Here is a 72,089-nt window from a genome sequence, read left to right as displayed (position 1 = left end):
AATCCATAACTTTCGCATACGAGCTCCGTTTTTGACGTTCTTTATATGCACGCGTAGGTAAAATTACGCTCTACAACTTTCATTTAAACTTCATCGACTAATTTTAACTTTAATTTTTATATTATTATTTTTAACAGACCGGGACAGAAAATCCGTTAAAAATTCATAACTTCTTCATCCGACGTCCGTTTTCGTCTGTCTTTTTACCGTTGTGCTACTATTGACGAGACCTTCGATTCTCGTTTAGGTCGTGTCGGCTAAAAATCACTCGATCTAAAATTCGAGTTTTTAGCTGTCTACTGCTAAGCTGAAACTTCGAAAAATCATAACTTCCTCATACGAATTCAGATTTGGGCGTTCTTTTTATACCTACTCTCGGTTTAACGAACACTACGACTTCCGTTTAGATCACTAAGGCTAAAAATTAGTTTATCAAAAACTCACTTTTTACGACATTCGGCACCGTACCGGTTTTGTCGCGAAACTTCGACAGGTCATAACTTCTTCGTTATAACTTGGATTTTGGTATTCTTTATATATCTGTAATCATTGTCACGACCACTACAACTTTCTTAATAGATATCGGCTTTATCTAATATTTATTTTTGACTCTCATTTTTATTCTTAATTAATTAAACCCTAATAATTAAGCATAAAACACATAATTCACATAATATTCACATAATTCCTTTTCATTTCTTCAAAATGAGTTACAAAGGTTAACCTAGACTATAACGTCAATATTAATGCCTAGCCTAGAAACATGGGCGTTATAATTCTCTCCCCCTTAGGATGATTCCGTCCCCGGAATCACATATCAGCAAACAAATGCGGGTAGCGACTCATCATGTCACTCTCTGTTTCCCAGGTGAGATTTGGCCCATTCGTATGTTTCCATCGCACCAGCACTAAATCGATCATCTTGCGTCGCAACTTCTTAGTCTTACGATCAACGATTGCCTCAGGTTCTTCAATCAACCTCTTGTTTTCATCCAACCTTAACTCAGAAATCGGAATTATGTCGGGCACATCTCCCATGAACTTTCTCAAATAACACACATGAAAGGTGTTATGAATACCCTCCAGTTCTTTCGGTAATTCTAGCTTGTAAGCTTGATTCCCGATCCTCTGAAGAACTTTAAATGGTCCAATAAACCTTGGACTCAACTTTCCCCTTTTACCAAATCTTATAAGTCCCTTCCACGGCGAGACTTTAAGTAAAACCGAATCTTCAACTTCGAAGGATATTGGTTGTCTTTTCTTGTCAGCGTAACTCTTTTGTCGATCTTGAGCTGTTAACATCCTTTCCCTAATCACTTTCAACTTTTCAGCATTTTGATGGACTATTTTAGGTCCCATAAACTGCTTTTCCCCAGCCTCCAGCCAACATGACGGTGTTCGACACTTTTCTCCATACAAAGCGTGATAAGGTGCCATCTTGATGCTTGAGTGGAAACTATTATTATAGGAAAATTCTACTAGAGGTAAGTGTTCATCCCAGTTACCTTGGAATTCTAGGGTACATGCTCTCAGCATATCCTCCAATGTTTGAATCGTTCGTTCGCTGTGACCATCGGTTTGAGGATGGTAAGCTGTACTCAAACACAACTTGGTACCCAATTCCTCTTGTAGACTTCTCCAAAACCTTGAGGTAAAACGGCTGTCACGATCGGATACAATCGTTAACGGAACACCGTGAAGCCTCACAATTTCCTTCACGTAAGAATTCGCAAGTTTATCCATAGACCATTTCTCGTTAGAGGCTATGAAATGCGCACTCTTAGTGAAGCGATCAACGACCACCCAAATCATGTCGTGACCGTTCCTTGTTCTGGGCAGTTTAGTCACAAAATCCATGGTGATGTCTTCCCATTTACCCATGGGTACAGGTAAAGGTTCTAAACTCCCATACGGTTTCTGATGTTGTGCCTTAACCCTAGCACAAGTTACACACTCGGCCACATACTTCGCAACATCGAGCTTCATCGTCGGCCACCAATAATAGGGTTTTAGATCCATATACATTTTTGTACTGCCGGGATGAATCGAGTACATGGTCTTGTGAGCTTCTTCCATCAGAAGATCTCTTACTCCTCCCGTCTTAGGTACCCAAATCCTATCTTTGAATACCTTCAATCCTTGACTGTTTGTATCAAACACCAACGTTTTGCCCAAACGTTCCTCCTTTCGGTCATTTTTCTCTAAAGCTTCCTCCTGAGCTTTCTTTATACTTTCCACAATTGTAGAGACAACTTCAATTCTCAACGCTCTTGGCCTTTTTTTTCAAGATTCACCTTCCGACTGAGAGCATCAGCAACAACATTTGCTTTACCAGGGTGGTAAAGTATCTCACAGTCATAGTCATTAAGTAACTCCAGCCAGCGCCGTTGCCTAATGTTCAATTCCTTCTGATTAAAGAGATATTGAAGACTCTTATGATCAGTGAAAAGTTTGCATTTAGTACCATAAAGATAGTGCCTCCATATCTTTAAGGCGAATACTACCGCTGCCAACTCCAGATCATGAGTGGGGTAGTTCTTTTCATGCTCTTTCAATTGCCTCGATGCATACGCTATCACTTTATCCCTTTGGGTCAGAACACAACCTAACCCAACTCCAGAGGCATCACTATAAACTGCGAAGTCATCAACTCCTTCAGGTAACGAAAGAATCGGTGCTTTACACAATCTCTTCTTCAACTTCTCAAAGGCTTCCTTATGCTTCTCATTCCAAGTATAAGTAGCTCCTTTGTGGTTCAAAGCTGTTAATAGAGTAGCAATCGAAGAAAAGCCTTGGATTAATCGGCGATAATATCTGGCTAATCCTAAAAAGCTTCGAATCTCCGTAGGACTTTTTAGTTGTTCCCACTTCATTATAGCTTCAATATTTGCTGGGTCAACCATTATTCCTTCTTGGTTAACCACATGACCTAAAAATTGGACTTCTTGAATCCAAAATTCACATTTGGAGAACTTTGCATACAACTTCTCCTTTTTCAGAACTTCTAGCACCTCACGCAGATGCTTTTCATGCTCCTGCTTGCTTTTCGAATAAATCAAGATATCGTCTATGAATACTATCACGGATTTATCAAGGTATGGTTTACAAACCCTGTTCATCAAATCCATGAAAGCTGTTGGGGCATTGGTTAGTCCGAACGACATAACCAAAAATTCATAGTGTCCATATCTTGTTCTGAACGCAGTCTTTTCGATATCCTGCTCTCTCACCTTTAGTTGATGATATCCTGACCTAAGATCGATCTTCGAGAAATAGCTCGAACCTTGCAACTGATCGAACAGGTCATCGATCCTCGGCAACGAGTACTTGTTCTTTATTGTCGCGTTATTTAGCTCTCTGTAATCGATGCACATTCTCATGCTCCCGTCTTTTTTCTTTACAAATAACACCGGGGCTCCCCAGGGTGATGAACTAGGTCGAATGAAACCTTTGTCCAATAACTCCTGAAGTTGTGTCATAAGTTCTTTCATCTCTGTTGGTGCTAATCGATACAGTGCTTTTTCTATCGGCGTCGTTCCTGGTAACAAGTCGATACGAAATTCTACTTGTCGATCAGGGGGCAATCCGGGAAGATCTTCGGGAAAGACTTCCGGATAATCATACACCACCGGAATATTCTGCACCTTCTTCTTTTCCTTTTTAGCATCGATCATGAACGCTAGATATGATGTACATCCCTTGGCCAAACACTTTCTGGATTTCATTAGGGAAATGATTCCAGAGTTTACTCTGCGTTTGTCTCCATACACCATAAACGACGCTCTCCCTGGCGGGTTTACTTTTACTATCTTCTTCCTACACAATATTTCGGCATCATTGGCACTAAGCCAATCCATTCCTAAAACTATGTCGAAACCATTTAACTCGATAGGCAATAATTCCTCATGGAACTTATTCCCATCCAAGTCAATGAGGATGTTTTTCATACGATGGCTAATAGGTACAAACTTGCCACTAGCAATCTCGACTATTATATCATTAACTAGTCTATCTATAGGCAAAGCTAGTTTTATACCAAATTCATGCGAAATAAATGAGTAATTGGCTCCAGAATCAAACAAAATTTGGGCAGGCACTTCGTTTACGAGAAAGGTACCTCAAGCGACATCGACTACTTCTTTTGCAGCTTCAAGTGTCATCTGAAAGGCTCTCGCCTTCGGCTTTGGTGGAAGATTGGGCTTTGCTGCATCCTTCTTCTTCGGACAATCTATCAAAATATGCCCTTCTTCATGGCACCCAAAACATACCCTCTGGTTGGACGGACACACGTTGGCAAAATGCCCAGTCTTTCCACATTTGTAGCAAGTCACCCCCTCACTACATTTCCCAGAGTGCTTTTTCTTGCACTTCTCACACCATTTCACCTCGCCTCCTCCTCCTCCAAACTTCTTAGACTTTGCAAATTTGCTTTTCTTGTTGGAACCTGAAGTTCATTCAAATTTTCTCTTTTCTCCAACTTCTGCCCTCTCCAAACCCTTCTCTCTGATCTGAATCTCAACATTCTTAGCAGCCCAGATGGCGGCTTTCAAAGTGGTTGCTTGCTTGACCATTGGACCAAAGTCCGCTGGTAATCCGAGGGCAAACGTGTTGACCTTAGAGAGTTCAGTTGGAACTAGATGAGGAACAAGCTTCATCTTTTCCGTAAAACTAGCAGCATATTCAGTAACGCTCATCTTTCCCTTCTTCAAATTCTGGAACTCATTATTAATTTCCAGAAGATCCTGCTCAGAGCAGTATTGCAATTTCAGTTGTACCACAAAGTCTTCCCAAAACATCTTGCTAGCTTCACCCTTGGGCATCGAATCAGCTGGTAACTTCCACCAGCTCAATACACCAGATTTTAACAGAGGAATTGCAAGTGCGATGTTTTGTTTGTTGCTGCACTCACAACTTTCAAACATCGTCTCCATTTCGGAGATCCAATTCATGACTTCCACCGGTGTTGGACTTCCAGATAGACACGGTGGTTTAGATGCCATGAAATCTTTGTATTTGCATCCGCGTCCATCAACTCCTCCATCCTGGTTGTTTTGTCTAACTATCGGTGGGTTGGCTTGACCAAGAATCCCACTGTAGTTCCCTCCTACTGATTGCCCTTCATTCAATTCGGGCTGTTCAACAGGTATCGTAGTTTCTTCCCTATTCTGTTGTAGTAATCCCCTTGTCTCCTCCATTTGGCGATCTAACATCATCTGTATCATTTCTTGTACCCCAGCCATCGTCATTGGCTAAGGTGCAGCTCCTACAACAGGTACTTGCTCAACTACTTGAGGTTGAGGTTGTTGATCCCTGTTTCCGTTTGCATTTGCAACTCCACTGCGAGTTCTTGCCATTATAATCTATATATACCGAATAAGGCGAATTTAGGTCTTTATCCTCGATAGGTTTTTAAATTCCCTTATCACTCCGAAACGTTTACATGTTAGTTCTAATATCGTAATCGTACGCTTAGAATCCTACACACAAAAGGTTTCCAGATCCGGTCGGCAACAGACCATAGATCCGAACAAATAATGGCATATACGGCAAACATATAGCATTTAGCACATAAAAGCATCTTAGGCATCTTTCCTAAAATAAACTAGTGCTCGTGTCTAAAATATGGTAGACACTCATCTCACAATCATCACTTAGCATTCTAAGTTTAAGTCTAGAAATCCTACAATTTCTTAGTTCGCTTAAACTAATGCTCTGATACCAACTGTGACATCCCCTAATTTCTCGGCCAGAAAAGACCGATTTAATTTATGCTTTTTAAAATAAAATCAGAGAAATCTTTTGAAAAGATGTTGCGGAATTGGTCCCCAAAACAAAACATGATAAGAGTTTATCAAAACCTTTCTTTAAGAAATATATAATTTCATTTCATATCAAAACCTCGGGATGTCATGTTCCGATACAGATCAAAAGCATAAACAAGACATTATAAGCCTTTCAACAATTATTTACAACTACTGGCCTATAATCCAAAAATCTCTCATCATCCTCCGACTATGCTCGGGGTCCACTACCTGTAACATAAAAAGCTGAGTGGGTCAGGCTTGGGAGCCTGGTGAGCATATAGGGTTTTCAACCCACAATAATAATAAACTTATTAAGTTCATCAATCAACAATAACCCTGATTACCCGTTCCCGTTATCCTAAATTTACGTCCCTAAACATTTATCACAAGGGACCTAGCCTAAAGAATATCATCGGGATAGACACTACTGCTAAGGGGTTTCCTCAGCCATACATGTCCTAAAGGAAACCATGAGGGGGATGGAGTACAGCAAATGAACACCCAAGTTCATTAACACCTACAGGTTGTGGGCCTGCCAGCGTTCCAATCGGCTGCCAAGAAAAGTCTGTGGTCGTCATCCAAACTCCGCTAGATGACTGGATCAGAATCACATCGAGGCCTCACATCATTTTATTTCATCACACATCAACTATCTACCCATGTTTTACCCAACATATTTGTAGATAAAAATACATATACAATTTAACACTTGTATAAAACATCTATTCAACAGTCACCTCAATTAAACAATTAATATAATTACACGTAGCACGTATTTTATAGAAAATACTTCATATCTAGGTGTAAGATGAAGGTGACTATACACTCACATGATTTGATGATAATCGGGCAGCAATTCGTTTCCTAAAACGTTCGTTTCTAATAAAACCGGGAGTTTTATTCAGAAATCGGGCTCTGCGAGGGTCGGGCTTCGAAACCGAAAAGATAAATTTTTCGGGTCTTCGGGCACTTTGGGACGTGTTTTGGGTGTTATAATTGATACCAGGGCTTTGGGGGAAGTTAGAATGAAAGAAATATGGGTTTAGGGGCTAAAAATGACAAGTTTTCAAATATTCCCCGGGAGGTCTCGCACCCTCCTATTTATAGGTTGCGAGGCTGCTGATCGGACGGCTGAGAGGAAGCCACGCGGCAGCAGATGCGAGAACAGGTCACGTGGGTTGCGCATGAGAGGGGCTCGGTGGCAGCTTCTTAGTGGACCGAAGTCTAGGTCCGAGGCTTCGGACGTGGCACTGCATGCGAAGCTCGGACACGTCAAAAGAGGGTACCAGGCAGCTCCTGATTGGCCGAGCCTTCGGTCCGAAGAGAATGCGACACGCATCGACAGGTGGCCTCGGATGACTCAGCAGATCGGACACGTGGCACGATTTGAGCGAGGGTGAGGTGGCCGAAGTCCACCTTGCGAAATTTCTCGGTTTTGGCAATTTTTCTCGATTTTCGTGCCAAAACTTCTAAAATTCATAACTTTCGCATACGAGCTCCGTTTTTTACGTTCTTTATATGCACGCGTAGGTAAAATTACGCTCTCTAACTTTCGTTTAGACTTCGTTGGCTAATTTTAACTTTAATTTTTATATTATTATTTTTAACAGACCGAGATAGGAAATCCGTTAAAAATTCATAACTTCTTCATCCGACGTCCGTTTTCGTCTGTCTTTTTACCGTTATGCTACTATTGACGAGACCTTTCGATTCTCGTTTAGGTCGTGTCGGCTAAAAATCACTCGATCTAAAATTCGAGTTTTTAGCTGTCTACTGCTAAGCTGAAACTTCGAAAAATCATAACTTCCTCATATGGAGTCAGATTTGGGCGTTCTTTTTATACCTACTCTCGGTTTAACGAACACTACGACTTTCGTTTAGATCACTAAGGCTAAAAAGTAGTTTATCAAAAACTCACTTTTTACGACATTCGGCACCGTGCCGGTTTTGTCGCGAAACTTCGACAGGTCATAACTTCTTCGTTATAACTCGGATTTTGGTATTCTTTATATATCTGTAATCCTTATCACGACCACTACAACTTTCTTAATAGATATCGGCTTTATCTAATATTTATTTTTGACGCTCATTTTTATTCTTAATTAATTAAACCCTAATAATTAAGCATAAAACACATAATTCACATAATATTCACATAATTCTTTTTCATTTCTTTAAAATGAGTTACAAAGGTTAACCTAGACTATAACGTCAATATTAATGCTTAGCCTAGAAACACGGGCGTTACATACACGGATGTATGTATGTTTAGATTAGCTATAATTTATCAAATGTGTAGTTATTGATGTATTATATGTGTGTGAGAAAAAGAAATCGGAAAAAACGACGTATGGTGCTCGAAAAGTCGGAAATTAGAATATTTCCGTCGGAAATCCGTCGGTAATTACCGACGGCTGGTGATATTCTGTCGCTAATCCGTCGGTAATTACCGACGGAATTCCGATGTAAAACCCCGTTTATTAAATAAATAAATAAACAAATTAATGAACGAATAGTAGCCCTAAAATCAATAATTATATAACAGGGGTTGGTCTCGAGTAGTAGGGGTGAAATAGTCCCCGGATACCAGTTGTAGGAAAATATCGAAGGGGTCGTCAGAACCCATGCATGTCTAGCAGTATGTTTATGTTATGTTATTATGTGGTAGTGGTAGGGGTGAAATAGTCATCGGTTACCGGTTGAAAGATACCGAAGGGGAGGTTAGCTCTCGGTTACCGGTTGAAAGATACCGAAAGGGAGCCCAGCTCCCAGTTATGCCAAACAGATACCGGTTGAAAGATATCGATGGATAGGCATTATGTGGTATGTGGTATGATGGGGGAACAAACTAAGTTTCGTGCTTACGGTTTTCAGTTTTGGTTTCAGGTACTTTGTTTTCAAAGGAAAGGAGTCGGCGATCGCAGGGCATCACACTATGTTTTCCGCACATGAGATCTTTGGGATTACACTCTAATATTGTTTTATGGATGTTTTTATACTGTTTGTTTTATAATAACCTAATTAAAAATGAAATTTTTGGTCTTAAATTTTGGTATGTTACATCCAACCGACCTGTCTTAACTTTCGACATTTCGAGCACCATACGTCGTTTTTTCCGCTTTGTTTTTCTCACACATATATTATACATCAATTATTTTATATATACGAAATTATAGCTAATACACATATACGAACATCCGTGCACACTATCGGAGCCCCGCTAAAGATCATATGCTTTAACATCTAATGCATATTAATACATGGGATCCCGATGGTGTATACGGTTGTATGTACTAAATTTACTATAATTTGTTCAATGTGTATTAATTGGTGTATAACAAAGGTGTAAGAAAATATATAACGATAAAAACCATGTTTGGTCCTCGAAACTTGAAAATTAGAATTGAAACGTTGGTCCCGAAGGTGTACATGGGTGTGCGTATGTGTATATTAGCTATACTTTATAAAATATGTAGTTATTGATGTATTATATGTGTGTGAGAAAAAGATATCGGAAAAAACAATGTATGGTGCTCGAAAAGTCGGAAATTAGAATAGTTCCGTCGAAAATCCGTCGGTAATTACCGACAGATTTTCGACGGACCTGTCTTAACTTTCGACATTTCGAGCACCATACGTCGTTTTTTCCGCTTTTTTTTTCTCACACATATATTATACATCAATTACTATATATTTACGAAATTATAGCTAATATACATATACAAATTAAACATCCGTGCACACTATCGGATCCCCGCTAAAGATCTTATGCTTTAACATGTAATGCATATTAATACATGAGATCCCGATGGTGTATACGGTTGTATGTACTAATCTTACTATAGTTTGTTCAATGTGTATTAAATGGTGTCTAACAAATGTGTAAGAAAATATATAGCGATAAAAACCATGTTTGGTCCTCGAAAACTTGAAAATTAGAATTGAAATGTTGGTCCCGAAGGTGTACATGGGTGTACGTATGTGTATCTTAGCTATAATTTATAAAATATTTTTGTTACTGATGTATTATATGTGTGTGAGAAAAAAAAAGCGGAAAAAACGACGTATGGTGCTCGAAATGTCGGAAATTATAACAGTTCGTCGGAAATCTGTCCGTAATTACCGACGGATTAGCGACGGCTTGTGATATTCTGTCGGTAATTACCGACGCATATCCGATGCACCTGCTAACTTTTGACATTTCGAACACCATACGTCGTTTTTTCCACTTTATTTTTCTGACACATATATTGTATATCAATTACTATATATTTACGAAATAAAATAAAATATTATAAAATGTAATAACTACTAGAAATAAAGACAAATTTTTAGAAACTTTTTAAATATAACTACGTGAAATAAAATAAAATATTATTAAATAAAAGAAGTTGAAATATAATTAAGAAATAAGATTTGAGAATATTTGAATTTTCATTTCTTAGTGTTATTATTTATAAAATATAATTCAGAAATAAGATTTGATCGTTTTGTAATTATTAATTAATTTGCTAATGTAATCATATACCTGTGTATAAGATAACAAATAGTTTAAAAGGAGAATGCATATTATAATGAGTACTTTGATTGCTATAATGGATAAAAAATGAAAATATGTTGTTATTATAAGTACATTTCTATAATGGTTTTATTAGTTATTTATGTTTGTCATACCGTTTTTGGGTAGAAAGATTGCGCAATGAAATGGCTAGCATGCGTGAAACTAAAGCACAAAGGGAAGCACGGGACGCACAAAGGGAATTGGAAATGGAGGAGACGCGAAAAAAGCATGCCTTGCTTGAAGCACAAATGACGGATTTTTTCAAGCAAAACAATTTCTTCGGCTTCATTAGAGTATGGCTTCATGAATGAGGCCTACTAATGATTTGACTGACTTGTCTTATACATATAATATATTAAACTTTTAATCATATATATTATAATATGTATTTTAAATCTTTTCAAAATACGATGTTTAAATATTAATTATCTAAATTATCTTATAATTAATTAATCAATTTAAACATATAATGAATTTATAATTATCCTTTAGTTACATTACAATTAAATTAATTATCAAATTCATAAGGGATAATTCAATTTAATTTAACTAATTAAAAATTATCAAATAAAGATATCTCTTAATATTTAGGGATTCATTAATTATCATACAAAACATTCAAAATCCGGAATCAAACATAATTAATACACGACAATTACCAAAAATAACACCATAAATCTGATTAGGAGGATAATTACTGAAAATATGGAAAAAAACTGTGCTCACGTCGTGAGAGCTATACTCTCATGTCGTGAGATTAGTGTTTTGCGAAAAATATGTTTAGTTCGATTCAACTCATGTGCAATCAATGTTTGACAAGCTTAAGCTCTGATACCACTGTTGAGTTTTATAGAAAACAAAATTGCGGAAAACAATTAACAATTAATATGGTACATGCATCCTCTAAATGATCTATGTCACACACCTTGATAGCAACATACAATGAACAACTAAACCTAGCATAACCCTAGCGTATTTTGAAATTACAAAGTTTAGAGTTACATAGATTTTGACATGTTGTAGTAAACAAATCACTTCAATCTACTTGTAGTGTAGGACTTATAAAGCTTAATACCAAAAGGATGGTGCCACTAATGACTCACACCCAAACCCTAGAACTAGAAGACAAGAGGAGAGAGGGGGAGGATATTTTCAGCCAGAGTATTCTCTAAGGAATCTTATGAATGAAAATCATAGGCCTTAGGGTCCTATTTATAGTTTAGATAACTTGAGGACAAAGCAATATTTGAATGATTAAATAATAGATTTAATCCCAATTCAAATCATTTCATTATTTACTACCAGGAGGCTTCTAGAAACTCTAGAATCCCTCCTAATTTCGTTCACCACCTATATGGGTTCTAGCATCTTCATTCCTTGATCAATTATTAACAATTACAATTCAACCATTGGACCTTTAAATAATTTCAATTAATCCCGAATTAATTTCATATTAATTCTGATTAGTAATTAATTAATTCTAATTGATTTCACGTTAACTTATTATTCATATAAATTAATGAATCAATCATTTAACAATTGATCTCATATTAATTTATTAATCACATATCAAATTAAAAAAATCAATTATCTATTTCCAATTAATATATTAATCATAATATATTAACAAATAATTTGTTATAATTTATTAATCATATAATAAACTAATAAACATATCCTCTCGCTCTAAATGTCATTCTTACAAAGTTCTAGTTATGAGGGCAACCCAAAAAGGACTTTGCTTCTAATTACACGAATACAATTTACTTATTGACTTAGACACCTTAATCCAACACAAACTACCAAAGTGTTGACTTAGACAATAACTAAATTGGTAGTTATATTTATTCTCTTTCTTTCTATTTCATGTTCATATACTCTTCTTCTAACTCTTCTATCTTTACATACTCTAACCACCTTTTTTCTTTCTCATACTCTACATTCTATCTCTTCCTCTTTATCTTTCTCCCATCTTCGCATTTATCTATATTTTATCTTCTCCTCTTATACTCTACTGTGTTCTCCATCTTTCTAATCTCATGTATCTCTTACTCTGTCATCTACTCTTTTTCTCATACTCTTTCTTCACCTCTTTTTAGGCCCCTCTCATACTCTGTACATACTCTATCCTTTCTTTCTTTACCTCTTTCATGCTCTTCTTACTTCTTCTCTTTTATCTTTCTCTATACTCTATCTCATCTCATCTTTCTCTACTCTTTCCTCTCTTAGGCATGCCCTTCCCATACTCGTACTTTACTCTTTCCTCATCTCTTACTCTTAGCATGCCACTCTCATACTACCCTTACTATTCATATCTCTATTCTCATATACTCATGCCCCGACATTCTCTCTTCAACTAGACCTAACGGTCCCATCTTGTACTATAATCTCCTATTCATTAAGATCCATCTTGGATTCTTAACCAATCTTCTTATCTTGAATCACTCACGGATTCCTTACTCTTAAGCATTCACAGATTGCATCTAAGTTCTATCAAGAACTCTATAATCTCGTTCCATTCATGGAACTCTTCTCAGTCTTATCTAACCATACATAACTTTATTCCCGCAGGAATCATCTATCAACATTCCCGAAGGAATCATCATCTCTTATCCCATAAGGAACATAATCTCGTTCACAAAGGAGCCATACTCTTATTCCCAAAGAAATCATATGTCTACACTTCTATTAATCTTTCATGTGACTCATCACATGACACTTGTCCCATGGACACTCTATCTCTTTATCTCATAAAGAGATTTTCTACTTCTCATCTAGTACTTAACTTGTTAAGTACTCAATCTCTAAATATATTTATTAACATACATGTATTCTACACAATACCATTAATGTCTAGACATACATACATACATACATACATACATACATACATACATACATACATACATACATACATACATTCATACACACATAGAGTTATAATGCATATAGTCCTATTATTTTCTCATCTACATCTTGCAGGTATTACTTATAATACCATTAGAATCTACACATGCTTACATACTCTTTTAATTTGTATGATTATAATACATATAATCATATTTCATTTCTTTCAACATCTCTTAGGTATTTAACACATACCTTTCTCATCTAACCATACATACTATAATTATATGCACATGCTCATATACATGATCTTAAACGTATAATTATAAATACATAATCTTACATATGATTATAGTGCATATAGTCCCATTTCTTCCTCTATATCATACTTAGATACATGATGCTAAGCATATATAATCATACATACATACATATAATTGAATATATATTAACATGGAGAGAAAGAGCGAGAGTTATAACTCACCTTGTTAGTTAGTGAGGGCTAACTACCACTTTGCTTCAAATCTTCAATTGATTACTTGCTCGTCGACATGTACTCCCAAGACCACCTTAAGTTCTATGGGTGCAAATCCCTTAACTGCCATGGCTGTAAATTCCGGCCGAAAATCCATGATCTTGGGCTCCTCCGCCTCGCCTCCTCCCTCACGGAACAATCGCGTAACCAAAACATGTAATAAGGACCATCCATGTTAAGAAAAAATAGAAATCAAATACGCAGAGTACCCCTGACCATAGGGACCATTCATGTAATTTACTCTTTATAAAAATTAACAAAATTAGTCTTTTCTCTTTAAAATACTACTTATCTTGTTAGCATGTACTTAATTTAAACATGACAACCAATTCTCGATTACTTGCTCCATTTTAAATGGAAAATGCGCCATAATTGTCATTAATTAAATTATAAACTCATTAAACTATTATTTTTAATGCTATTTTAAAATTTCAAAACTCATCACAGTGACTACATTCAATCATTTGAATTTCAACTCCCATACTATTATTTTAATTCATTAAAAATTAAACCCATGACAGTCTTTTTAAAAGAAAATGTCTTTATATATTGAGAAAATGACATAAAAACCCTTAAGTTTTCAAAAAAATGTCGGTTTTACCCTTGGACGTGTTTTATGTCCAGTAAAGCCCGAAGTTTTGTTTAATTTGTTCATTTTTACCCTTGTAGCCGGTTTCCAGGTAACCTACCGGTTACCTAATGCCAGTAAAGCCCTTGAATTTTCAAAAATGTTCAGATTTACCCTTAAGTTTTTCAAAAGTTTTCGGATTTACCCTTACATTGATTGTTGTTGTTGTTATTATTATTATTATTATTATTATTATTATTATTACATTTTTAATTATATAAAAATATTTTATACATACATTTTTAAATGTATAAAAATATTTTATACACACATTTTTAAATGTATAAAAATATTTTTACTAATATAAATATATTTTTAAAAATATATGTACTTGTATTTAGTATTTATATACATTTGAAAACCCTAAATCTTCATCTATAATTGTTGAATCGAACAGAAAAAGCTTGATAAAGTAAAAAATGTCGTCAATGACTGATTTTGCAAAAACAAATGCTTCAGATCAATATAAAAGATGATGCATTTCGTGATTTTTTTTTTGTGAACTTACAACAAACATAAATGAAGTTTACACTCGTATTTGACATTTCGTTATCAATTTTTGAGATAAAAATAGTTAATGAATGATTTTAAGTTGATAATACTTCATTTTTACAGTGATCAAGTGTTTTTGTCGAGGGTTTTTTTAATTATATTATGTATTTTCCATTTACGAGTGTTATTTGTTGATCATTTATTGTTATCTACTCACTATTAACCTAATATAGTTGAATAATAGAGGTTTTTTTTTCAAATTTTATACTAAATCTTATCTGTAATTGAGTGTTTTTATTGAGGTTTTCTAATTACGAGGGTTTTATAATTGTTACGTTATGTTTTTAATTAACGAATATTTATTTTGCTTATCTATTTAGTATGATGTTTGATAATAAATACATATTTATACTTGGTAATATGTACAAATACATATAATTATATCTTTTATATAATATAAACCATATAAATATGTATTTTTATATTTATATGTATATAATATATTTTTATATGAAATAAATATATATTTATACTTATACCTACTAAATACAAATAAATACATTTTAAAAAATGTGTGTATAAAATATTTTTATACATTTAAAAATGTATTAATAATAATAATAATAATAATAATAATAATAATAATAATAATAATAATATGTATAACAATGTATTAAAAACGTATGAAAATTTTTTATTCATTTAAAAATGTATGTAAAAAATATTTTTATACAATTAAAAATGTAATAATAATAATAATAATAATAATAATAATAATAATAATAATAATAATAATAATAATAATAACAATCAAGGTAAGGGTAAATCCGAACATTTTTGAAAAACTTAAGGGTAAATCAGAACATTTTTGAAAATTCAAGGGCTTTACTGGCATTAGGTAACCTAGGTAACCGGTAGGTTACCTGGAAACCGGCTACAAGGGTAAAAATGAACAAATTAAACAAAACTTCGGGCTTTACTGTGTGACATCCGCCTAAAATGGATTCGGGTCAACCCAACCCAATTGGAAATTTAATAAACCCTACTCAAGATTACTTGACGCTAATAGGATCAAAACCCATGCAATACGATATAACTTGACGTTAATAGCAACATAGTATTGTACAACGTTATAACTATAATCAAAATAAATTATGATACCATATTAAAATAAAATCAAAGTATAATGCTCTAATTAAATTCAAAGAATCAAACTTGAATTCTCTAATTAAACTTCAAATCAAAGTAGATTGTTATAATCAAATAATAACATATATTTTATAAAACTCTATTTTTTATAAACTTTACTTTAAATTTTATAAAACTCATATATTAATTATGTAAAAGATGCTTGTGTTAGTGGGAAATTATGAAGACCACCAAAAGCAAAAAGATTATTCCTATGGTCTCCCACTCACACCTCCCATCCACTTTCCTTTCCTTTTTCTCCCAACATATTATTCTCTTCACCACTTAAATCTTCTCTATTCTTTCTCTCACTCTCAATCTCGAAATTTCCTCCAAGAATACTCATATTCCATCCAAGAACAATCTATTATACTCAAATCTTCATCCCTCTTGAAGCATTCATCAAGGTATGTTGTTAAAAGTTTCAAATTCATACAAGAAACAAATTAAATCCACCAAAATATCTAAAACTCATTTTTTTCATAAACCTGATTTTTCTCAGAATACCATCAATAAAATAAGAAGTTCTGGAAATTTTCAGAAAATAACTTATTTTTATTGAATTATCATAATTATTTCAATAAAGTAGGGCAATAATTCACATAAAATACTTGTTGCATTCAATAAATTCTGAGAAAATTCTGGGATGACATGTATACTGATTAAACATGATATATGAAGTTTCATGCATTTATATTACTGTTTACTATTATTTATGATTTTATTCATTAATTAATAATGAAATATATAAAAAATACTTCCCATAGTAACAAATATCTGAAACTTATACACTGGGCTCTACATCATGTTATAAAACTATGGTTAATTTTACAGATTTTTTGAGAATCATTTACTATTTTTCCCGAATTTTGTGTTGTTTAATCATTAAAATATTAAATAAATACTAAAACAGTTCAGAAAAATATACAAATTTTACAGTAATTCATATTGTATGAAATAATGATTTCCTAATAATTTCATAATTTTTCAATACTGTTTACTATTTAAAACTATTTTCCTAAGTATTTAAGCATGTAAAAAATGCATTTTAATGATTATTTCTTATAAATAATTGTTAAAATCTGTAGATAATTATAATTGGACAAGTTATTATTTTAATAAGAAATTATTAAAATCTAGCCTAAATTGAAAATATAAATTAATTATGCAAAGTAAGTAATTCAATTTAAAATTCATTTAACAAATAAATACCTTAATATTATAATCAAAATGAATTATTGTTAATTCATCTAATATAAGAATACGCGTCTAATTATTTGTATTAATACTTCATTCTTGTTTAGCAGTTCCTAAACCAAAACTATTAATTATATTAGGTTCTACGCCATTTTGACCCGAATCGTCTATCGTACGACACACGCATTTCGTTTTGGGACTAAAGTGAGTAATCTACCCCATACTTTATAATTTTCAATACTTTTGGGGTGTATCATGTGGTTCTAATATATTTCAACTTCATTTTATTGTTTTATCACAATTGAGACATTGTTGGGACATTTATACGTGAGTCATTAATTGTATAACTATTGTTTGTTTACGCTACATGTACTTGTAGTGCATTACCATTTTTAGTCTAATCTCTATGACTATGCCCATATTCTTGAGGTACGTCATGGACAATAATAGCGCTATTGGGTTGACCACCCCGCCTTGGGACGCTAAGGTGATTGATCACACGTGGTTGAGTGTGTATGATGATTAGATGCTCCATCCTATATATATTTATATATATACATATATATATATATATATATATATATATATATATATATATATATATATATATATATATATATATATATATAGGTGAGGACTTATTGTTGTTGTTATCAATTGTTAATCAATTTTTGATTTATAAACATTTATCTCAAATACAATTGTTTGGCGACTTCAAAAGAAAACAAATTTCAAATTATAAATGTTTCAACTTCACAATTTTCTCTACTAAAATTTGATTACTCACCAACTCTCGTAGTTGACCTGTTTTTACCCATGGTGCAGATTTGAAGAATGAAGAATGATGAAAAATAGGTTGTGCCTTAGAAATCCACAAGACAATTTAAATTTGATGTAATAAATGTTGTTCGTATTTGGATTTGTATTTGTATGTTGTGGATCTTGTTTGCATACTTAGTACTTAATTGAATCTAATCATATTATAACATAGTTGTCATGAGACTTTGAACAATATATCACGCCTTGATCGATTCCGACAAGGATCGGGGTGTGACAGATTGGTATCAGAGCCCTTGACTATAGGGAATTAGGTTAATTGCCTTGACCTAGTCTATAGCCTCTAGGTTCCTCTCGTATGCTAGTTTATAAAATGCACACACAACTGTATGCAATTCGCACTTAGAAAATCCTAGGAATACCTTTGTGTGTTAATTGCTCCCTTATGTGCATACGTATTACTCCTGACACTTATATGTGTGCATACACTTGTGAATATTCTCCACTTTCTTTGAAAATCACACACATACTCAAGTTGTTTAACAAAATGTATATACATATATGTATTCCTTAGAGCTCATAGGAAATTCAAAGTCATCCACTCTAGTTGGGTAGGATCATAGTAATGGACGCGTAGTAACTGGAAGGGGGAGGTGCCGGTAGCCTGAAAGTCCTGACTAGGTAAGCATTCGTATACATCCCAATCAACCGAGGGACCAGTTTGCTTATCTGGGGACCAAAGGCGAGAGTTCCCAAACCTATAGGCCAAAGCGCGTCATTCACATTACTTTTGAGCCATCAAAATACCCGACCTTATCAAACGTATCCGAAAGGATACACTCCAAAATGGCCAACTCATTGGACTATTAAGTTCCCTAATGGGACTAGAAGTGGGAAAGAAATGTGAAAACTTAGTTTTGTGGGGGCCCACGCAAGTGCTACATGTTTCACATTTAGTAACCATGGAAAGCCCAAAAGGTGCCGAACACTCCTAACCATGGCCCAACAAGTGTTTTACAATTATTTTACCCAACAATGTCTAAAAACTTTATTTCCATAATCAATTTACAAATAACTCACAAGTCCATATGCGTGTTTCTCGTAGATGGCATTACGACCCCCATACGCTGCTCGCAACAACAGAAGGCTAGCTGCCCTGGTCGCCAAGGAGGTAGCAAACGTCATCCCAACAATTGCAACCCAACTTCATTCTCTTCAGCCACAAGCTCCAGCAACAACTCCTCGTTGCTCGTTCAAGCACTTTCGTAACTGCAATCCGCCTTACTTCAAAGGCACCGATGGTGCCACCGCACTCCTCACATGGATTGAAGAAATGGAGAGTACTTTCATCCATAGCGAGTGTCCTGAGGACCTGATGGTCCGTCATGCTACAGGGTGCCTCCTAGTTCATGCTCTCACATGGTGGAACCTAGAAAAACGGGCAAAGGGAGAGGCTGTTGCCTTGGGAATGACCTGGTCAAAACTAAAAGAACGCATGATGGAGAAGTTCTGCCCTGACAGCGAATTGCAAACTCTCGAGGATGAATTCTGGAATCTGAAACAGGAGGGAGGCGACAACGCGACCTACACCAATAGATTCCATGATCTCTCGAGACTCCTACCTCACATGGTTCAATCTATGAAAACTGCAATACGCCGCTACATCAAAGGGTTACCACGCCAGATCCGTGATTCGGTGACCAGCAGCAGGCCATCTACCCTAGAATCTGCCATTGAAATAGCAGGTCAACTCAACGAGGACAATGTGAACGATGGTGTCCTCCCACGCAAGGGTTCAAAGGTGTCAACTGAAAAGTCGACCCCTGAGACCCCCCAAATTGTCAAGTCCGAGTCCTCCCACCGACATGACAAAAAGAAGCGGAAAAGTCATCACCACAACCATGCTATTATTACCCCTGCTACTCCTATCACCCAAGTCACCCCACCAGCCCAACCAAATAAAAAGCCGTATACCGGACCTCACCCCCTCTGTAACCACTGTAACTATCACCATATGACCACTAGCCCGTGTCGCCTCTGTACGAATTGTGGTCGCTATGGCCACTTGGCGGACACATGTCGTGCACCAAAAACTCAGCGACCACTCTATCTACCCTCAAATCAGCAAACACAAACCCGGTATCCAACTGGAACATGCTTCAACTGTGGTGACCCCACCCATTTCAAAAACGCGTGTCCTAGGCTAGTCAATATCATCAACACCCAAGCCCAGGCAAATCCAACAATGCAGGTTCCAGCTCCCAAAGGCCGAGCCTTTGTCATTACCGCAACCCAAGCAAAGACCGATAACAAAGTCGTAAATGGTACGTTTCTCATAAATAACTGGTACGCGTCAGTACTTTTTGATTCAGGTGCCGATAAAAGTTTTGTGTCTTTGGAATTTGAGCCCATACTTCACACACCTCGCACGATTCTTAATGAGTACTTTACCGTAGAAGTCGCCGATGGAAAATACGTTTCACTCAATGCAGTCATCCAAGATTGCACTTTCGATTTTTCCGGTCATAAATTTTCTGTCAATTTAGTTCCTATGGAACTTGGTAGCTTCGACATCATCGTAGGAATGGATTGGCTATCCCAAAACCATGCTGAAATAGTATGTTATGATAAGTTCATTCGTATTCCTCTCGCCGACGGTCAAAGTCTTCGTATTTATGGCGAGACTCATTCGAAAAAGCTTAGTCTTATGTCATGTACTCAAGCTCGATCATATCTACGAAAAGAATATATGGCTTTCTTAGCCCATGTGGTGGAAACAAAGGTCAAAGAAAAGAAGATCGAAGATATTCCGATAGTACGAGACTTTCCCGACGTCTTTCCTGATGATGTATCTGGACTCCCTCCAGTACGTGAGCTAGAGTTCCGCATCGAACTTGTTCCTGAGGCTACTCCCATAGCCAAGTCTCCATATCGGTTGGCTCCAACCGAGATGCAAGAATTGGCAAGTCAGCTCCAAGAACTAACCAATAAGGGATTTATCCGCCCTAGTACTTCACCCTGGGGAGCCCCGGTTCTCTTCATTAAAAAGAAAGATGGTTCGTTTCGTATGTGTATCGATTATCGGGAGTTAAATAAATTAACCATCAAGAACCGATATCCGTTACCTCGGATCGACGACCTTTTTGATCAGCTTCAAGGAGCTTCATGCTTCTCAAAAATTGACCTTCGCTCGGGTTATCACCAACTTCGAGTACGGGAAGAAGACATCCCCAAAACCGCTTTCCGAACCCGCTATGGTCATTACGAGTTCACCGTTATGCCTTTCGGCCTAACAAATGCCCCTGCCGTATTCATGGACTTGATGAATCGGGTATTTAAACCTTATCTCGACCATTTTGTTATCGTCTTTATTGATGACATCCTCATTTACTCCAAGACAAGGGCAGAGCATGAAAGACACCTTCGCCTAACTCTCCAAACGTTGCAAGGAAATCGGCTCTACGCCAAATTTTCGAAATGTGAGTTTTGGTTAAATGAGGTACAATTCCTTGGTCATATTGTAAGTGACAAGGGTATTTTAGTCGATCCCGCAAAAGTTGAAGCAGTCCAGAATTGGAAAGCCCCCCGTACCCCCAAGGAAATTCGGTCCTTCCTTGGTTTAGCCGGCTATTACCGGCGTTTCATTTCAAATTTCTCAAAGATTGCTTTACCGCTTACTTCTCTCACTTGCAAGGGTACACCATTTGATTGGGGACCCAAGCAGGAATGCGCTTTCCAAACCCTTAAACAAAGTTTGTGTGACGCTCCGATTCTTACACTCCCTGAAGGATCCAAAGATTTCGTGGTATTCTGCGATGCCTCCAATCTCGGTCTAGGTTGTGTTTTGATGCAAAGGGGAAAGGTTATAGCTTACGCATCACGACAACTCAAAATCCACGAAAGGAATTATACGACTCATGATTTGGAGCTCGGTGCCGTGATTTTCGCTCTTAAAATTTGGAGGCGTTACCTTTACGGCACTAAATGCGTAATTTTCACCGACCACAAGAGCTTGCAACATATTCTTAATCAAAAGGAACTCAATATGAGGCAAAGACGATGGGTCGAACTCCTAAATGATTACGAGTGTGAAATACGCTATCATCCGGGCAAGGCAAACGTCGTAGCCGACGCGTTAAGCCGAAAAGAACATGCCCATGCATTTCATCTAATATGTTCTCCTATCTTGTCCAATCTCAGCGACCGAATTCGAGGAGCCCAACACTCGGCAATTACCGAAAATGACATGCCCACGGGAATTGATGGGGAGTTGGAAACCAAATCTGATGGTATTTTCTATTATCAAGATCGCATCTGGATCCCAGATCGTGACAATCTTCGCATATTCCTGATGGAAGAAATCCATAAAACCCGATATTCCATTCATCCGGGCACTGACAAGATGTATCATGGCCTGAGAACCAATTATTGGTGGTCGGGAATGAAAAAGGATATTGCTTTATTCGTGGCCAAATGTCTTACATGTTCCAGGGTCAAAGTAGAACATCAACGACCCTCTGGACTATTGGTCCAACCAGAAATCCCCAGGTGGAAATGGGAAGCGATCGCCATGGATTTCGTAACCAAACTTCCCCGTACCACAAAAGGACACGACAGCATTTGGATAATCATTGACCGTTTGACCAAATCCGCTCATTTCCTTCCCATCCGGGAAAATTTCAAAGTCGAAAAACTTGCTCGGATTTACATCAACGAGATAGTTAGTCGGCATGGCATTCCTCTCAGCATCATTTCAGATCGTGATGGGAGATTTCTCTCTCGGTTTTGGCAATCACTTCAAACAGCCATGGGAACCCGCCTCGATCTCAGTACCGCCTATCATCCTCAGACCGATGGTCAATCTGAGAGGACAATTCAAACACTCGAAGATATGTTGAGGGCGTGTGTCTTGGATTTTGGAGGAAACTGGGACTCTCATTTACCGTTGGTGGAATTCTCCTATAATAACAGTTATCATTCTAGCATCAAGATGCCACCATTTGAGGCATTGTATGGCCGTAAATGCCGATCTCCTATTTGCTGGCATGAAATCGGTGAGTCCCACGTGATTCGCGCAACAGTGGATTCTCCAATCGTTGGTCCTGAGCTTATCCAGGAAACAACCGACAAAATCACTCAGATTCGCGATAACCTTCTCGCATCTCGTAGCCGACAAAAGAGTTATGCCGACAAGCGACGCAAACCGCTTGAATTTACCGTAGGTGACATGGTCATGTTAAAAGTGTCCCCATGGAAAGGTGTGGTTCGATTTGGACGCAAGGGTAAATTGGCACCACGCTACGTAGGCCCGTTTAAGATCATAAAAAGGATCGGACCAGTAGCCTACGAGTTGGATCTACCAACAGAGCTTAAGAAAGTTCACCCAGTATTTCATATAGCCAACCTCAAGAAGTGTTTAGCAGACGAGAACCTTCATGTTCCTCTCGAGGATATCCAAATCGACGAGACAATGCAATTTACCGAGAAACCCTTGGAAATTACCGACCGAAAGGAAAAGCAACTCAAAAGAAGTCGCATTCCCCTGGTTAAGGTCAGGTGGCAGTCGGCACGTGGACCTGAGTATACATGGGAGCGTGAGGATCATATGCGTACCAAATACCCACAACTTTTCTCTTAAGGTACTCTCTTCTTAAATTTCGGGACGAAATTTCCTAAAGTAGGGGAGACTGTGACATCCGCCTAAAATGGATTCGGGTCAACCCAACCCAATTGGAAATTTAATAAACCCTACTCAAGATTACTTGACGCTAATAGGATCAAAACCCATGCAATACGATATAACTTGACGTTAATAGCAACATAGTATTGTACAACGTTATAACTATAATCAAAATAAATTATGATACCATATTAAAATAAAATCAAAGTATAATGCTCTAATTAAATTCAAAGAATCAAACTTGAATTCTCTAATTAAACTTCAAATCAAAGTAGATTGTTATAATCAAATAATAACATATATTTTATAAAACTCTATTTTTTATAAACTTTACTTTAAATTTTATAAAACTCATATATTAATTATGTAAAAGATGCTTGTGTTAGTGGGGAAATTATGAAGACCACCAAAAGCAAAAAGATTATTCCTATGGTCTCCCACTCACACCTCCCATCCACTTTCCTTTCCTTTTTCTCCCAACATATTATTCTCTTCACCACTTAAATCTTCTCTATTCTTTCTCTCACTCTCAATCTCGAAATTTCCTCCAAGAATACTCATATTCCATCCAAAAACAATCTATTATACTCAAATCTTCATCCCTCTTGAAGCATTCATCAAGGTATGTTGTTAAAAGTTTCAAATTCATACAAGAAACAAATTAAATCCACCAAAATATCTAAAACTCATTTTTTTCATAAACCTGATTTTTCTCAGAATACCATCAATAAAATAAGAAGTTCTGGAAATTTTCAGAAAATAACTTATTTTTATTGAATTATCATAATTATTTCAATAAAGTAGGGCAATAATTCACATAAAATACTTGTTGCATTCAATAAATTCTGAGAAAATTCTGGGATGACATGTATACTGATTAAACATGATATATGAAGTTTCATGCATTTATATTACTGTTTACTATTATTTATGATTTTATTCATTAATTAATAATGAAATATATAAAAAATACTTCCCATAGTAACAAATATCTGAAACTTATACACTGGGCTCTACATCATGTTATAAAACTATGGTTAATTTTACAGATTTTTTGAGAATCATTTACTATTTTTCCCGAATTTTGTGTTGTTTAATCATTAAAATATTAAATAAATACTAAAACAGTTCAGAAAAATATACAAATTTTACAGTAATTCATATTGTATGAAATAATGATTTCCTAATAATTTCATAATTTTTCAATATTGTTTACTATTTAAAACTATTTTCCTAAGTATTTAAGCATGTAAAAAATGCATTTTAATGATTATTTCATATAAATAATTGTTAAAATCTGTAGATAATTATAATTGGACAAGTTATTATTTTAATAAGAAATTATTAAAATCTAGCCTAAATTGAAAATATAAATTAATTATGCAAAGTAAGTAATTCAATTTAAAATTCATTTAACAAATAAATACCTTAATATTATAATCAAAATGAATTATTGTTAATTCATCTAATATAAGAATACGCGTCTAATTATTTGTATTAATACTCCATTCTTGTTTAGCAGTTCCTAAACCAAAACTATTAATTATATTAGGTTCTACGCCATTTTGACCCGAATCGTCTATCGTACGACACACGCATTTCGTTTTGGGACTAAAGTGAGTAATCTACCCCATACTTTATAATTTTCAATAATTTTGGGGTGTATCATGTGGTTCTAATATATTTCAACTTCATTTTATTGTTTTATCACAATTGAGACATTGTTGGGACATTTATACGTGAGTCATTAATTGTATAACTATTGTTTGTTTACGCTACATGTACTTGTAGTGCATTACCATTTTTAGTCTAATCTCCATGACTATGCCCGTATTCTTGAGGTACGTCATGGACAATAATAGCGCTATTGGGTTGACCACCCCGCCTTGGGACGCTAAGGTGATTGATCACACGTGGTTGAGTGTGTATGATGATTAGATGCTCCATCCTATATATATTTATATATATACATATATATATATATATATATATATATATATATATATATATATATATATATATATATATATATATATATATATATATATATATATATATATAGGTGAGGACTTATTGTTGTTGTTATCAATTGTTAATCAATTTTTGATTTATAAACATTTATCTCAAATACAATTGTTTGGCGACTTCAAAAGAAAACAAATTTCAAATTATAAATGTTTCAACTTCACAATTTTCTCTACTAAAATTTGATTACTCATCAACTCTCGTAGTTGACCTGTTTTTACCCATGGTGCAGATTTGAAGAATGAAGAATGATGAAAAATAGGTTGTGCCTTAGAAATCCACAAGATAATTTAAATTTGATGTAATAAATGTTGTTCGTATTTGGATTTGTATTTGTATGTTGTGGATCTTGTTTGCATACTTAGTACTTAATTGAATCTAATCATATTATAACATAGTTGTCATGAGACTTTGAACAATATATCACGCCTTGATCGATTCCGACAAGGATCGGGGTGTGACATACTGGACATAAAACACGTCCAAAGGTAAAACCGACATTTTTGTGAAAACTTAAGGCTTTTATGTCATTTTCCCTTATATGTTTTGCTGGGCTATAATATATTACATTAACTAGGTTAAAACCCGTGGTACCCACGAATGATAATTTTAAATAGAATTAAAAAATTGATTACATAATAAAATAATATATCATTAATTTAGAAAAACATATGAATTGTAATATTATATATATATATATATATATATATATATATATATATATATATATATTAATAATTTTGTAATTTGTAAGTATTTAATTAAACACATAAATCCATCTATTTTGTAAAAGTCATGATTTTGTATAATGAAACATAATATTTGTCTGAAACGACTTATAATAAATTTAAACCCGTGAAAACCACAGTTGAAAATGAAAAACAATATTCATAACTTGTGTACTATACGATTATTAGAGTAAAGCAACTTTAAAACATCCATTTGTTATGAATTAAGCATAATTAATGTAACTATAAATCAAACCAAACTAGTAAACTTTGATAAGAACTTTAATTGAGAAGAAAGAATATTTAGAGAGAATATGAAAGTTATATCTCTTATAACTTTTGGTGTATCACATTCTTTACAATGGAGGGGTATTTATACTACAAATTTTACTAACATATAATTGTAACTAGTTAGAAATGTTGACAAATGTACCATGCACCAATTATTATGTCATCCACCAATTATTTACAACACCACCAATTATTTACAACACTCCCCCTTGGATGACATCATTTTAGCGTTCAACTTTGACGTACTGCCTCATTAAAAACCTTGTTAACGAAAACCCAGTGGGAAAAAAACTTTAGCGAAGGAAAAAAGAGTGCAGTGTATAGTTGACTCCCCCTTATTTAGACACCTGTCACATTATATTCTATGCACATGTCGCATTCCGATGTCATGGACATGTTTCCTGAAGATTGCAGTAGGAAGTGCCTTCGTAAAAAGGTCTGCTGCATTGGTACTGGATTGAACATATTTGATTTCAACTTGATGGTTCTTTATAAGCTCTTGAGTGTACTCAAAAAACTTTGGAGGTATATGTTTTGTCCTGTCGCTCTTGATATATCCCTCTTTCATTTGAGTGACACATGCTGAGTTATCTTCATAAATTAAAGTTGGACATATATCCTTTTCAAGTCCACATGAAGTTAAAACTAGTTGTGTCATCGATCTTAACCATGTACATTCTCTACTAGCTTCATTTAGTGCAATTACTTCAGCATGATTTGAGGATGTGGCAACAAGTTTTTGCTTTTGAGAACGCCAGGAAATTGCAGTACCTCCATTCATGAATACATATCCAGTTTGAGATCTAGCTTTATGAGGATCAGACAAATAACATGCATCTGCATAACCAATCAAGCCTTGTTTTGAATTGTTAGGGTAAAATAACCCTAAATCACTAGTTCCTCGAAGGTATCGAAAAATATGTTTGATTCCATTCCAATGTCTTTTTGTTGGGGCTGAACTAAATCTTGCTAGCAAGTTTACAGAGAAAGAAATATCAGGTCTAGTACAATTGGTAAGATACATAAGAGCTCCAATTGCATTTAGATATGGTACTTCTGAACCAAGGACTTCTTCATTTTCTTCGCATGGACGAAATGGATCCTTGTCAATATTTAATGATCTAACAACCATTGGAGTGCTTAAAGGATTTGCATTTTCCATATTGAAACGTTTCAAGACTCTTTCTGTGTAATTTGATTGATGCACAAGTATTCTGTTAGGCATATGCTCAATCTGTAAACCAAGACAATATTTGGTTTTTCCAAGATCTTTCATTTCAAATTCTTTCTTTAAAAGTTCAATCACTTCAAGGATTTCTTTATTCGTTCCAATGATGTTCAGATCATCAACATAGACTGCTATGATCACATATCCAAATGTTGTTTTCTTAATAAATACACATGGACAAATAGTGTTATTTTTATAATCTTTACTTGTCAAATAATCGCTTAAACGATTGTACCACATTCGCCCAGATTGCTTTAAACCATACAAAGATCTTTGTAATATTATAGAATACATTTCTTTGGGTTTTGCACTTAGCGCTTCAGGCATTTTAAATCCTTCAGGGATTTTCATATAGATATCACTATCAAGTGATCCATACAAGTAAGCTGTAACAACATCCATAAGACGCATCTCTAAATTTTTAGATACTGCCAAGCTGATTAAATATCTGAAAGTGGTTGCATCTATTACCGATGAATAAGTTTCTTTATAATCAATTCCAGGTCTTTGAGAGAAACCTTGAGCAACAAGCCTGGCCTTGTATCTTACAATTTCATCTTTCTCATTTCTTTTTTGTACGAAGATCCATCTATATCCTAATGGTTTCACAACTTCAGGTGTGAGGATAATGTTCCCAAAAACCTTTCTCTTGTTAAGAGAATTTAATTCAACTTGCATAGCTTCCTTCCATTTAGCCCAATCATTTCTTCTTTGACATTCAATGACAGATTGTGGTTCGGGATCATCATTCATAATATCACATGCAACTGAATAAGAAAATATTGCACCTATATTGTCATTTTCATTTTGGTCACATATTCTATTTGTCTGACCATAATTTAATGCATCATCCTCCTTTCCTGGGGGAATTTGAATAATTCGTGTTTCTCCAGGAACACTTTCATCGTGATCTAGTGCATTTTCTGCTCCTCTTCTTTTTCTTGGGTTCTTATCCTTAGAACCAAATGGCCTTCCACGCTTCAGGTGTGTTTTAGACTCTTGAGTGACTTTATCATCAGATTGTCCATGTGGAATGTCAATTCGAGCTGGAACATTGACAACTGGTATATATGCATTAGTCACCCTTTTTGTGTCAGTAAATGCATCAGGTAATTGATTTGCCATTTCTTGGAAATGCATTATCTTTTGAACTTCCATGTCACATTGCTTTGTGCGAGGGTCAAGATATGATAAAGTAGGCTCATGGCATGACACATCCTTTTCCAGAATCTTCTTTTCTCCACCTAATGATGGGAAATTTGCCTCATCAAATTGACAATCTGCTAGGCGTGCTGTGAAAACATCACCTGTTAATGGTTCAATATATCTTATAATAGAGACTGACTCATAACCAACATATATTCCCAACCTTCTTTGAGGACCCATTTTCGTCCATTGAGGTGGTGCAATAGGGACATATACTGCACACCCAAAAATTCTCAAATGGGATATATTTGGCTCTTGACTGAAAGCAAGTTGTAGTGGAGAATATACATGATATGAACTTGGTCTCATGCGTATCAACGATCCAGCATGTAAGATTGCATGGCCCCAAACAGAAACAGGAAGTTTGGTCCTCATTATCAATGGTCTAGCTATTAGCTGGAGACGTTTAATCAGTGATTCAGCTAAACCATTTTGTGTGTGTACATGAGCAACTAGATGCTCAACAACAATTCCTACAGACATACAATAGTCATTAAATGCTTGTGAAGTAAATTCACCAGCATTATCAAGTCTCACTCTTTTGATAGTATAATTAGGGAAATGTGTCCTTAATTTAATAATTTGGACAAGAAACTTTGCAAATGCCATATTACGAGTTGATAATAGGCAAACATGAGACCATTTGCTGGATGCATCTATTAAGACCATAAAGTATCTAAATGATCCAGATGGTGGGTGAATCGGTCTACATATATCACCTTGAATTCTTTCTAGAAATCTAGGTGACTCCCTTTCAACTTTCATTGGAGAGTGTTTTATAATTAACTTTCCAAGGGAACAAGATGTTCATGGTTTTATGCTATTGGATTGAGGGAACTTTTGGTCCTTCAATAGATGCCCATGTGTATTCTCAATTATCCTTCGCATCATTGTTAATCCTGGGTGGCCCAACCTATCATGCCATAAACTGAATGTCCCAGGATCACAATGTTTTCCTTCGACTACCATATTTGATTCAATCATATGTATATATGTATAATGCAGACCAGAATCAAGTGTTGGTAGTTTTTCAAGCACATGGTTTGTGTCTATAATATACATATATTTCTTATTTTCAATGGTCACAGTTTTTGTGTCATATCCTTTGAAATATATGTCATTGAAACTTAATAAGTTTCTATTAGACTTTGGAGAAAATAAGGCATTTTCTATACAAAAGCTTGTACCATTTGGTAATATAAAATGGGCTTTCCCGGTTCCCTCTATCAAGTCTGCAGGACCTGATATTGTATGTATGACTGTTTTTGTTGGTACTAATTCTGAAAAATATTTCTTTGATTTCAGAATAGTATGTGTACTACCACTATCTGCTATACAAAGATCTCCAATCTTTTCTTGGTGTTGTGCTCCAGTTGGACTCATATTAAACTTCACATATAAAAGGAATAATAAGTGAATAAACATAATCATAATTATTATTAAAAATAAAGTTCATTTATTGTAGGAAAGACATTACATGAAAAACAAATGAAGGAAAAACAGTTTTACTAGAACAATAATAGATTTTTTTTTAGTTTATGTCTTCCATGTCATTGCAGAAATCAGCAACATTTAGCGGAGTGAATTCAACATTATCAATGAGGTTTGCTTCTTTTCTTTTTCCTTTAATGGACTCTTGATAAAGTTGACAAAGATGTGCAGGTGTGCGACAGGTCCTTGACCAATGGCATGTGCTACCACATCTATAACATGAACCATCAGATTTTTGTGATGTCCTAGTGTCATGCCTTGCCACTTTGGCCTTATCTTGTGTGTGGACATTGTTTCTTTGTGAATATTGGTAATTATTTCTTTTCTGGCCACGACCACGATTATTACCTTGTCCACGACCAAAATTATGGTTCTGATTATGGCTTTGGTTTCGATTAAAATAGCCACGGCCTCGTCCTCGACCACGGCCTCGCCCTCGTCCATGTGTATTGTTTCGATGACCATCAATATTTGTAGCATTTGCTTCAGGAAGTGCTACTGATCCCGTTGGACGAGATTCATGGTTTTTCATCAAGAGTTCATTGTTTTGCTCTGCAACGAGCAGACATGCATTCAATTCAGAATATCTTGTGAACTTTTGCATCCGATATTGTTGCATCAAAGTAATGTTTGTTGCATGAAATGTTGAGTAAGTTTTCTCCAACATATCTTCATCAGTAACCTCTTCTCCACAATACTTGAGCTGTGAACATATTCTGAACAAAGCTGAGTTGTATTCATTTACTTTCTTGAAGTCTTGAAACCTTAGTGTTCTCCATTCATCTCTAGCATTTGGAAGTATAACTTCCTTTTGATGATCAAATCTTTCTTTGAAAAGATTCCAGAGAATACTTGGATCAGTAACATCAAGATATTCAAATCTCAACATTTCATCAATATGCGTACGAAGGAAAACTTGTGCTTTTGCTTTGTCTTGTGCCAAGCAATAATTAAATTCATATATAGTATTTGAGATACCCATGGATTCAAGATGCATTTTTACATCTATCATCCATGTCACATAGTTTTTCCCACTAACTTCAAGTGCTGCAAACTCGAGTTTTGCAATGTTGGACATAATGTAACTATAAATTTTAAACAAAATAAAAATAAAAATTAAAATCCATTTATTTCAATAAATATTACACGAAAAAGAAGTGGTAAAGCTAACATTGCATACAAGCCTAAAAGTAGATGAAATTCCATATTATCTTCAATGTTAAGGATTGGGATGAAAAGTAACATGACTATTATAGTCATGATTATCACAAAAGGATGAATCATCTTGAAGCTTGATTTCTTGAAATTGATTTATTTGATACAAGAGAGAAAAATTTGTTGTGGGTAAAATAAGCAGGGTAAAGATGTTTATTTATGGTAAAAAAAATATAGCCGTTGTTTTTGCTGTTTATAACCGTTGCATATATATTCCCGTTGTGTATATATGTATATGTATTTTATAAATCATGTAATAAGACTTATAACTAATACATAACTTTACTAATTAGAAACATAAATAAATATTAGTAAATGTTAGTATGCAGAAATAAAAGTTAGTAGCATAATATAAATGTTAGTATGCACAAATAAAAGTTAGTAGCATAATATAAATGTTAGTATGCATAAATAAAAGTTAGTTGTATAATGTAAATGTTAGTTTGCATAAATAAAAATTAGTTGCATAATGTAAATGTTAATATAAAAATTAGAATACATAAAGAAATGTTAGTATAAGAAATAAAATTTGTTAGTAGTCCATAATGTCCATAATGTATAAGTTTCATTAATTCATTAGTATTATTATTATTTTAATATGATTGAGGTTTTTATAATTAATAGTGTTTTTAATAAGTAATACATATTTTGATTAAGATAGATGTGATTTTCCACTTGTTTAATAACCTTGATTAGAGCTTTCGTGCTGATAACGTGTTATGAATTAAGCGTAATTAATGTAACTATAAATCAAACCAAACTAGTAAACTTTGATAAGAACTTTAATTGAGAAGAAAGAATATTTAGAGAGAATATGAAAGTTATATCTCTTATAACTTTTGGTGTATCACATTCTTTACGATGGAGGAGTATTTATACTACAAATTTTACTAACATATAATTGTAACTAGTTAGAAATGTTGACAAATGTACCATGCACCAATTATTATGTCATCCACCAATTATTTACAACACCATTATGTTTGACAAATATTTTTTAGAGTAAATTACACGAATGGTCCCTATGGTTTGAGATAATTTGCACGCTTGGTAAAACAACTTTAAAACATCCATTATGTTTGACGAAACGCGTAAATACCCTAAACCATAGGGAGCATTCGTGTAATTTACTCTATTTTTTTTACCCTTTTGAATATTTCTCATTAATAATCTTTGTCCAATGTGTCAAAAGATTATAAACCTAAAAAACTTATTCTTCCTTTGTCAAACTAAAGAAGGAAAATATTTTTTAACCGAATGAAAATATTTTTAGCTTATTTTTGGTGAATGAAAATATTTTTAACTAATATAGCATGCAACTATCTTCTTTCTTATTGAAATGTTTACATCAAATAAGTCAAACTATTGTCCTTAGATGAATATACAAAAATGAAACATACTTCATATACAAAAATGAAACATACTTCATATAACTAATTGTTTAATACAAAAAATAAATTTGGAAAACTAATTACGTTTTTGGCAATTATACAAGTAACAACAAAGTAATTACACAATTTCTTTTTCATCTTTCTCTTTTTCTTTTCTTGTTTACAGATGAATATAAAAATAATAAAATATGCACAAAACAGTTTTACCTATTTTCCAAATCAAACTTGTTAAAAGGGTATCTAACCAATAGAAAATTTTAAAACATGTATATTAAGATTTTATAAAAAAAATATTCCATATAATGTCTTTTCAATCATTATATAATATATATTATAAATTTATCTTTAACTGATTAACTGTTTAATTTTTTATTTGTTTTGACATTTTTCTTCATCAACTGACAAATCTAAATAGTCATGTTTAATAATTTGTGTTTCACCGAATAAAATTATATAATGTATTAATTTTGGTTATTTTAACCTGAAAATAAAGATAAATTTTAATAAAGATCCCTTTAAAGATTGATTTGAAATTGACATTTTTTCACCAAAAGGAAATATAAATTATTTTGAAAATATAATAAAGCAAGAGATAAATATTACATTATTTGTAATTTATTAATTCTAAAAGTAAATTACAAAATCTATCATCATTAAGAAAAGTTATGTTTAAAAAATATAATTTTATTAGTTTAGAAGGTACCAAAATGAAATTTTTATGTGTTTGAAAATTTTGCTATAAATACAAATATAAAATGACAAAAATACATTATATATTATTAAGCTATTCTTTTGTATCTAACTGTTTATCAAAGCAAAATAAGTTACATTAACTAACTATTAATTTTATGAAAAATAGATAACAAAAAAAATATTTGTTTGTTATTTAACAACTAAAGAAAATAAAGTTCATGGTTTTGAACATATAATGGAACCCATACTATATGGGATAAAGAATTAGCAAAAAAAATACAGTTCTCATAATGAGATTTCTCTTACGTAATGTACTTCCACTACCTCTTTGTACACTGACAAATTCTATATTCTATAACAATATACAAAAAGTAAATAAATTCTAAAATAATGGGCCAAATTTATAAACATATTTCATACCTTATCTCACAAATCACTGAATAAACACGTCTGATTAAGAGTGGAGCTGGAGGTGCAAGTAGCTTTTGTGTCTGGCGACATAGTTGAGCCACATCACCTTATTTACAGATATTATTTAGTATGAAAATAAGTGCATTAGAGAAAAATAAAAATTATAAATTATAAAAACTTACCAAGATCACCTAAAGTGTTGTACAACTCGCGAATCTTCAATTTGTTTGTTCCACATGCCTCTTCCATTGCTGCTGTCACAATGCTTCCACCAATGTTCAGTTCCTACATTGTAATTACAAGAAAATAAATATTGAATCACATATTATAGAAATGGTTTGAATACAATCGAATGATACAGATTAATAGAATGTAAATATGATCAACTGAAAATCTACCATTCGAAGGCACAAGAACTGTGATTCTGTGAATACAGAATGAAGAACACATTTCAAAATCTGCCCTTATTTTTGAATACACAACTTTAGATCTAGAATTTACACATAGAAAATCTCAAAGTTTTGTTCATAATCGCCTAGTAGAGAGTGGGAATCCATTTGACAAAGATACAACATAAGATCTTTTCTATGTTTACAGGAATTGCCCAAAGAGATGATATCATTCAGGTATATTTATAGTGTACATAAAAGGTTGTAACTAACTGTGTTCTCATGGTCAGGAGCAATCTTATTTGTGCACAAGTAGACAGCTGGCAGCACATCCTCTGGTGACAAAATTAGCAAGTTGTTTAAAAAAATGCTGATAAGTACAAACAGAGCATAGAAAACTCCAGATTGATGCATTGCTGCCACAATTTAAAACAAATAAATTCATAATTTGTTTTTTTAGAAGAAACATATTCTAGGTCCAGTTTAAGCAACCTTCTCAAGACTTGAAGTTGTCCATGATGAAAAAGTCGGAAATTTAAAAAAAAAATGAATATGTAATGAGAAATGAAAGCGGGATGCTATCATAGTAAAAAATGAAAGTAGATGTTATTTCTTACCTCAACTACCCAAAACCCAGGCATGAATTCTTCCCAAATGGAAGTAGAAACTATTCCTTCGCGGTTCTCCAATCAAAAGAAATGTTCCCTTTATTACTATTGAAATGTTATTTTCTTATAGCTAGCTAGTACAATCGAGTTTTAGCATTACATTGATTTAGATGTAAAAATGGGACAAAAAAGTTGTTTGTTAATATCTCGTTTTGTTTCAAAAATTAAGATTGCAGAAGAGTCATAGTTCAAAGTAGAAATGAGGTTGTGTATTGAACTGGCAGGTCTAAAAAATGAGAAAAAAAAGTAAAATTGTTGAATAGTCCTCTACATATCATATTCACATACACTGAACAGAAAATTGTTCAGAATCAACAAAAAATACATTGACCATTAAAATCGTTGAAAATAGGCAAACAAAAGCATTGGAACTGAGTAAAATTCACAATACTTGTTCTAATAAGTCAACGATCAGCACAAAAATTTTACCTGATGAACTGATGTCACACCCCAAAACCGGAACGGCGGAAACGTTCGGGGGCGGAGGACGTCATGTACAGTATCACAACAATGCATAATAGTAAACAAGCAACAACATCATCCATTGCATTAATAGTAATAATTTTAATACAAGTGTGTTCTGAAGTTTATAAGACACCAAAATGAATAATCAAAATAAAAGATGAGTCTTGAATGTGCTCCATCTTCTCAAGACCTGGCCATCAGTACCTGTCTATTGGCGACCTGAGAATACAAGTTATTTTGAAAGCGTAGATCAGCATTAAAGCTGGTGAATTCATAAGTTTTTTTAGTGTCATTGTTTGTATAAGTTTTAAGAATGTACTTGTGAATGTTTGATGTAAAATTTTGTAAGTGTTGAATGTAAATGTTTGTAAACTTCCTAGAAAATCCTATATTTTCTGCTAAAGTAGTCTTCTACCAAGACTCCACTGTTCTCTATATTTGTTCTTTTGTAAAAGTGTGAGTTTTCCCAAAGTATGACTATCATTACCAAAATATAGTTTTTCATTACCGTTTATGTGAGAAGATCACAATGTGAATGAATTGGGAAAAATAAAATGTACTGTAGTTTTATCTAGGTAACTACTAATGTACTACCTACCTTTAACTTGTTAGTTAATTTAGGTAAAATGAGATATGATTGTAACCATACTCGATTGACCAGCAAACATGACGTTCGAGACGTCGAAATGATATGACATTCGTCACCCACAGACCTGAAGGTCCCACTATAGCTAGCAGCAAGGTGTAGGAGGGTCAGTCCGGTATAGATCTATACACAAATTCACGTTCTCCCTCCAGGAGACTCTGGGTACAAAACGTGACACACCAGTATATGCCGAGCCATTAAGTAGTATCTCACATTAATGTTATAGTATTCTTGTATTTGTATAGTATGTACTAGTGTAGTGTATGTTCTCTTTGTCTAGTATGTAGTATGTGTTGGATTAGTGTCTAAGTCCATAACTATAATTGGTATGTACTTGACCCGACTCGGCATGGTCCATTTGGGTTGCATGGCATCGGAACATTTGGATAGACCGTTTATGAGGAAAAGACATTTTGTGACATATTAATATATTATAAGTTCTAATATATTAATATGAAATCATGTTATTTAATTAGTATTGATCAAGAATTAATTTGGACTTAATTTAGTGATCAAAATGAGACTAATTAAATATATGGGGATTGATTGTGTAAATCATTCATTCTTATATATGTGGGCTTATGATCCAAGATTCCTTTATGTTGGGTTTAACCCATGTGGTGATCCATGGATACTCCATGGAGGTTAAAACCCATGGAGCATAAGGAATGGGTAAAGTCATGAGTTACATGGTGTAACCCTAATAGCCACACTATATAAGAACCCCTTTAGTTCAAGAAATTGGCACTAGTGATACATACTTTGAGGGCTAGCCAATTTGAACATGTATGTCTTCTTCTCATGGTTATTCCAAGAGTTCATGATGTTGTGTGAACCATTTGAGGTGTCACACTTGGGGCACTAGGCTCTCAAGCTTCATGGAGTCAAGCAACAACAACAAGGTATGTATTCTATCTATTTTATTATCCTAGTATCAATGTTTTGGTATGCTAGTTAGGATAATACCTTGGATAATCATATTTGCATGTATAATAGAGAAAACATAGATCCAAGGTATTTAGGGTTGCATGTACACTTAGGAGTGTTAGAATGCTCAAAACCCAACAGTGGTATCAAAGCCTAGGCTTGTTTTCAATTATACTTGATGCAAATTGCTGAAAAATGCTGAAAAAGTCGAATTTCGGGCATTCTGGGCACTGTACTCGCCGAGTCCACTGATGAACTCGCCGAGTACATGAAGAAAATCATCCTACTCGGTGAGTAGGTTGATACACTCGACGAGTAGGAGCCCCAGACAGCATATTTTCGAGGTTTTTGGCTAGAAATGGACTAGGAACATTACCATAAGCTGTTTTTGAACTTATAAACTTGTTTTTGATGTGGTAATGTTCATACTAATCCAATTTCAAAGATAATTGTCAATAGATTCATGTTTTGTATTAGTTTAGTGATTAGGCTAATTACATGAAAAAGTTTGATTTGAATTATCTTGTTCTTATGAGTTGCTTAGATTAATAGAAAAGTTAATTGATTATGTGTTTTCAATCCATTTTAATCTAAGAGTTGATTCTAAAATGTGTTTTTGTAACTTGTCCTCAAGTTATATGAAAAGTCACATTTAAGTTTCATAAAACTCATAAAAGTTGGTAAGGGTTACAAAAAATGAAGAGTCTTGTCCTCAAGTTATGGAGGTTCAAGAGTCACTTCATTAAGTAATAAAATGTGTAACCTTAATTAATTCCATAAGTTATAAAATAAAGAAAAGTTACATTCTTTTATTAGTTTAAAGTCTTCCATAACTTGTCCTCAAGTTATGGAACTTGAAGAGTTTTTTAATTAAAACTAATTTAAACACATAAGTTATGGAATTAATTAGTTTTGAATAGTTTCAAAACTTGCCCTCAAGTTTTGGAATTTGAAAAGTTTCACTTATGAATACTTTAATTCCAAGTTAGCCCTTAGAATTTTAAAAGTTAAAATTAAAACCCTTATACTATTATTATAATTTTAATTATATAGATATGTATAAGATAAAGTCAATCTTACCGTTAGTAGGCCTCATTCACGAAGCCGATCTATAAGGGGGGTATAAGGTTACTGCCTATAAAATGGCAGTTTAATAGGTGTCCACTCTCACCCACCGCTTCGTTGACAGGTGGAGGGTCATTAGCCGAACGGGTAGGACAAAGACTATAATTCTCCCTTCATTAAAAGTATTAATGATAAATATTAAGTAACTAAACATTTATAAATTCCCAATTCTTAGTTACTTAGGAAAATGTGAAATTGGTGCTAGCCCATAAAATTACACTTTGTACCTTACCAAGTCGTTAGTGGAGCGTGTGTGGTTAACCGGCACACTAACATGGACTAGTAAGAGTGGCAAAGGGTAACTTGACTTTATTATAGATCGGTGGAGCGTGTGTGGTTAACCGGCACATCGATTAGGTAATATTGTTGAGGGTACCAAGTCAATTTGTATGGTTATTCACACCTTGTTTGTGATCCTCGGCATCCCAGTCACAAACTTGAGAGGGCACAATCGAGATTCAAACATGCCATTGAAAGTTCAATGTATCTCAAAAGATCTAGGAGTTTCAAATCCAATTAAAACTTAATTATATTTCGTTTTTCATGGTGGAAATTGGTAAATCGTCATTTACCTACCTTCAACTATTTTATAACTTGGATTACGGCATCCCTCTTCCAGTTATAAATAGGTTGTTGGGTCCTAGCCTTAATATTTCATATTGGGTGTTATATTAAGGACTCTAAATCAACTAACTTGAATATCTCCCAAAAGATGTCTAAGTTCAGACATCTATGATCTTCCCAAATCTCTTGAAACAAACTTTCCTAAATGAAGATGATGTCCTATGGAAATCATACCTCTTTCACCTCCTCCAATTATTCTCCCTAACCCATAAGTTCCTGAAAAGTTTAAGGTCACTCAAGCAAAGGTCTATATGTGATCACATCTTGGAGATGTAGTCAGATATTGACAAGCCGGGAGAGTTGGGTGTCAAAGTCTTGAGAAAGTTGGTGACTCAACTATTTTCTAAGTCACATAGTGAGTTCCTTTGGGACTCCTATGAAACAGACTATGACAAGACCCTTAATGATCTTATCTATTTGCTAAGATCAACTTCCTAAAACTTTATGGACATTGACAATGATGACATTGGATATCCAGTAAAGCTCTGTTTTCCCAATGGAAAGGGATCGCCCATAGTCAACTCGGTTGACCAAATGGTAAAGAGAGAGGCTAAGTCTGAGATAGTCCCATTATCAATGGTCCATTACCAAAGAAAGGGGCATTGGTTGCGAAGCTGCCAAATTTACCTAAGGATGTTAAAGTCAATAAGTTTGACTCTACTTCGGGTAAAGTCCACTATCTAACTCTACTAAGTTTCTATTCTGAGATTCTTGATACATGATGTGACTGGGTCACATGTTGATGTTTTAAGAATCAAAGAAAAAGTGAAGAAACTTAAAGAAAGAATATGTTGAATCTGATCGCATAGATGGATTTCTATCGCATAGTTTGAAGATCGGATTCTTGAGCTACTTCTTAAGAGTTATGGTATATTGCTTAGGAATAAATAAACAACAAAGTTTTCATGTGCTTTTGCATTGTAAGGATAGTTTTTCCGCAAAGTTTTAAAATAAAAGAAAAAAATTTTGATTTTATTTATTTTAAAATATCCTTACAATGGCATTTGTGAAAATTTTTGTTGCTTATAAGATTCCATTAAGAGCAAGAGTGGAGATATGAATTTGATTCTTTCATTTGTGGTAGTGTCTAAATTTACCAAATAAGGAAAGATTCTCATCACCTAAGTTTCAGTTGGATAGAAACTTGGAATCATGCAAGTTGTATAGCATGATGAATAAGAACTTTCAAGCATTGGAAAAATTAAGACTAACTACTTGTTCACATGGATGTGTGAGTCAAGTAAAGGATCGAGTACACATTCTTGTGCACTGATCAAGCCCACCACAAAAGATCGATAAGACTATTCGTCATGATTTACTAAAGTTTAGTAAATATGGTTATACTTACAGGCTTAAGTATAATTCTGAAGCATTGAAAAAATTTCAATGTATGGCAGAGCGAATAAGAAGAGTCAACTTAGGCAGAAAGATAAAAGTTTCTCAAATCTGAAAAGATGGGAGAGTACTTTAGTATCATGTTATATAATCATCTTAATGATTAAGAGACCTTATCACAATTCATCCTCTAAGTGCATTCTGGTAGCTAAGAAGAGGAGCTATGAATTGTTGAAGTGGTTAAATCAAGAAGATGATTTATACTTCGTTCCAAAAACAATTTTTAGAGTTATACTCTAAGATTGTAACTTGAGTGACATGTCTTAAAGAAGGTTTAAAACACTTGTCAAATGTAAGAGTAAAAGTTTTCTACTCTTGTACATTTGAAATTGGTAAGTTGTGATGTTTTGGATAAAACAAAGACCAACTAAGGCCAATTGTGTGAAGTGTTTGTCTTGATTAGAATCCACACTATCTCTTGAATATCTGACAAGAAAGTCTTATATGTCAAGAGGACAGTGGGAGTCCTAAAGGTCTTGAAAGTCTCAAGAACTAATCAAGAATAAAACCTGAAGTTCTTCACTAGCACACGACTTGAGGTTTATAACCTATCGTGTCGACATGTCTGTGCCTATTCAAGTTGGCTTTGCATAGGAGTTCTGAGAGTTCTCAATTGGTTGCACAGCTACTTGGAAGCAATGGCAGGCCCTTGAGCTGCCAAATGGCAAGAAATTAAGTTTGAGTTCAATCCATATAAGTGTGGTTTTGTTAGTAACCTTGTCTTGTGATTATGGTTTTGACAAAATTCATATGGATAGGAACTCATACACCATAAAATCTAAGTGTCATAAGGTTTCTCTCTGATTCATGAAAATGATGGTGAGGAAACACTTTCACTAAGTAGATTTTAGCTAGATAGCAATTGTGATATTTGCAGTTCTCAAAGTCGTTAGTGGAGCGTGCGTGGTTAACCGGCACACTAACATGGACTTGTGAGAAGTGGCAAAGGTCTAAACAATTGAGACTATGATTACGGCATCCCTTTTCATAGTTCTTAAAATTGTTTAGACACACAAGCATGCTATCTAAGGAAAGGTGTATGTTTTTGATAAAGTTTTATCAAAGCAATCTAGTATCAGAAATCTGAACTTTGGTAAGAAAGTCAATAAAGTATTGATTTCTAGAAGTCCAGCTGATTTCTGATTACATGTCAAAGCTAGTGGGAGCATAAGTGTTATGCTAATAATCATCATGTTAGTGGGAGCATGATAATTATGATAAAGGTTGCAAGTTAGCAATGTTAATTATAGAAAACAAAAGTTTCAATTCGTGAGGCTGCAGGGGTTGAAAAAGTTGTTTTGCTATAATTAAGGGAGAGAAAATTATACTTCATTTCAATTCTAAAAGCTTAGATTGAGGTTTTAATCGTATTTAGTCAAGGATATATATATATATATATATATATATATATATATATATATATATATATATATATATATATATGAATTTCATGTTGGAATGGCTCAACATAAGGAAATTCTATATATGGGTCCATTATTTGTGTTCTAAAATTCGATTATGATTACGGCATCCCTTTTCATAATCTGAATTATGAGAACTTGGCAAATAGAAATGGAAATGTTATAGCAAAAGACTGGTTTAGTCTTTATGTGAGACATCATGACTCGTGTCCTATATGCTTCGGATATAGGATCGATTTCATGTGCTATATTCATCCTTTCTAAAATTTTCCAAATGCCTGGGGCATTAAGAAGGGAAAAGGTCTAGAACTGGATATGACTAAAAGTATTAAGCAATTGTCGAGGACAATCTAAGGTTTACCAAAGATTGGTTGCTCAAGGACAGTTGGAAGTATAGTGTTAATTCTGGAAGGACCATATTGACATAATCTGTAAGGAGGCAACTCTTATTCAGAAGTGATAGTCAAAATGGAATATGGAAATGTTTCAAAGTTGGAAATTATTCAATCTGTGTAAGATTAGGAAACTTAATGCAAGAAGGATGTTTCCAAGGAGTTGATCTCCTTGGAATGCTCTGTAATGTTTGTTGTCAAGTCCTTGTGACTCTGTGCATAATCATTACAGGAGGATCAATGCATATAAGTTTAGAATCTAACAGATTTCAGTAAATGGCATGACCGAGGTATCAGCAGGTCACATACAACATATGATATAGGTAACACAGTGACAAACCTCACCTAAACTAAACAACAGACGCTTAACAGCAACATCAACAACTGAAACAACTAACTCAAGTTACCTAAATCCAAACTGAAACTAGTCCTTAGCTACACAATCTATTCTATCAAAGTTTAACCAAAAAGTCAAACTGATCAAAAAGTCAACGATCAACGGTTAAAGTTAATCGGTCAACCAGCACTGACCACCATGCCACGGCCAAACCCTTTACTGCATTGTGGTCCTGACATCAGATCACGATGGCTTCCTTGCCATCACGCAATGACTAAACCTATGTCGCGTCGTGGTCCCGCCGATGACCCATTTAATCCATTAAGTGCTTAATCCGACAAGTCCAAGTCTCATACTTTCCAGATCTGAATCAACATGATGTCTAAATGGATAAAGTTTTTAACTTTATCCATTATAAGGCAACAAACTTCCAAGATGTAAAACCTTAAGTTGAGAAATGACCAAAAACCCATCTTTCTTTAAGCATGGAGTAAAGAGAACTCTTGCATGTACTCCCTACTCCACCAAATGACCAAATAACATCCCACACATCAACTAAAAGCTAAAGAGTTCTTCCAACTCACTGGAATAAGCCAAAAAGGGACCAAAACTTGCTAAAATGGACTAAAAACCCAACAAACTCTTAGATATATAGATGAATTGAAATAAAACTTGGATCTTTAAGGCTTACCAAGGTCTAGAAGGTGAATGGAGGCTGAATACTTCAAATGCATAGCTTCAAAGACCAATCTTTATTTTTCTTCTTCCTTATAGAGCACAATACCACCAAAAGAGAGAACCAAATCTTCATGAAGAGAGTACCAAAATAGATTTAGGAGAGATGATGAGCTCCAAACACATGGAGGCTAGGGTTTCATTAGAGGTGTTCTAGAGGGGGTGGATGCTGAAAATGATGAAATCTTAGGGTTAATGGCCTTTAAATACCTCAAAACTCTAAAAAACGTGCAACCCACAGGGCTGGGGGCGCCCCACGCTCATCAAAGGGCGCTTCACATTTCTCAAATAAATTCCTGATTTTTTAGTTTTCAGCTTCAGCTTTAGACAATCATAACTTCTTCGTTCCAACTCTGTTTTCAGTGATCTTTATATGCATGTGAATGTATTGACAAGACCCACAATTCTATCTAATTACTTTTGACTTAAAACATATCAAACTAAATTCATTAATTCAAGCAAGAAGTCCAAAATATTACTTTTCCCATTTTACCCTTTGGCTCCAAAGCACAATTCAAAGGCTTAAATCACTTAACTAACATTATCAACTTCCAATAGGGTCTAAACTCTATTCGATCCAATTACGGTCTGCTAACCCGAAATCAGAAACATCCTGAAACTAGGTGTATAGTTCCTATAAAGTTGAATATCATCGTCTGGCGTATTATATTGGAGTGTATTCCCTCAAGGGAGAGATTATCGGCTAGGGGGATTACTTTGGAGTCGATCATGTATCCTTACTTTTCGAGTTCGATGGAGACATTGGCTCATATTTTTGCAGGTTGCTCTTCTTTGATTAAGGTTTGGGGTCGGATTGCAATTTGGTGCGGAGTGGAGTGTGGAGATGCCTTCTCCTTTTACTTTTCAGTCGATTTTCATTTTGGCGGACTCGATTCGGTTGATAGGAGGTCAGCGCAAAACTTTTGATACGGTGGTGATTACTACTCTTTGATGTTTATGGAGTTTCCATAATTATTTTCTTTTTGGTTCTTAATTCCTAGGAAATCCGATTTGTTGAATAACTTGGCCGATAGGTTGTTTTTTTGGATTCAAATAGGAACACAAAACATAAAATTAACCGGGTTAATTGGCTTCATAATCCCGTTTTAGCTTGTATTTTTATTTATTTCTTTGTTTTTGTAATGGTTTTTCTCTAGATCCTGTTTATTATTATTATTATTATTATTATTATTATTATTATTATTATTATTATTATTAAACGTTCATCTATTCAGACATGTAGCATCATGACATGCATAAGTAAACCGTTCCCTCGAGCTTTGGGTACATCGATTCAATTTTCAAAAAAGTCGTATAAAAATTATGCGCAAGTATGAAGTTACCTGTTGTACAACTGTATGAACATTACCCAGAACTCATTTGGGGTTCATCCCCCTTTAAAATCTGTGTTAACATGTTTCGACAAATTAATTAAATAAAAAACAAAAAATAAAACAACTAATCGAGAGAACTTGCGAAAACACCATCTTTTAGTTGTGAAAATTAATGGTGTTTTCATAGGAATAACTTTTGCTTTCCTTACTTATGTTTAAATTTTAAATCAATGAAAAAATCGTTTTAGATCTACAATAAACACAAGTGAAAATAACAATGAATAAGTTTTTTTTTTTTTTTTTTAAAAAAAAATAGGAAAATGACAACTAATAACCATAAAGTTACTATTTAGGTCACTAAACTTTTTAATTGTATGCAATAAGGAAACAAACTTTTTATTTTGGTTTTAAAATACCATCGATTATGATTTTTATCGATTAAAATGACAACGAACACCGTTATTGCTATTGACACGTCTAACTAATAGCCTATGATAATCATTTTTCTCAAACCACAACTTCAACTACAAAGATTTTAACCGATTAAAATGGCAATGTCACAAAACAATATGACGTTTCTAATGATTATCGGTTTTGGTTTGAGAAAAATGATTACAAGAGGCACTACTAGAAAACTGGACGATTTCCGACGGCCATATCCGTCGGAAATCCGTCGCTAAACAAGATTTCCGACGGAATTCGGTATGTCGTAAAATGTCGTAAAAAGCCACGTGGGTAATTATTTGTGACGGAATACCGACGGAATTTCCGACTGATTTCCGACGGACAGCGACGACCATTTGTTGGACCCGTTTGACCAAATTAACGACGCAATACCAACGGAGTCCCGACGGATACTATTTGTGACGGATTACCGACGGAAACTTCTTTGTAACGGATTACCGACAGATAGTTTTAGTCACAGATTACCGATGGAACCAGAATTACCGACGGATAGTTTTAGTGATGGATTACCGACGGAACCATAAGTGACGGATTACCGACGGAATCGTAAGTGACGAGTTACCGACAGATTGTTTTTGGTGATGGATTACTAGCGGATTTTCTTACCTTTTCGTTTGTGACTATTCCGTCACTACTCCATCAATAAAATGATTTTTTAAAAAGAAAAAATAATTAAAAAATAAAAAAATCCAATTTTTTTTCCACATAAATGCAAAAAGTAAACTAAAATGAATACATAAAAAAGAAATACGATAAAGTGTCACAAAATACGATCACACCACATATGATTACAATATTTAATTAACCGTCTAACAATACACTAATTAGTATTCCAAAAGACCCAATTAAACATCATACTCCGGATGCGATTACCAATTGTTTGAACATAACTAAAAAGTGTCACAAAATACAATTACACTTTTTTAGATTAGAAACATAAACTAATTTCCTTGTGGCGGATTTCCGAAGAAATTGTTTTGCTTGAAAAAATCCGTCATTTGTGCTTCAAGCAAGGCATGCTTTTTTTTTTTGCATCTCCTCCATTTCCAATTCCCTTTGTGCGTCTTGTGCTTCCCTTTGTGCTTCAGTTTCACGCATGCTATCCATTTCATTGCGCAATCTTTCTACCCTAAAAATGGTAACACAAACATAAATAGCTAATAAAACCATTATAGAAATGTACTTATAATAACAACATATTTTCATTTTTATCTATTATAGCAATCAAAGTACTCATTATAACATGCTATACTTTTTGTCCATTATAGCAACGTACTCATAATAACAACTTACTTTGATTTTATCCATTATATCAATCAATTTAATCCATAATAACAACATACTATACTTTTTGTCCATTATAGCAACGTATTCATAATAACAACATACTCTGGTTTTTTTTACCCATTATAGCAATCAAATACTCATAATAACAACATACTATACTTTTTGTCCATTATAGAAACATACACAAAATAACAACATACTTTGACTTTTTACCCATTATAATAATCAAAGTACTCATAATAACAACATACTACACTTTTTTTTATCCATTATAGCAATGTACTAATAATAACATACTATACTTTTTATTCATTATAGTAATGTACTAATAAAAACAACATACCTCTTCATTTTGCACATAATGTGAGCTCTCACCCCCCACAGATAGTGACCCCGTAAACAAAAACTGACTATCGGCAGTCCCAATCCCATACATACGATCCTTGTTGGTCCCTTTCTGTCTCTGCAACTGTGACATGTTCCATACATCAACATTGTCCACATGCTTTGTGGGATCATCTCCATATTTCTCAATCAGTCCCCTCATATATGCATCCTATAATTTACCAAAATGACATCATTGTGATTATAACAAAAATTGAGACTGTCAAAATATAGAGATGATAAAGTTAACTTACATGTGCCTGACGTGCAGTCTCTGAGCAAAAGTGCAAATTCGAACGATCACCTTCAAAATATCTTTTCTTTGATTCCTTATCAAGACGGGTCTTCATAAACAGATCCAACCATGATGGATCTTTACCTGTTGCTTCTTTCTACATAAACGACACAATATAATTGTAGTTAATGTTAAGAAAAGTATATTAGTAAGCTTTATAATTAAAATTACTTACCAGTTTCCTGCGATGGTCAGCATTTCCAATGCTCCCGCCTGTATGCCTCCAAGTCTTCCCATTAGCATCGGGAGTGTTGCGCCGAGAAGAAGGCTCCGACGATCGCCAAAAAGGAAGAAAGGGTGGTCTCCAGTCGATGAAGGCAGCAGCGGTAGACAAAGGGGAAAAAGTCGCTAAGTGTTTGATCTGTGAAGTCTTTGTATATGAAAAAACGCGTTTTTTTTAGTCTGATATGTAAAGCGTCGGAGAATTAAATCAACGTCGGAAATCCGTCGCTAAATTGAAATACTCTCCAACGAAATTACGACGGAACTAGAAAATCACAATTAAAACGTGTTTGCGAGTTTCGAACTCACGCCAAATCTGTAGTCTTTGTATATGAAAAAACGCGTTTTTTTAGTCTGATATGTAAAGTGTCGGAAAATTAAAACAACGTCGGAAATCCGTCGCTAAATTGTAATACTCTCCGACGGAACTAGAAAATCAAAATTAAAACGCGTTTGCGAGTTTCGAACTCACGCCAAATCTGTAGAGGTCAAAGGTCTTTCACTCGACTATAAGACTTTTATTTACCAATCTCCTTTTAAAATATTTGTTATCTTATACACAGCCACACATGTATATGATTCCATTAGCAAATTAATTAATAATCACAAAACGATCAAATCTTATTTCTTAATTATATTTTATAAATCATAACACTAATAAATGAAAATTTACATATTCTCAGATCTTATTTCTTAATTATATTTCATCTTCTTTTATTTAATAATATTTTATTTTATTTCTTGTAGTTATATTTAAAAAGTTTCTAAAAATTAGTCTTTATTTCTAGTAGTTATTACATTTTATAATATTTTATTTTATTTCGTAAATATATAGTAATTGATGTACAATATATGTGTGAGAAAAACAAAGAGGAAAAAACGACGTATGGTGCTCGAAATGTCAAAAGTTAGACAGGTCCGCCGGAAATCTGTTGGTAATTACCGACGGAATATCACAAGCCGTCGCTAATCCGTCGGTAATTACCGATGGATTTCCGACGAACTGTTCTAATTTCCGACATTTCGAGCACCATATGTCGTTTTTTCCGCTTTCTTTTTCTCACACACATATAATACATCAATAACTACCTATTTTATATATTATAGCTAAGATACACATACATACACCCATGTACAACTTCGGGACCGACGTTACAATTCTAATTTTCACGTTTTCGAGGACCAAACATGGTTTTTATCGCTATATATTTTCTTACACCTTTGTTATACACCAATTAATACACATTGAACAAGTTATAGTAAATTTAGTACATACAACCGTATACACCATCGGGATCCCGTGTATTAATATGCATTAAATGTTAAAGCATAAGATCTTTAGCGGGGTTCCGATAGTGTGCACGGATGTTTGTATATGTATATTAGCTATAATTTCGTAAATATATAGTAATTGATGTATAATATATGTGTGAGAAAAACGAAGCGGAAAAAATGACGTACACCAACTAATACACATTGAACAAATTATAGTAAATTTAGTACATATTAATATGCATTAGATGTTAAAGCATACGATCTTTAGCGGGGCTTCGATAGTATGCACGGATGTTCGTATATGTATAATATATGTGTGAGAAAAACAAAGTTGAAAAAACGACGTATGGTGCTTGAAATGTCGAAAGTTAAGACAGGTCGGTCGTAATTCCGTCGGTATTAGCAACGGAATATCACCAGCCGTCGGTAATTACCGACGGATTTCCGACGGAACTATTCTAATTTCCGACTTTTCGAGCACCATACGTTGTTTTTTCCGATTTCTTTTTCTCACACACATATAATACATCAATAACTACACATTTGATAAATTATAGCTAATCTAGACATACATACATCCGTATACACCTACAGGACGAACGTTTCAATTCTAATTTTCAAGTTTTCGAGTACGAAACATAGTTTTTATTACTTTATCTTCCTCACACCTTTATTATACTTCATTAATATATTTTATTGTTATTTATTATTATTATTATTATTATATCATTATTGTAATTATTTTTATTAGTATTATTATTATTTATTAATACCAATAACTAGATAAATAGTAATTAATAATAATAATTAATTTTTTTCGTTAAAAAGGTAAATAATTATTTCTTTACTAATACTAATAGTTACGATAAATAATAAATAATAATTATTATTTTATTATTTTAATTAAAAAAATAAATAATTATTTAAGTACTAGTAATATTATAAGTAATTAAACTATTTTTATATACTAATACTAATAAAAAATGGATTTATTTGGTTGATAAATATAATATTTCAATTATAAAAATTAATAGTTCATTATTATTATTAATAATAATTGGGTTATTTTTATAATAATACTAATAAAAAAGTTTATTTATTTCCTAAAACAACATTTACGATGATAATTTATAATTTTCATAATAATTATAAGTAATAACAAAATTACTTATACTATAATAATTAGTAAATTGAATTATATATATATATATATATATATATATATATATATATATATATATATATATATATAGGGAATGGTTATTTGGAAAACAAAAAAACCCTAAAAAAACCCTAAAAATCATAAAAATGCATAAAAAAAATACCTACAGATCACAAAACGTTTTTTTGAATTTTTTATGAAAAAATCGCAGCTTTTTAAAGAAATTCGCTGAAAAAAATTTTGAAAAAAAATTTTTTTTTTTATAAAAAAAAAAAATTTGATTTTTTATTTTTTTTTCAGCGAATTTTAATAAAAAGCTGCGATGTTTTATAAAAAAAATTCAAAAAAAAGTTTTGTGATCTCTAAGTATTTTTTTTATTCATTTTTATGATTTTTAGGGTTTCTTGTTTTCCATAGAACCTAAACCTATATATATATATATATATATATATATATATATATATATATATATATATATATATATATATATATATATATAAAGAAAGAATTACTCAATTAATAATAATAATAATTGAAATATTTTAAGAATATTAGTATAAAAAAAGTTGATTTATTTTCTAAAAAAACAATTCCGTCGGTGATTACCGACGGAATACCAACGGATGACCCAAGTCTAGTATTTCGTTTACATTCCGTCGGTAAGCACCGACGGATTTCCGACAGAATTTATTTCCGTCGCTATTTTGTCAGTATTCTGTCACTAAAATTAGGGTTTTTATGTTTGTCACAATTCCGTCGGAATTTCGTCACTAATTTCCGACGGAAAAATTCCGTCACTAATTTCCGTAGGAATTCACCCAATTTTCTAGTAGTGAGGCTTTTAGTTAGATGTGGCAAGGGACAATGACGATATTCGTTGTCATTTTAATAGATAAAAATCGTAATTGTTGGTATTTTAAAACCAAAATAAATAGTTAGTTACCTTATTTGATACAATTAAAAGTTTAGTGACCTGAAGAACAAAATTTATGTTATTGGTTTCCATTTTAAGTCATTTTTTTATACCATTAACTTGTAGCACATATACGTATATGGCATTTTCACAAAAAGACTTTTGTAAATCAATGAAAAATTTTAAATTTGTTGTAAATAATTGGTGGTGTTGTAAATAATTGGTGGATGACATAATAATTGGTGCATGGTACATTTGTCAACATTTCTAACTAGTTACAATTATATGTTAGTAAAATTTGTAGTATAAATACCCCTCCATTGTAAAGAATGTGATACACCAAAAGTTATAAGAGATATAACTTTCATATTCTCTCTAAATATTCTTTCTTCTCAATTAAAGTTCTTACCAAAGTTTACTAGTTTGGTTTGATTTATAGTTACATTAATTATGCTTAATTCATAACACGTTATCAGCACGAAAGCTCTAATCAAGGTTATTAAACAAGTGGAAAATCACATCTATCTTAATCAAAATATGTATTACTTATTAAAAACACTATTAATTATAAAAACCTCAATCATATTAAAATAATAATAATACTAATGAATTAATAAAACTTATACATTATGGACATTATGGACTACTAACAAATTTTATTTCTTATACTAACATTTCTTTATGTATTCTAATTTTTATATTAACATTTACATTATGCAACTAATTTTTATTTATGCAAACTAACATTTACATTATGCAACTAACTTTTATTTATGCATACTAACATTTATATTATGCTACTAACTTTTATTTGTGCATACTAACATTTATATTATGCTACTAACTTTTATTTGTGCATACTAACATTTACTAATATTTATTTATGTTTCTAATTAGTAAAGTTATGTATTAGTTATAAGTCTTATTATATGATTTATAAAATACATATACATATATACACAACGGGAATATATATGCAACGGTTATAAACAGCAAAAACAACGGCTATATTTTTTTTACCATAAATAAACATCTTTACCCTGCTTATTTTACCCACAACAAATTTTTCTCTCTTGTATCAAATAAATCAATTTCAAGAAATCAAGCTTCAAGATGATTCATCCTTTTGTGATAATCATGACTATAATAGTCATGTTACTTTTCATCCCAATCCTTAACATCGAAGATAATATGGAATTTCATCTACTTTTAGGCTTGTATGCAATGTTAGCTTTACCACTTCTTTTTTTTGTAATATTTATTGAAATAAATGGATTTTAATTTCAATTTTTATTTTGTTTAAAATTTATAGTTACATTATGTCCAACATTGCAAAGCTCGAGTTTGCAGCACTTGAAGTTAGTGGGAAAAACTATGTGACATGGATGATAGATGTAAAAATGCATCTTGAATCCATGGGTATCTCAAATACTATATATGAATTTAATTATTGCTTGGCACAAGACAAAGCAAAAGCACAAGTTTTCCTTCGTACGCATATTGATGAAATGTTGAGATTTGAATATCTTGATGTTACTGATCCAAGTATTCTCTGGAATCTTTTCAAAGAAAGATTTGATCATCAAAAGGAAGTTATACTTCCAAATGCTAGAGATGAATGGAGAACACTAAGGTTTCAAGACTTCAAGAAAGTAAATGAATACAACTCAGCTTTGTTCAGAATATGTTCACAGCTCAAGTATTGTGGAGAAGAGGTTACTGATGAAGATATGTTGGAGAAAACTTACTCAACATTTCATGCAACAAACATTACTTTGATGCAACAATATCGGATGCAAAAGTTCACAAGATATTCTGAATTGAATGCATGTCTGCTCGTTGCAGAGCAAAACAATGAACTCTTGATGAAAAACCATGAATCTCGTCTAACGGGATCAGTAGCACTTCCTGAAGCAAATGCTACAAATATTGATGGTCATCGAAACAATACACATGGACGAGGGCGAGGCCGTGGTCGAGGACGAGGCCGTGGCTATTTTAATCGAAACCAAAGCCATAATCAGAACCATAATTTTGGTCGTGGACAAGGTAATAATCGTGGTCGTGGCCAGAAAAGAAATAATTACCAATATTCACAAAGAAACAATGTCCACACACAAGATAAGGCCAAAGTGGCAAGGCATGACACTAGGACATCACAAAAATCTGATGGTTCATGTTATAGATGTGGTAGCACAGGCCATTGGTCAAGGACCTGTCGCACACCTGCACATCTTTGTCAACTTTATCAAGAGTCCATTAAAGGAAAAGGAAAAGAAGCAAACCTCATTGATAATGTTGAATTCACTCCGCTAAATGTTGCTGATTTCTGCAATGACATGGAAGACATAAACTAAAAAAAAAATCTATTATTGTTCTAGTAAAACTGTTTTTCCTTCATTTGTTTTTCATGTAATGTCTTTCCTACAATAAATGAACTTTATTTTTAATAATAATTATGATTATGTTTATTCACTTATTATTCCTTTTATATGTGAAGTTTAATATGAGTCCAACTGGAGCACAACACCAAGAAAAGATTGGAGATCTTTGTATAGCAGATAGTGGTAGTACACATACTATTCTAAAATCAAAGAAATATTTTTCAGAATTAGTACCAACAAAAACAGTCATACATACAATATCAGGTCCTGCAGACTTGATAGAGGGAACCGGGAAAGCCCATTTTATATTACCAAATGGTACAAGCTTTTGTATAGAAAATGCCTTATTTTCTCCAAAGTCTAATAGAAACTTATTAAGTTTCAATGACATATATTTCAAAGGATATGACACAAAAACTGTGACCATTGAAAATAAGAAATATATGTATATTATAGACACAAACCATGTGCTTGAAAAACTACCAACACTTGATTTTGGTCTGCATTATACATATATACATATGATTGAATCAAATATGGCAGTCGAAGGAAAACATTGTGATCCTGGGACATTCAGTTTATGGCATGATAGGTTGGGCCACCCAGGATTAACAATGATGCGAAGGATAATTGAGAATACACATGGGCATCCATTGAAGGACCAAAAGTTCCCTCAATCCAATAGCATAAAACCATGAACATCTTGTTCCCTTGGAAAGTTAATTATAAAACACTCTCCAATGAAAGTTGAAAGGGAGTCACCTAGATTTCTAGAAAGAATTCAAGGTGATATATGTGGACCGATTCACCCACCATCTGGACCATTTAGATACTTTATGGTCTTAATAGATGCATCCAGCAAATGGTCTCATGTTTGCCTATTATCAACTCGTAATATGGCATTTGCAAAGTTTCTTGCCCAAATTATTAAATTAAGGGCACATTTCCCTGATTATACTATCAAAAGAGTGAGACTTGATAATGCTGATGAATTTTCTTCACAAGCATTTCATGACTATTGTATGTCTGTAGGAATTGTTGTTGAGCATCCAGTTGCTCATGTACACACACAAAATGGTTTAGCTGAATCACTGATTAAACGTCTCCAGCTAATAGCTAGACCATTGATAATGAGGACCAAACTTCCTGTTTCTGTTTGGGGCCATGCAATCTTACATGCTGGATCATTGATACGCATGAGACCAAGTTCATATCATGTATATTCTCCACTACAACTTGCTTTCGGTCAAGAGCCAAATATATCCCATTTGAGAATTTTTGGGTGTGCAGTATATGTCCCTATTGCACCACCTCAACGGACGAAAATGGGTCCTCAAAGAAGGTTGGGAATATATGTTGGTTATGAGTCAGTCTCTATTATAAGATATATTGAACCATTAACAAGTGATGTTTTCACAGCACGCCTAGCAGATTGTCAATTTGATGAGGCAAATTTCCCATCATTAGGTGGAGAAAAGAAGATTCTGGAAAAGGATGTGTCATGGCATGAGCCTACTTTATCATATCTTGACCCTCGCATAAAGCAATGTGACATGGAAGTTCAAAAGATAATGCATTTCCAAGAAATGGAAAATCAATTACCTGATGCATTTACTGACACAAAAAGGGTGACTAAATCATATGTACCACCTGTCAATGTTCCAGCTCGAATTGACATTCCACATGGACAATCTGATGATAAAGTCACTCAAGAGTCTAAAACACGCTTGAATCGTGGAAGGCCATTTGGTTCTAAGGATAAGAACCCAAGAAAAAGAAGAGGAGCAGAAAATGCACTAGATCACGATGAAAGTGTTCCTGGAGAAACACGAATTATTCAAATTCCCCCAGGAAAGGAGGATGATGCATTAAATTACAGTCAGACAAATAGAATATGTGACCAAAATGAAACTGACAATATAGGTGCAATATTTTCTTAATCAGTTGCATGTGATATTATGAATGATGATCCCGAACCACAATCTGTCATTGAATGTCAAAGAAGAAATGATTGGGCTAAATGGAAGGAAGCTATGCAAGTTGAATTAAATTCTCTTAACAAGAGAAAGGTTTTTGGGAACATTATCCTCACACCTGAAGTTGTGAAACCATTAGGATATAGATGGATCTTCGTACGAAAAAGAAATGAGAAAGACGAAATTGTAAGATACAAGGCCAGGCTTGTTGCTCAAGGTTTCTCTCAAAGACCTGTAATTGATTATGAAGAAACTTATTCACCGGCAACGGATGCAACCACTTTCAGATATTTAATCAACTTGGCAGTATCTAAAAATTTAGAGATGCGTCTTATGGATGTTGTTACAGCTTACTTGTATGGATCACTTGATAGTGATATCTATATGAAAATCCCTGAAGGATTTAAAATGCCTGAAGCGTTAAGTGCAAAACCCAAAGAAATGTATTCTATAAAATTACAAAGATCTTTGTATGGTTTAAAGCAATCTGGGCGAATGTGGTACAATCGTTTAAGCGATTATTTGACAAGTAAAGGTTATAAAAATAACACTATTTGTCCATGTGTATTTATTAAGAAAACAACATCTGGATATGTGATCATAGCAGTCTATGTTGATGATCTGAACATCATTGGAACGAATAAAGAAATCCTTGAAGTGATTGAACTTTTAAAGAAAGAATTTGAAATGAAAGATCTTGGAAAAACCAAATATTGTCTTGGTTTACAGATTGAGCATATGCCTAACGGAATACTTGTGCATCAATCAAATTACACAGAAAGAGTCTTGAAATGTTTCAATATGGAAAATGAAAATCCTTTAAGCACTCCAATGGTTATTAGATCATTAAATATTGACAAGGATCCATTTCGTCCATGCGAAGAAAATGAAGAAGTCCTTGGTTCAGAAGTACCATATCTAAATGCAATTGGAGCTCTTATGTATCTTACCAATTGTACTAGATCTGACATTTCTTTCGCTGTAAACTTGCTAGCAAGATTTAGTTCAGCACCAACAAAAAGACATTGGAATGGAATCAAACATATTTTTCGATACCTTCGAGGAACTAGTGATTTAGGGTTATTTTACCCTAACAATTCAAAACAAGGCTTGATTGGTTATGCAGATGCAGGTTATTTGTCTGATCCTCATAAAGCTAGATCTCAAACTGGATATGTATTCATGAATGGAGGTACTGCAATTTCCTGACGTTCTCAAAAGCAAACACTTGTTGCCACATCCTCAAATCATGCTGAAGTAATTGCTCTAAATGAAGCTAGTAGAGAATGTACATGGTTAAGATCGATGACACAACTAGTTTTAACTTCATGTGGACTTGAAAAGGATATATGTCCAACTTTAATTTATGAAGATAACTCAGCATGTGTCACTCAAATGAAAGAGGGATATATCAAGAGCGACAGGACAAAACATATACCTCCAAAGTGTTTTGAGTACACTCAAGAGCTTATAAAGAACCATCAAGTTGAAATCAAATATGTTCAATCCAGTACCAATGCGGCAGACCTTTTTACGAAGGCACTTCCTACTGCAATCTTCAGGAAACATGTCCATGGCATCGGAATGCGACATGTGCATAGAATATAATGTGACAGGTGTCTAAATAAGGGGGAGTCAACTATACACTGCACTCTTTTTCCCTTCGCTAAAGTTTTTTTCCCACTGGGTTTTCTTTAGCAAGGTTTTTAATGAGGCAGTACGTCAAAGTTGAACGCTAAAATGATGTCATCCAAGGGGGAGTGTTGTACATAATTGGTGGTGTTGTAAATAATTGGTGGATGACATAATAATTGGTGCATGGTACATTTGTCAACATTTCTAACTAGTTACAATTATATGTTAGTAAAATTTGTAGTATAAATACCCCTCCATTGTAAAGAATGTGATACACCAAAAGTTATAAGAGATATAACTTTCATATTCTCTCTAAATATTCTTTCTTCTCAATTAAAGTTCTTATCAAAGTTTACTAGTTTGGTTTGATTTATAGTTACATTAATTACGCTTAATTCATAACAAATGAATGTTTTAAAGTTGCTTTACTCTAATAATCGTATAGTACACAAGTTATGAATATTGTTTTTCATTTTCAACTGTGGTTTTCACGGGTTTAAATTTATTATAAGTCGTTTCACACAAATAATATGTTTCATTATACAAAATCATGACCTTTACAAAATAGATGGATTTAGGTGTTTAATTAAATACTTACAAATTACAAAATTATTAAAATATATATATAATATTCCAATTCATAAGTTTTTCTAAATTAATGATATATTATTTTATTATGCAATCAATTTTTTAATTCTATTTAAAATTATCACTCATAGGTTCCACGAGTTTTAACCTAGTTAATGTAATATATTATAGTCCGGCAAAACATATAAGGGAAAATGACATAAAAGCCTTAAGTTTTCACAAAAATGTCGGTTTTACCCTTGGACGTGTTTTAGGTCCAGTAAAGCCCGAAGTTTTGTTTAATTTGTTCATTTTTACCCTTGTAGTCTGTTTCCAGGTAACCTACCGGTTACCTAGGTTACCTAATGCCTGTAAAGCCCTTGAATTTTCAAAAATATTCGGATTTAGCCTTAAGTTTTTCAAAAATGTTCGGATTTACCCTTACCTTGATTGTTATTATTATTATTATTATTATTATTATTATTAATACATTTTTAATTGTATAAAAATATTTTTTACATACATTTTTAAATGAATAAAAAATTTTCATACGTTTTTAATACATTTATATACATATTATTATTATTATTATTATTATTATTATTATTATTATTATTTTTAATACATTTTTAAATGTATAAAAATATTTTGTACACACATTTTTAAAAATTTATTTATTTGTATTTAGTGGGTATAAGTATAAATATATATTTATTTCATATAAAAATATATTATATACATATAAATATAAAAATACATATTTATATGGTTTATATTATATAAAAGATATAATTATATGTATTTGTACATATTGCCAAGTTTATGTATTTATTATCAAAGATCATACTAAATAGATAAGCAAAATAAATATTCGTTAATTAAAAACATAACGTAACAATTATAAAACCCTCGTAATTAGAAAACCTCAATAAAAACACTCGATTACAGATAAGATTTAGTATAAAATTTGAAAAAACTTCTATTATTCAACTATATTAGGTTAATAGTGAATAGATAACAATAAATGATCAACAAATAACACTCGTAAATGGAAAATACATAATATAATTAAAAAAAAAACCTCGACAAAAACACTTGATCACTGTAAAAATTAAGTATTATCAACTTAAAATCATTCATTAACTATTTTTATCTCAAAAATTGATAACGAAATGTCAAATACGAGTGTAAACTTCATTTATGTTTGTTGTAAGTTCACAAAAAAAGAATATGAAATGCATCATTTTTTATATTGATCTGATGCATTTGTTTTTGCAAAATCAGTCACTGACGACATTTTTTACTTTATCAAGCTTTTTCTGTTCGATTGAACAATTATAGATGAAGATTTAGGGTTTTCAAATGTATATAAATACTAAATACAAATACATATATTTTTAAAAATATATTTATATTAGTAAAAATATTTTTATACATTTAAAAATGTGTATAAAATATTTTTATACATTTAAAAATGTATGTATAAAATATTTTTATATAATTAAAAATGTAATAATAATTGTTGGGCTTATAGTGTTGCGTCATGGGCTCGGTCCTTAGCCCAGTTTTGATTGCCGGTTTGGGCCTGTCCAACCGTGCATGTTTTCTCTAGGGTTTAGTATATAAACTGCATGCATGCAGCCGTTGTAAAAAAAAACGCTTTTGATTTTCATTCTTATTGAGGATTGTAAACCCTAGCTCGCCTCTACAGTGGAAGTTCTTCATAGAGCTCTGCTGAGGCGTGACTATATTTGAATCATAAGCATATCGTTGATTCTGTTCTGTGTTCTTAATATTATTGTGTTTGTTTTGTTTGATCTTCGTCTTTTACCTGTGAAAGATCTAATCGATCTGAGATCAATTGGTATCAGAGCAGGAGACTGTGTAATTCATACACATCTCTTCTGTCGAAGAAGTTATTAGGGTTTTTCCGCATTGATTGATATTAATTGAGCCGTCATTCCATATTGGCGTATCTCATTAATTGTCGATCTTACTCTAACGATAAATTACAAGTCTGATCTTAAACAGGTTATCGATCAAAATTCATCACAATGTCCATGGATGATTCGCAAACTAATCCAATTAACATCTCCAACAGTATCGGATCAACGACTAGGATTCCAATCTTGTACACTCAGGATTATGAGGTTTGGACACATCACTTCGAAGATTATGTGATTGGCTCAGAAGATAATGGGTACTTGATCTGGGAAGCTATCACAGTTGGCCCGTTTGCTCATTCAAGCACCTCAAGGATTGTCAAAACTCAAAAGGAGTACAATCAGCTTGTGAGTGATGTGAAAGACATTCCTCAAGACGAGAAAGAGAAGTTTAAATGTAACATTAAAGCCTTAAGAATGATTAGGTTTGCATTGCAGTCAGATACGTTTCGTTTGGTGAATTCTTGCACTACAGCTAAAGAGATATGGGACAGGCTAAAAGAATTGTATTCCACTGACGCAGATCTGGAACATTCGATTCAAACTCTTTTGCTTTATGAATTTGGTGATTTCAAACAGAAGCCCGAAGAGAAACTGGTTCAGGCTTTTGATCGCTTTAATCATCTCTTAAGTAAGATGATAAAGAATGGGATCGAAAGGAAGGTTATTGAACAGAAGGTCACATTCATGAACGGTCTAAGACCTGAATGGATGGCTGTCGTATCCACTGTTAAAGCACATGAACAGTTTAAATCGTATTCTCTGGTGAAACTGGTGGGAATTTTGAAATCCCATGAAAGTGCAATGTCTAAGGAAACGAATGTGGTTTCTAGCTTGGGTTCGTTAGCCCTTGTTTCTAAAGGAAAAAGTTCTGTTGAAGAAGAAGAGGAATTGGATCTTGCCGACTACGATCTAACCGGTGAAGAGTATGCCCTGATGGTGTCCAATCCTAGAAAGTTAATTAAAAGAAAGTTCCCAGCCAACAAGAACCGAAACTGGCATGGAAGTTACAGCGCTGAAAAGGTTAAGGAGGAACCGAAGATAGTGTCGTAGTCAGAAGAGTCCAAGAAAGAAGTGAAAATTGGTGGAGACTCAGGATTTGATTGCCATTACTGTGGAGGTAAGAATCACTTTGCCAAGGACTGCATGCTGAAAAAGAGGGCAGAAAAGACGGATGATGATGATGAGGAAGCGAGCCTCATGAGACGACTGGAGGAAATCAAGAAAAGAAAGTCTGCTGCTAACAATAAAACTATGAATGCTTTGATTGTACAGGATACAAACAACCGTGATGAATTCGGTGGCATGGAAGTATGGTCCACAGACTCAGAGGACGAAGAAGTAAGAAAACCCACTCATGGCAAGGCGATGTTGGTAAAAGTAGAACACGCTGCAGGAAGGTGTTTAATGGTGACCGAAGGTGTATCCCAGATGAAAGGATATACAACTGATGGAGGAATAGAAGGCGAGAAGGAGCGAGAGGACAGGTGTTTTGCTGCGAAACCAATTAGTGCACAGATCAACGAATGTGATGAGTTGATCAAGAAGGTACAAAATATTCTTGCTTCTCTAAAAATACCTGTTACTAACTATGAAAAGGAACTGAATGGCTTAAAATCTAAATTTTCTAGTATAAGTAGCAGTCTTTCCCAAACCCGTGTCACAAAATCTAACCTGACTGATCAAATTAGCAGGGTATCGTCGAAGAGTGAGGAAAGGAGGATGTGGATTGAGCTGAAGGAGAAAGAGTTGATTAGGTCTAAGGATAAGTCGATTTATTTGCAAAGAGACAATCTTAAACTATTAAAACAACGAAATGTGTTTTGTTTGATTCCTAAAAGACTTTATTTTAATATCACACAGTTGCATCTCGATTGTGAAATAGGAAAGAAGATACATCGCATGATTTTGCCCTTTCTTGAGTTAAAGGAGGATGAAATCGATGCTGAAGCTTACAACTGTGAAAGCGTTGTATCCTCTGATGAGATCTCACCTACATACAAAATCGGTCTTGACAAAATTGAAACCTACATAAAGTCCAAGGACCATAAGGACATGCTCAAAAATCTGTTAGATGAGAATGATAGATTGAAGTTAAGAGCCGAAACTGTACAAAAATTTGACTCGTTGAATGCCAAACTAAGTTCAGAAAATAAAATTGATGTTGAAAATGCGTCTGAACTTAATGAGGATGATGATCTGAGTGAAATCTCTGTAGAGGATGTGGTGGACTGTTCTGAGTTTATCAAGAGCGAACCTAAAACCCACAAAAATCTGATTTCTGAAAATTCAGTGGAATTCGCTCGTCTATCCAAAGACAAGACCAAAGTCCTTAAAGAAAAAGCGGTTGTGTATCAAAAGGTACAATCCACTCCAAATCAGGTATACAAAGTTAATGGAGTAACTCAGCAACAAACAGTCGAACTGACGGAGATAGTAGCAGAAGATAATGCTGACGGATATGATGAATTTTTCTGGTCAGCACCTATTGACAATGCTGATGAAACAGTAGGTCTGTCACAGAAAACCTCATGGAGAGTGAAAGGAAGATATGTAGTCGAACCAATTAATGATCCTACTCGTTTTGATGAGCCGAGCACAAGTGGAACTAAAAAGTCTTCAGATGAGCAAGTGGTTATTTCAAGCGAAACCAATTCACCTAAGTGCAATGTTAATATTCAAAGTTCTGAGAAAAAGGCTAACATTCACAGAAACCCAAAACAGGTGAGAGAAAGAAAGCATCAAAGAAATGTGAGATATAAGAAAAACCTTACCGAAAGGAAGCAGTTCTGGAGATCTCAAAATCCTAATTATGTTCGCTATGAAAAACCTTCTAAACAAAAGGAGGTAAGGAACCAAAAGGAAAGCTTCGGTTCGCAGCAAGAAAGGAACCGAAAGGGTAGTTTCGGTCCCTCGACTGAAATGAACCGAAAGGGTAGTTTCGGTCCCACGACTGAAAGGAACCAAAAGGAGAGTTTCGGTCCTCAGAACAACATCAACCGAAAGAACGGTTTCGGTCCTCAACCCTACAAGTTCAATCAAACGAACAGAAGATCCAATGTCGCTTCTAAACCTAACTCATCTCATTCTAATTTTCATTCTTTCAAGGATTTAAAGGGGAAAGGAAAGCTCTTTCCAGAAGATGACAGACATCCAAAAGAGTTCCAAAAGAATGCAGACGTCAACATCTCAAATCCTACGCCTATCGAATCTAAGTCAAACAAAATTAAAGTTTTCACTATAAAAAGAAAAGATGAAACAACTTTAATTAAACGTACTTATTTGGTTGATATCTCTCTTACTATTCCCTCTCCTGTAAAAGGCTCACAAGGACCCAAGAAACTTTGGGTTCCTAAATCTGCTTGATATTTTGCAGGTTATGCGTGACGGCAGTTTGACGAAGAATGGTATATTGACAGTGGCTGCTCACGTCACATGACAGGCAGGAAGGAAGAACTGAGGGAGTTTCGGTCTCTCAAGGATGGTGGTATTGTGAAGTACGACAACAACTCGTATGGAACTGTCAAGGGCTATGGAATGATTACAAATGGTGATTTCTCAATTAGAAAGGTCGCATATGTTGAAGGGCTTCAACACAACCTTATCAGCGTATCACAGCTGGTCGTTGGAACTGAATTGAAGGTATCGTTTGATGATGAAGGCTCAGAGATAGTCGAGAAGAAGTCAAATAACATTCTACTGAAATCGAAGCGAAAGGGGGAAATGTACCCTTTAAACCTCAACCCAATTCGAGGTAAACCATCAATTTGCTTACTCACGAAGGCTCATTCAGATGACAGCTGGTTATGGCATCGACGACTCTCTCATCTTAATTTCAAGGATATCAACAAGCTGGTTTTAGGAGATCATGTTCGAGGTCTTCCAGTTCTCAAATTTGACAAAAAACATCTATGCGCAGCCTGTGAAATGGGAAAGCAGAGTAGACAAAGTCATCCCTCCATTATCAATACAAAGGTGATAGAACCATTGAAGCTATTGCACATCGATCTATGTGGTTCCTCTTCCATTGAAAGCATTGGTGGAAACAAGTACATTCTGGTTATCGTCGACGACTTCTCTCGCTTCACATGGGTATTCTTCTTGAAGCAAAAATCTGAGGCTACTCCAAAGCTCAAGCTCTTCATAAGGCAGGTAGAAATTCAACTGAGGAAAGTTGTTCGTAACGTAAGAAGCGACAACGGCTTGGAATTCAAAAATAAAGATTTCGAAGATTTTCTTGCTGAGAAGGGAACAACTCATAATTTTTCAGCCCCATATACTCCACAGCAGAATGGAATCGTCGAAAGGCGAAACCGATCTCTGTGCGAAGCAGCTCGCACTATGCTAAGCTTCGCTTCATTGCCTCTGTATTTCTGGGATGATGCTATAGCTGCCGCTTGTTACACTCAGAACAGATCATATCTAAACAAGCGATTCTCTCACACTCCTTACAAGATCTTGAACAATCGCAAACCGAATGTAAAATTCTTCCATGTGTTCGGTTCAAGATGCTTCGTCTTCAACTCTAAAGAGAATCGAAACAAGTTTGATGCTAAGGCTGATGAGGGAATTTTCTTAGGTTACTCCCTGAATTCTAAGGCATATAGAGTTCTAAACAAGCGCTCTAAGAAGATTGAAGAAACATACTACGTCACTTTTGACGATAAATATGTCAAGAAGATGAAGACAACCGAAGGGGCAATCCAGGAAATCTTTCCAAAGACTGGTCAGGTTACAACCTCTATATCAAATCTTTTCGAGCAATATATGCTTCTTTTTTATGAGCCTCAAACGGCAATTGATTCTGAATCAACGGCGAAAGAGAACAAGGTTGATAATCTAAAACAAATCATCGACGATGCTGCTCAAAAGATGGCTGCTGATCAACCTAAAGCAACCGAGAGACCAGACGTGAGTAAACCTCAAAAGGATTGCTCTCATGCTCAGGGGGAGGGTTCGACTGATATTCCAAACCTTGATCCATCATTCCAGGGGGAGAGCTCGACAACCGAAAGTCAAATTCCAACGAACAATTCTGAGCCCGAATTTGAAGTGTTGTCTCCTCTCGTCGAGAAGGATTCTAATCCTGCAGCAGAACATGCATCTTCACTCGAGGGGGAGAATGTAAACAATAACGATGATGACAATCTGTCGGAGTCTGAAGTAGAAGTCAATGCTGAACTGGATCCTTCATTCGATCCTAATTATCCTCCACTCGTCAAATGGACCAAGGATCATCCTCAATCACAAGTTATTGGTGACTCTACCGAAAAAGTTCTTACACGCTCACAACTAAAAGAGAAACAAACAGCACTTTTCTCTAAAGTAGAGTTTTGCATGTTCAATTCCTTCGTTTCTAAAGTTGAACCGAAGACTGTTAATTCAGCACTTGATCATTCTGACTGGGTTCAAGCCATGCAAGATGAGTTAAATGAGTTTGAAAGAAACAAAGTATGGCGTCTTATTCCAACTCCAAAGGATGCTTCGGTTGTAGGTCTCAAATGCATATTCAGAAATAAATTGGATAAGGAAGGGAACGTTATTCGAAACAAAGCTCGGTTGGTTGTGAAAGGCTACTGTCAGGAAGAAGGTATTGATTATGAAGAGACCTTCGCTCCTGTTGCAAGATTAGAGTCAGTTCGTATCTTTCTTGCCTATGCTGCACACAAAAACTTTGAAGTCTATCAAATGGACGTCAAGTGTGCCTTCCTCAACGGAGAACTTGAAGAAACTGTGTATGTTGAGCAACCGCCAGGCTTCATGAACGAGAAGTATCCAGAGCACTGTTACATACTTGACAAAGCGGTATATGGCCTAAAGCAGGCTCCCAGAGCATGGTATGAAACTCTAACTCGATTCTTAAAAATGTCTAAATTCAAACAAGGTTCGGTTGACCCAACCTTCTTTCGTAAGAGAGAGGGTAACCACCTTATGATAGTCCAAATTTATGTTGATGACATCATCTTCGGCTCCACGAATCCTAGCTTAACAGCTGAATTCAGGAAGTTGATGGAAACTAAATTTGAGATGAGCTCAATGGGTCCAATTAACTTTTTCCTTGGATTAAATATTAGACAGGGACCCGAAGGCATTTTTATTAATCAGGAGGCATATACAAAGACATTGCTCACTAAGTTTGGCTTGATGGGAGACTCCAAAGTTAAAGTTCCAATGGCTTTTGGGACAAAGCTTACTCCTTTGTTGGAGAAGCCAGCCGCTGACATGACGCTTTATCGTCAAATGATTGGGTCCCTAATGTATCTTATAGCCAGCAGACCCGACATTATGTTCTCAGTTTGTTATTGTGCCCGATTCCAAGCTAACCCACGCGAACCTCATATGCAAGCTGTGAAAAACATCTTTCGCTATCTAAAGCGAACCTCCTCTCTCGGTCTGTGGTATCCAGCCAATTCAGGCTTCTTTGTCCAAGCATTCTCAGACGCTGACTTAGGTGGCTGTGGATTAGATCGTAAAAGTACCTCTGGAGGATGCCAATTTCTCGACGGTAAATTGGTTAGCTGGCAATCAAAGAAACAAACTTGTGTTTCTCTCTCCACTGCAGAAGCGGAATACATCGCTGCAACATCATGTACATCTCAAGTTGTATGGATACAAAGTCAGCTTAGAGATTACGGGCTGAACATGAAGAAAATCCCACTATATTGCGACTCTGAAAGTGCAATTAGGATTTGTCACAACCCAGTGCAACACTCAAAGACTAAACATATAGCACTGAGGTATCACTTCATCAAAGATCACGTGGAAGATGGCAACGTAGAAATTCACTTCGTAAGGACAACTGATCAACTGGCAGATATATTCACTAAGGCTCTACCTGAAGCAAGTTTCAACAAGATTTTGCAAGGCCTAGGAATGATGGAAGCAGAATCAGTACCAAAATCGTCATTGCTTCAATAAAGGTACGAAGCGAAATAGAGCGAACCGAAATGAACCGAACGTTCGGTCTATTTCGGGTTCGGCTCGACCATGAACCGAAATGAACCGATCGTTCGGTCTATTTCGGGTTCGGTCCTTCTGAACTCGTTCGCTTCTTTTTTTTTTATATCAAGGCGTTTTGTTCGTATTTTTTTTTACACTATTTTAAATATTTTTTGTGTGTATTTCTTTTCATTTTTTTTTTGTTTTCATAAAATCCAAAAATATTTTTCTTTTTCGTTTTAATTAAAATTTTCTCAAAATACAAAAATATCTTTAATTTTTTTTCTAATGCTTTCTCTTGTATAAATGTTGCTCTCCCTGATAAGGCTCCAACAGGTATCACTCTCAACTGTGTACTAGCTAAGTGTCCTTAGAAGCATGCTGCTGTATGTTGACCAAAGCCTCGAACGATTCTGAGTAAAGCCTTAATGACTTGATACATACAAATCTTGTCTTACCAATCAGGCTGTCACATTTACTCTAATCATGAGCTGCCATACTCTTCTCCAATGGAGTTAAGAGTTTTTCTGCTTTGTCAATCTATTCTAGCATAGGCACATTCGGCTCTATTACCCACCTCATTTTTCTCCATCACTGATTCGTTTCACATATTGTAACCCTTGAGACTCTCAGCAATAACCACTGAGGTTTATGGTTACACCCCTTCTGTGTTGATGATCTTAGGTTCGTTCACCACAAATTAAGTGAAACCCAAAATCCAACTCCCTTACTGAATTGACGGCGAACACTTCTACGTTTTATCTATAAACCATATAAAATCTCCTTTTTCGTTTTGCGCGATCCTTATGAAATTGCTTCTTACTAAAGCTTTTCTTCCAAATGGATCCAGTTTTTATTTTTTTCGAGATTTCCAGTTATCTTTTTCAACAAGTCACTGAATATGTTTCCTATCTACTTGTTCAACAGATCACATTGATCTCACAAGTACTTCATTCAGTTTCGGTCTTATATCAAGTATCGAATTCATGAATTGAAGCGAAGACCACCCGTTAGTAGCTTTAAATTTAAAAGATGCATTTCAATACTTCTTGACAAGTATTTGATCGTTATTTAATGGGAAGCCACACAAGCACTTCAAGGTCTCTCTTGACTTTGAAGGAAGAGATTCGTGCCCAGAATCAGTTGCTTTATGTCTTTTTAAGACATCACAAATTATCCCGCACCGTTTGCTTTATTTCTTTATCTTTTACACTCTATGCACAAAAATTTTTGATTTTCCAAAATCTGGTTCTATTAACGGTGCTTCAATGCTCGATATAGTTAAAAAGCGATGACGGTTCATGTGAAATATGGGGTGACGATTGGGATATTGTTAAGGCTGACTCAGCAATTCTCCAACCGTTTCGACGATTTGAAAAAGCGCTTTTTATGGGATGGCGTGTAAAAAGGAAACTTCCTTTCTCTTTCCTGCGTCATCACTGGGTATGACAACTGTTCATCCGTCAAATCAGACGCCGTTTCAAATAACTCCAAGATATCAGCCGGATTTTTCTCTCTCCTACTTGTACGTATAAAAGGATTTGGCACGCTGATCTTTACCCTTTTATCAATTTCAAATCTCTCAAAGAACAAAGGCGATTCATCTTACTGTTCATCTTCTTCTCCAAGCTTCTACAATGGCAGAATCATCATCAGTCCAAGAAACTTCTGCACGCTCTACTTTTCTTTCTATCAAGCCTAATCAGAACCTGCTGATCGATCTCTCTCCTTTTCTGTATGATATGTACATGTATCAAGTGGTGGAATGTCTGAAGTATTCCTCACTCGCCAAAGCCCTAACAACCGTCGAAGTGGTTCCGATGTCTTGTCTCTCTCAAGTCTACTCTTCTGCAACATATGATAAAGGGGCTGACAAAATTTTCTTCGATATTCTCAATCATAAGGCTTCAATCTCCAAGAATCGTTTCAGTACTCTTCTAGGGCTTGCAAACGAAGAGCCCATGGTGAACCCTGATTCTGTTACCACTGGCCAACTCTTCTCCATGTTCTATAACATGGGTTACACTGAAACCCTAACGACCGTGACAAGGTTCAAAAAGTCCTGCCTTCCCCCTCAATGGAATGGCCTCTTCACATTGCTCTTCAAAGGCCTTTCTGAAAGAAGTGCTGGTTCCGATGGTGCGAGTAAGTTTTTCATGACTATTCTTTATGGGGTGTATCACGGTCTCAATCTAGACTTTGGCACGGTTTTATGGTACCAACTGATTCAAAGTTTATCATCTTCATCTCGCCATACCGAAATTTCCTGTGCTAGATTTTGGTCTATTGTTACTCAGTGGATCATGGATCGGTTTCATGTTCCGATTATGGCAGACTCCATGCTCTCTTCCATTGCCTCTTTTCACACTACCAACATAATAGTATCTCATGCCTCCAAATTCATTTTTATTGGCTCCATTCCTGAGTCGATGTACACTTCTGTGCCTCCTACAAGCAAAATTGTTCAGGAATACAAGAAGCTTCCCTCCTCTGGTCCAAGGGAACTTACTGATGATATGGTACAGCCGATCGAAGACGCAAACATTCCTGCAAAACGGGGCAAAAAGCCAGAAAGAAAAAAAGGGAAAAAAAGGGGGTCAAGTGTCGAAAGTTCAAACCTCTAGGAAGCGAAAGGTGGAGAAAGCAGCAGCAGCTCAGTCTAAAGCGAAGAAAGCAAAGAAGCCTGCTCGCCGGCTAATTCTCCAATCATCAAGTGACTCTGATTCAGAGTATGTGCCTCCTAATCAACCCCTCTCTCCTCCAAGTGAATCTGACGGAGACAGCTCAGAGGATGAAGGTTCAGTTCATGGTGATACTCCACCACGTTCGCCTACCCCAGTTTCGGTACCTATCTCCATACCTCCCCTTTTTCCTATAATTACATCTCAACCATTTTCCACTATTCCCATTTCTACACCTATTTTCACTTACTCCACTACAACCACCACTACTGGAGTACGAACCAATGTATATGATATGGGGGCTCGTTCTTCAGCACCCGAACCTCCCATTACAACCGAAACCACTTTCGCTACCGAACCTCCTGTAACAACCGAAACTCAATCACCAACCCCATCTACCGAAACCAACACTGTTCTCGGGGGCAAGGATTTGGAGTTTGATTCCACTTATTTCAGCCCTTACCGTGTTCAAAGCGACGACGATGACGATGCTCCTGTTACTAAGCGTCATTTAAAGGCTGTTACTGACAAACTTGATCAGCTTCTTTCCTCTTCATCTACTGATGCTTATTCTGAAGCTGCTCTCAAGGCCTTATTCTCTTCGGTTGTCAAAGAGCATGATGCATCCCTTACTGCTGCAGCTAAAGCTATAGACGTCTCCACTTCCCAATGCCAGAAAGCCTCCATTGCTGTTGAGACTTCCACTAAAGAATGCAAGGATGCGACCGCAAAAGTCGAAAAACTAATTTCTGAAGCTCAGATATTCTTAGATTCTTTACAGGCTGCTGCTCAAAAGAACGCCAAAACAGTCAATGACTCGGTTGAGAATCTCCAGCATTCTCTTGAAACCGAAAGGGCCAATCTTGAGGTCGCTCGAAAGTCCATTGAAACTGCCAACGCAAGTCTTCATACACAGGTGGATGAGCGTCTAACTCAGTTGGAAAAAGAACTTGCTGTGGAAAATCGCATCATGGATGAACTCGACAAGCGAACCTCTCAGCTGAAGATGCAGAACCTCAAGCTTCGCACTGCCACAGTTGAACTCAACGATTTGAAATCTGAGAGGGAGGTTATACGAAGCTCAGTTGGTGACGTTCACTCCATTTTGCTTCTCCTTCTTGATGCCCATGACCCAATTATCACCATTACCATCCGACGTCACTTGGCTGAGTAACTCAGGCCAGCACTGGACATCCTTAGTCGTATTGAGGGTGTTTCGGTGACCTCTATTCATTCGAAACAAGGGGGAGAATCAGAAAAGGAAAAGGAAAAGGAGCAAACTCAACCTCCTCCCGAACCCAACTCAACTGCTGCTCCGAAGGATAATGTAGCTTTGGGCAGCAAAAGGGATAAAAAGAAGAAGAAAATTGGAGAAGATGACGAAATTGATGATGATGACATTGAAGGTAATTTTCAAGCAGATCCCTCTAATCCTTTTCAGAAAACAAAGACATCTGATAAGGAGCTTGAAGAAAAGCTTAAGATGCAATCGATAGAGCTTGAAAAAGAGCGAAAAGAAAAGGAGCTCTTAGAGAAAAAGAAGTCACTCTTTCCTGAATGGACTATTACTTCGCTCCAGAGAGAAGCAATTGATGAACCGAGTGTTCATTGGCTCGAACCTGTGATGTCGTTCAGCCTTGAAAACTCGAAGGACGCCCAATTTGATATGTCTATCACACGAAAGGCATTTATCTTTCATTGCTTCAACTCCACTGTTCCTATTCCCTCTCCAGACCCGAAGGTTGATCGGGATCTTTTGGAGTTCTATCTGGAATTTGCTCAGCCACAATACACAACATGGAGCTTACAGAAAATTACTACTGTCAAGGTTCTGAAGCCTTACTCAGAAGGAAAGTTTGTGAATGTCAAGTTCAGAGTGACTCGAGGATCTGAAGGCTCGGTTCACCACTTCACTCTTGCTGATCTACCAAACCTTAATCCCCACGACTGGATACTTCTCAACAACATCTTGCTGTCAAATCTACAGGAGTATCAGCCGATCATAGACCATATCAACCGAATGCTTGTATGCTACATTCACGAAGTAGCGAAAATGGACCAAGAGATCGCCTCTGCCATTCACAAGCGTCCAACGATCAAACCTTCCGGCAGAATGGGCGATGTGAATGTTATGGTCAAAGGTAGAATCGACGCACAGTCTCACACAGTGATGTTCGTCAGAGGCGAAAAGCAAAAATGTCTCTTCGCTCTGTGTGATAAGCACTTATTCTCAACTGCTTGCTTGGAGCATATTTTGGAGATTATCCACAAGTGCAATCAGAATTCTGCAGCCGACAAGAAGCTGTTTACTGACATGCTACGATGGTACATTCAGTTTCGGTAAACACTTCTTGCAATCATCCATCGGTTGTTCAAAGTTGTCAAGACTGTGAAGCCTACTCAAAGAAAATGATATCTCGCCTCATTCGACGCAAAGGGGGAGATTGTTGGGCTTATAGTGTTGCGTCATGGGCTCGGTCCTTAGCCCAGTTTTGATTGCCGGTTTGGGCCTGTCCAACCGTGCATGTTTTCTCTAGGGTTTAGTATATAAACTGCATGCATGCAGCCGTTGTAAAAAAAACGCTTTTGATTATCATTCTTATTGAGGATTGTAAACCCTAGCTCGCCTCTACAGTGGAAGTTCTTCATAGAGCTCTGCTGAGGCGTGACTATATTTGAATCATAAGCATATCGTTGATTCTGTTCTGTGTTCTTAATATTATTGTGTTTGTTTTGTTTGATGTTCGTCTTTTACCTGTGAAAGATCTAATCGATCTGAGATTTATTCACATCAATAATAATAATAATAATAATAATAATAATAATAATAATAATAATAATAATAATAATAATAAAAATAACAACAACAACAATCAATGTAAGGGTAAATCCAAACACTTTTGAAAAACTTAAGGGTAAATCTGAACATTTTTGAAAATTCAAGGGCTTTACTGGCATTAGGTAACCGGTAGGTTACCTGGAAACCGGCTACAAGGGTAAAAATGAACAAATTAAACAAAACTTCGGGCTTTACTGGACTTAAAACACGTCCAAGGGTAAAACCGACATTTTTTTGAAAACTTAAGGGTTTTTATGTCATTTTCTCAATATATAA

General features: G+C 34.6%; 1 protein-coding gene across 1 annotated transcript; it reads right to left on the bottom strand.

Moving 5' to 3' along the window:
• Positions 1-34,068: 34,068 nt before the first annotated feature.
• LOC145122284 (DNA ligase 6-like) lies at positions 34,069-35,191 on the bottom strand. The gene is made up of 5 exons (XM_079057907.1): positions 35,051-35,191; positions 34,571-34,673; positions 34,415-34,494; positions 34,258-34,329; positions 34,069-34,086 (listed from the first exon to the last, which is right to left on the bottom strand). Exons 1-5 carry the CDS (start codon positions 35,189-35,191, stop codon positions 34,069-34,071), a joined length of 414 nt encoding a protein of 137 aa, XP_078914033.1.
• Positions 35,192-72,089: the final 36,898 nt, after the last annotated feature.

This window comes from Lactuca virosa, chromosome 6, assembly GCF_052849685.1.
Source record: "Lactuca virosa cultivar CGN04683 chromosome 6, Lactuca_virosa_CGN04683_v6, whole genome shotgun sequence".
Lineage (NCBI taxonomy): Eukaryota > Viridiplantae > Streptophyta > Magnoliopsida > Asterales > Asteraceae > Lactuca > Lactuca virosa.
Note: the sequence above shows the minus strand (reverse complement) of the source record. Positions and strands in the feature narration are given on the sequence as shown.

What these genes read in the sequence shown, in the direction of transcription:
- LOC145122284 (XM_079057907.1), bottom strand. Translation starts at nt 35,191, where the DNA reads ATGCATCAATCTGGAGTTTTCTATGCTCTGTTTGTACTTATCAGCATT. An exon ending in CTCCTGACCATGAGAACACA is followed by an intron (nt 34,674 to 35,050) that starts GTTAGTTACAAC and finishes ATTACAATGTAG; the next exon opens with GAACTGAACATTGGTGGAAG. An exon ending in CAACACTTTAGGTGATCTTG is followed by an intron (nt 34,495 to 34,570) that starts GTAAGTTTTTAT and finishes TCTGTAAATAAG; the next exon opens with GTGATGTGGCTCAACTATGT.